At 39.5% G+C, this 72089-nt stretch overlaps 1 protein-coding gene across 1 annotated transcript; it reads right to left on the bottom strand.

Moving 5' to 3' along the window:
- Positions 1-4823: 4823 nt before the first annotated feature.
- LOC311585387 (transmembrane protease serine 11E) lies at positions 4824-50913 on the bottom strand. The gene is made up of 10 exons (XM_084760536.1): positions 50755-50913; positions 30072-30196; positions 25500-25621; positions 22873-22940; positions 21320-21483; positions 18564-18602; positions 16499-16679; positions 15113-15372; positions 12351-12493; positions 4824-7114 (listed from the first exon to the last, which is right to left on the bottom strand). Exons 1-10 carry the CDS (start codon positions 50760-50762, stop codon positions 6953-6955), a joined length of 1272 nt encoding a protein of 423 aa, XP_084616662.1. The 5' UTR covers positions 50763-50913; the 3' UTR covers positions 4824-6952.
- Between the last annotated feature and the right edge of the window lie 21176 nt (positions 50914-72089).

Below are 72089 nucleotides of genomic sequence, written 5' to 3' on the forward strand. Positions count from 1 at the left end.
TTATTTGATCACTTTCCAAAAGGAAATCAACAGAACTGTGTTTGTATTACCTTGAACCTACAAATAACTGGGATGACAATGGACTCACAAAATGAAGATCCAACCTGTAAATTTGGTCTATGTCTCTATTTAACTTTCTTTATGTTTTTAAATTATATTTTACAATTTGTAAAATATATAAAATTATATTTTTATAATTTAGTTTGAGTATCTGAGTTGGTCATACATTTATTTGTTTCCTCAAATTTAGTCTCACATCTCTAATTTTGTTTTGTAAATGATACTGTTTAAATTCCACATTGTTTTATGATTATTATTTAGGAATATAGTATCTTTCTTTGTATTTTGCCCTTTTGGAACCATAAATAACTTGGTTGATTTATTAAATGGCACTTAATTTCTAGTTTAGTCTTTATGAATGTGTGTATATGTGTGTGTGTGCACGCACATTTGTATGTATGGGGTCTCTTTTTGAGGCATGTTTTCACCTTGTAGGTGGCCTTGAATTTATAATTCTCCTGCCTCAGGCTCCCAAGTGCTAGAATTTTACATATAAAGTCTGTGGTACGATTCTTGGCTGAATATTTTTTGTATTTTAGAACACAATAGTGTCACTTTCAACAAAGAATATCATTTTCAAATTAGAGCAGTCTTATTTCCTTTTATGTAGTTTCTCCTTTTGCTTTGTTTTTTGTGGATTATTTTGTCATGTCTGGAGTACTGTCACACTGAGTAGCACAATGACAGTGCTGTCCTTCTTAACCCTGTGATTTCACAAAAGGGAATTTAATATTTCCTCACAAAGTAAAGTGTCTTATTAAATTAAAGAAATCAATTTCTCTTTCATTGGATACCTTTTTATGATAAATGAAATTTATTAAAATTCAAATTTGATATTTTTGTATTTATTCAAATAGTCCTGATATTTTTCTACCTCTAGGCTTCAACATTACTATACAAACTAAATTTACATTTAAATATGAAAAGAGCCTTGTATTTCTAGACTAGTCCCAACCTGATAGCATTTTACACCGGTTATTTGTGCTAATATTTTGCTTAGCACTTTTACATCTGTGCATCTAGGCGAAAGCAATATATTTCTTCGGTCTCTTTGTTGTTGTTACATTTTATAATCAAGGTTATTTTTGTTCTCATAAAATAAGTTTGGAAGTACTTATTTTATTGCCAATAACTTGTTTGAGACTACATATAAAGTGAACACATCTGGGGCAATAAATACTCATTAAAGAATTACAATCATGAGTATAAAAAACACCCCCCCCTTCAGGCATCCATATTTGGCGCTAAATGAACTCTAAACAAAATCCTTATTTTATTGTCCATTAATATTTGGGAATATGTATGTAGATTTAGACAATGCTAATATTATCTAAGTAATAAGAGTGATATTTAATGTTTATAATCCATTCACTTCTTTAGGAGACAAAGTCTCACCATGACATTCAAGATAGCCTATAATTTTCTCTGTAGCCCTGGCTTGCCTCAAGTTTATGGTCATCTTGCCCCAATTGCTGTGTTGCGGGGATCACAGACACATGTTTAAAAGTATTCATTGCTTAACATGGATAACATGGATCCACGTTTTTCTTTGCATTTCCTCCAACCCCAGAAGCAAGAGTTTGAACTGATGCGGTTCTACAACCTTCCATAAATTCACGGTGTTGCTGCTGAACCAGAGAGACTTCCATTGGAGCAAAGCCCAACACTTCACTTCACGCCATTTTCCCGTTTAGCTACATAACCACGGAAGTCTTGTTACTCTGAAGGAAAAGCACTTACGTCTTTTTGTTTTTACGTCTTGTTGACTCACCATTACTTAGTGGAGTGAGTTATAGAGTGTATGCCTGTTTCAAGAACGCTCCTTGAAACTGTGCCTGCCTCTCAGTGTCGGCTCAACCACGAAGCTGCAGTGTCAGCTAGAATGAGAATTAAGCAAATGTTCTTCAGCAGCCGCCATTCTCCATGCACGATGGCACCTATTTTCCCTTAGTTTGTAGTCCCCAAAAAACTGTCATGGAATTTGCACCTAGACCTCAAAAATGCATCAAAGCTGCCTACAAACTGTCCTCTACATTGTCTACTGTAGGAACCAGGACCTACTGGGATGCCTGCCTGTCTTGCTGTTTCATGTCCTGTTTCTAGCAGCTTCCGTGTCTGTGTTTACGTTGGTCAGATGATCATGTTTACTGCTCTGAGAGCGCACTCCTCCCCTTCTCGGGACTTTTCCTCCAGTGTGCAATCACCCCTTGAGGGATTTCACCTGGGAGGAGGATTCCTGTTTTGCTGCCTATAAGAAGGCTCTTTGAACACTGAATAAAGGCTGCTGCTGCTGCTGCTCTCTTAGCACAAAGGACCCGCTGTGTTAGTGTGTGTGTGTGTGTGTGTGTGTGTGTGTGTGTGTGTGTGTGTGTGTGTGTCCTACATCCAAAGACACTGAATTACATTGAAAATTCAAGTCCTAGCCTTGGAGAAAACATCCTCCAATGGATGCCTGTGGTGAAAGGAAGGAAGGGCGTTAATTGGTAAAGAATGGAATCCTGCAACTTGGGATAAGGATCTCTAATACATAGAGATAAAAACATTTTTATTCATACACAAAAGTATTTTTTGTTTAAGCTGGTGAGATCTGAATAAGATTGACAGGTTGGTTTTACTGCTAACCTCTTGATTACATATGGCTGGATCCTTATACAGGACCAAAAAAAAGAGTAAAAAGGCAGAGGATTGTCCTAAGTGTATCCTGGAAATGTGTGGAAAGCAAATCCACAATTATTTGAGGTTAAGAATTTTACAGTAGTAAAGAATCCCAAAAGAGGTTACCCACTTGAGCCGGGCGTGGTGGCGCACGCCTTTAATCCCAGCGCTCGGGAGGCAGAGGCAGGCGGATCGATGTGACTTCAAGGCCAGCCTGGTCTACAAAGCGAGTCTAGGACAGCCAAGGCTACACAGAGAAACCCTGTCTCAAAAAAAAAAGAAGAAGAAGAAGTTACCCACTTGATGGGTCACAGAGGCACTTATAGAGGAGGTAACATTTAAAATGGACTCTAGGTCTCTTGATAATCAAGCCAAATCAATCAGGCTTATCATTTTAAAAATCTGATGTGAAAACTACAACAAACCTTCTTCACAAGGAGAGTGGACCTTGCCGATTGTATTTTGAAATGATCTTAAATACTTTGTTAAGTGAAAATTAACAAGAAATCATCACATTGTGGTGGTCTTAATTATTTCATTTAAGACAAATGTATTAAATCTATTATCATTATTGTTTAAAATAAGAATCCAATTTTACTTACTTACAGATGAGTGAGTTAGGCTTAAATTATTTAAATAACTGGCTTCAGTTGAGCAGTTAGTATAAACTCTGTGATCAGTTTTAAAAATTGTGGTGTAAACACAGCCATGCATTGTCTTCTGGTGGGATGCATTCTGAGAAAACAATCACCAGGCTGTTTTGTCAGCACCAGTGAGCATCATATTATGTGTACTAAACCAGACAAGAAAGGCCAATTGCTCAACACAAGGTGTGTGATGATGATGATGATGATGATGATGAGATAATTTGATGCAACATTTTACAGTAAACTTTGTTTATTGTAGAAGAGCTACATCCTAAATGAACAGTAAAAATTACAGAACAGTAAATACATGAACTATTGTTATGGTCGCTTATTATCAAGTGCTAACTCACTAGGCTTTCATATGTCTGACCGTGTCGTGGGTCAGTTATTCATTTGTGGTGCAGAGCACTGCGGCATTACGACGGCTACAACAGCAGAAGGTTAGAGAAACTTCTTAGCACCTTTATAGTCTTGTGGGAGCACCGTCCTATACATGGGAGCACCACTGATGAAAAGATCCTTAAGTTGCACATGAGCGTACAATAAAGCTATCCTTTCTGCATAACAAAATATATAGAAGAGCCATTAAATAACATATATTGGAAGAGGTTTATGTGCAGTAAATTTTAATGGTGGTATGAGGTCAAAGATTTAGGAGAGAAATGCCTGTTCTGTGTAATTAATAAATACTGCTATCACCACTCGTTGGCTTCCTCCAATTATGGTCCTCACTGATGTCCTCAGGAACCCTGAAGCCCAATTCATATTATTAAAAGAGGTTCCTAGTTTAAGAATGTGGCACTGTGCTGACTACCTCATATAATGTTTGAACAATTATCCATATTTTTGTTGTGGCACAAGCCTCTACCCTTTAAATCTTTTATATAAGGAAATGCTACATATATTTACTTAAGAGACAGAAACCCATCATAGAACTTGAACCTCTAAAATTTATGTTTAAGTTAAATCCTTAAAAGTTAGTTTATAAGCGCCAGGTGTGGTGGCGCGCCCCTTTAATCCCAGCACTAGGGAGGCAGAGGCAGGCGGATTGCAGTGAGTTCGAGGCCAGCCTGGTCTATAAAGGGAGTACAGGACAGCCAAAGCTACACAGAGAGACCTTGTCTCAAAAAAAAGTGAGTTCAAAAAACAAAAAAACAAAAGTGAGTTTATATAGAGAGATTTTCAAATCATGCAGCATTAACTTTATTTTAGTTTAGAACTCAAATTCCAGAAATCTGGAAAATACTAATAAATGAGTTAAATTTACATGAATTCGCCTACAAATATATTTCCAAAATGAATTTTATTTTGTGGTTTTGGAGACTGAGATACAGAATTTTGACTTCTGTTTTCACTGTATCTTGAAAATACAAATATCCTTAAATTCAGATGGCTCTCCTTGTAACTTCCCACAGCTATAGGGTGCCACCTAGAGGCTCAAATGAATACTTTGGAAATCTATTTCTTTCTTTTTTTTTTTTTTTTAATTTTATTTTTAAATTATTTCTTTTCTTTCCTTCCTCCAAGTCTTCCCATTTGTCCTTCTCTTGCTCTTTTTTCAAATTCATGGTCTCTTTTTCATTAATTGTTGAGCTAGATTGACAGACAGACAGACAGACAGACAGATAGACATCCTGCTCAGTCTGTATAATGTTACTTACATGTATATTTAAAGAGCTGACCACTTGGTACTGGACAACCAATTTGTACACTGCCCTAAAGAGGACTGTTTTCCTACTTTCTGTGTGTGTGTATGTCTGGGTGTGGTCACATGAGAAGGTGCCCATGGCGGCCAGAGGTGTTGGATGCTCCAGAAGCTGGAGTTATATCTGTCGAGGCTTGTCCAATGTGAGTCCTGGGAACCAAAAATCTCTATCCTCTGGAAGAGCAATATGAGTCCTTAACCTCTGAGCATCTCTCCAGCCACATGAATCACTTTCTAACAGGTCCGTAAAACTAATATAACTTTAATAGTCTTAACATATCTTTACAGTTCATTGTCTTCCCACTTTCTCCCAGAGTTTATTAAATAGAACAATAGTCCAGAACGTTAAACGTTTGACAATTCATGTCAGTTTTCATGTCCTATTTTAGACAAGGACCTAAATTTTATCAGTTGGTGTGTGAATATTATTTGCCTTAAGAGAAGTCAATATTTTTCATGATAGCGTTGGTTTTCCATACAGCTATCCTATGGCACAAGGTGCTAGGTTATATAATCTCTTGGAGTCTGTATACAATGAGGAGATGGTTGCTGAACGCCGTGGTGAAATCTTACCCTTAACACATCACAGACCACATCATCAGTGCTAAGTTCGTTTTAGCCTGGATCATCACTTGGATTTTATAGGATATCTAATGGTCCAACAGTAATTTTCCCAAACTAAAGCCACAAAAGAGGCCAGTATCAATCTTTCTCTCTTCAGTCTTGTGTTGACGCAGGTACCAATTCGGCAAAGTGCAGACGTAGCTTCCAAGAGGCCTTCTGTACGGTGTTGTCCCCGTGAGTGACATCTCAGCACAGATGACTGTAACAAGCCAACTTTCCATGCACAGGCTGAAAATGACAGCAGAGGGAGCATGTCTGCCATCATTTCAAAACAGAAGCCCAAGGCCCAGCGGCAATCACATGACCATTGTTACACGTCAATGTCTGGGCCGTATTCCAGCCCAGATCTGCAGCTGGGGAAGGGTTAGGAATAATTCCACTATGGTCATTAGTTTAGACTGAGTCTTTTTAAATTCCATTCACCTATACAATTATTTTGCCACATGAGGTAAGCTGATTATTTTGAAATAAACTTTCAATTTACCCTCAACCCTTAAGAGAATTTTCAGTAAATCGATTAGTAGCATTCTTCTCTTCCTCTTTTCCTTCATTGATTTTCATGTTACAGTGTCAAGCAAGTGACTTGTTTGTTTCATCATTGGTTGTATAATGACATCCTCTGCAGGTCAATTGTAAATAAATATTATTTTCTTTGATCTGTTCATAACAAGTACATTACAGACAGTTCGTGTGATCATCGTAGTCACAGAAGACAACAGTTCTCATGCGGCTCTTGTTACTTATTTAGAAAGAAAATTAAGCTATATATTCGTTTCTCTGTTTCCTCACCTTCTCCTCCAATGTGAAATGTTGAGCAATCTGTCACTGCCTCTGGCTTGCTTGTCTTTTATAATGATTGTGATCATTTCCCACACTTTATTTTTTTAAATCACTAATCTTTTTCTGTATGTTAAAAAAGTCGTTTTTTAAAATTTTATTTTATTTTATTCCTTATCTAGGACTTGAAAAGTAGAAATGTACTACTATGAGCGAAGCTGATGAAATGAAGGAAAGAGTTGCTTCCAGTTGCACATACGCATGCGTACTTTGGACCAGCACGTCAAATTTTTGGCAACAGAAAACTTGTAGAAACTAAACGAGTGCAGGTGGCAGAGTCCCTCCGGGCTCGGGTGAAGAGCAAAGCTGGGAAGTTCGGTGCGATGGTTCAGGTCCTCCTAGTTTGCAAGGCTTCTTCTGCGTTTGTCTCTGAGAACAGCCTACAGACGAAAACTTGCATTTCGTCCCACTGGGTCTCTCCGTTTTAGATCCCAGTGTTGAAAGCAATCCAGTCCCGGAAGGCTGTCACCCTAGTATAAACACCGGGCTTATTGGGTTGGCCGCATTCGTCTCCCCAGCTCACCACTCCAGCAAGGTACCAGATATCTCTAACATCAGAAGTAACCAGCGGTCCTCCGGAGTCACCCTAAAGACAAAGGGAGAAATTGCTAATTTATAATTCAGCTTACCAAGGAAGAATTTGTTATTTTCCCAAGATAAACTATAACGAACGTGGTTATTTTCAAGTCTTTGGAGTGTTCAGCCACCTACAAAAGCTGTTTTGCTGAAGGGAGAGCTGGCCGCGGGTTTCCGTACAAGGACCTAAAGCTTCCTCCCGCTGAAGAGAACGGTACTGAGGACTTAGCTGCTGTGGACGTAGCCCCTGACAAGATGGCTCCTTCTTCAGGCTGCCTCCTTGTTAGTATGACATAGCCCACCAGAAGCAATGAACAGTCTATTACTGAGAAAGAACACAGACATGAGATTTGGAAATCCACTAAGACGTCCTTAACATTTAAGATGGATAACGGCTCAAGCACTAGGAGCATTCAACGCTCTTCAGATGATCTCAGTTTGGTTCCTTAGTACTCAGGACAACCCTGTTCACAAATGCCTGTAAGTGCAGCTCCAGGGAGATCCAACACTTCTGGCCTCTACAGGAACCTACACTCATGTGTGCTCTGACGCACACCCGTGCACGCGCGCACGCGTGCACGCACACACACACACGAGTAAAAGTAAAAATATTAATAATAATAATAATAATAATAATAATAATAATAATAATAATAATAATACATGTTTTTAAAATAGCATTTCATGATCCTACTGAGTTTTAGGTGGCAATTACGTGTTCATTTCACACCAACAACCTAAACCATGTGAGCGGCAGTGGCTTAGAAATGGATGGAGAATTGAGATTAAATGGAAATGGCTCAGAAGTGGGTGGAAAGTTAAGATCGAATTTGGACATGAGTTTAATTTGGAAGATATAGATTTGGGGAACTGAAGGAACCAGGGAACCTGAAGAAAGGTCATTTTTAGAAAAGAAGAATTTGCCACATAATATTGAGATAAGAAAGACCAGACCCAGTAGCTAGTGTTGTTATAGCTTACTAGCCATTTTGTGACAGTAAAGCTGGACAGAGCCAAAGTGGAGAAAATCGACAGACAATTCCCTCTCAGATGGAAGTGTTCACATTTGGCACTCAAGGATCTCCCTGCTCTGTTCATGTTCCTGAATAATCGCAAAAGTGCCTTGAGTACTGAATTCAAGCCAAAATATGTCAGAGAATGGAAATGTTTGCAAATGTGGAATTGGCAAGTGTACTTTCAAATAACTTTTCGTTATTTGATAACCTCAGGAGGTTGGTTTACAGAATAACCACTGTTTGTTCCATGTATTACCCCAGGAGCAATGAAGGTAAAAGAGAGTAAAATAAACACAATAAAATTATTCTAATCTTGAGCCTTGGCCATGGGAGTGCAGAAAGGTCATCTATATGGGAGAGCTCAACACAGTAAATTGAACATGGCTAAATTGATTGTCCCAGGGACAAAGGCAGGAAAGGTCTGTATGGTACCAGCAGTGGTTAAAAGAGGTGGGGGTTGTGAAGGTGGAAACAGGCAGTGTTCTCAATAAATCACTAAAAAACATGAAAATCTGTAAAATAACATCTTGAAAATAATTCATGTCTTTGTACAGATCTAGACTAAAGCACAGGGTAAAAGAATGATTTTCAAAACATGGAATTTAGAAAACATGCTAAGCTTAGTCTTTGAAAATTATAAAGTAGAAATTGTGGGAAGAACATAGCCAGTAAATCACATAGTCCTCTCCAGTATTTTATTAGTGATATTTTTGAGGGGATCATTTGTGTGCCTTATCAAGAGACATTTTCATACTGACCAAGACACAGAATTGATAACACTAGACAGTTTATACCAGGCTGCAAACTGGGTTCAATGAGATGTCTGTGCTTCAGACTAGGATGGAATTGAGTTATCCCATCTACTCTGGCTAAATTTGGCTAAAGCAAACTATCAGCCACGGATGCTGGAAATAAAGCAAATATAAAGATATTCTGAAATGTAAGGAGAAGAAAGGAATTAGACTAAGTAACTCCAGGCTTAGTGAGTAATACAGCAATAAATTGCTTTCACGTGATTTGGTTACTTGAAGCTGAATTAGTCACAAAGTTGTTAAGCTGGGAATAGGTGCAATTAAAAATTTAAATTTAAATGTCTCAAGAAAAAAATTCTTTCCCCCTCAACCCCGCCCCCCACCACCCCAGTCTGAGAGGTGGCTCAACACTTGCTGCTCTTGTAAAGGAACTGAATACGGATCTCAACACCTAAATGGTGGGTCACAGCCATTTGTAACTCCATTTCCAAGAGACCAAATACATTCCTCTGATCCAGGCACACGTGTGGTGCACACACATGCAGGCAAATCACTCATACACATAGGATAAAATAAATAAATTTAAACCAAACAAAAAAATCTCTTTAGTAAAAGCGTCAGAAATGGAGTAGTCAGGAAGGTAGAAATACTAAGCCATCAGTCAAAATCAAATAAATCAACTGTGCTGGGTAGTTTTATGTCAACTTGACCCAGACTAAAGTGATCCGAGAGGGGGGAAAGTGCAATGGAGAAAATGTTTTCATACAGCAGCTTGTAGGCAGACATATAGAGCACTTTCTCAGTTAGTGATCAATAGGGGAATGCCCAGCTCATTGTAGGTGGTGTGATTGCCTAGGCAGGTGGTCCTGGGCTCTATAAGAAAGCAGGATGAGCAAGCAATGAGGAGCAAGCCAGTAAGTAGCATCACCACCACCACCACCATCACGGCCTTTGCATCAGCTCCTGCTTCCTGGTTCCTACCCTGTTTGGGTTCTTGTCCTCACTTCCTTCCATGATGAACAGTTATATGAAAATATAAGCCGGATAAACACTTTCTTCTCAACTTCCTTTTTGATCATGGTGTTTCATAGCTGCAATAGAAACTCTAACTAAGACATAGACTTCAGGGCTTGTCAGTCTGTGTAAACGGGCTCCTTTCTCTCTACGCTGGTGTTAAGGCAAGCTAACTGGCACCCACACTTTCTTCCATACTAAAAGACATTAAATACCTCACCTACCACATCTATGATCACTATACAGAAGCATGCTCTACAACCAGGAGATAACATGCATGGGTTTCTTCTCATTACAATGAGGTCAGAGAAACGTAACTGGATAAGTCGTTTCTTTTTATCGTTGCCAAGCAGGAATGAGCCCACTATGCTGTGGCGTCAGCAGCAGCCTGTAATGGTGCAGTGATAATGTGTTCCAGGCACAGGGATAATGGAGAAGACTTTACAGAGACGCTGAAGTTCCACCTAAGAGCAGACACAATGAGGCGCTCTCCTATAGTAGGCCATGAGACAATGCCCCGCGCTAACCATCTTTGCCGGTGTGCATCCGCAGAAGCTACTGAGACAGAAAAGTTAGCAGCACTCTTATAAAGTCAAATATTCAGAATACATTTGAAAATTACTCATTCTGTGAAGAACCAGGAAATTCTCCCCTTGAACTATCAAAGGCAATACAGAGACACAACCTCTGAGGTAACACATAGAGATGCCTTAAAGGAACTCCCCCCCCCTTTTTTTTTAATCACAATATCTCAAATTGTAAAAACAAATGAAAACTAAACAAACAAATAAATAAATAAAGGAAATCTCAGGAAGAATCCTTAGACTCAAGTGAGAATAAAATGACAACCCTAGAATTTTGATACCCCGATAACCCACATTTAAGACACAATTCAGCAGATGTGCTTAATGAAAGAAGGGTGAGGAGAGGACAGAGACTTGAGTCAGAATCTAAGAAGTCACCCAAGGAAATAACAGAGAAAAACAAAATGGAGGCAACAATGAGCAACTCATGAGCCTCTGGGACCATAGCCAGAAATGTAACATGGTTGTCATTAGAGTCCCGGAAGTAGTGGAAGAACTCAAAAAAAAATTCAAAGAAATCCAGCCGAAAGGTCCCTCAGGTTATCAGAGGACAAAAGCCTACACATTCAAAAGAAATGAGCGAATCCCAAGCTAAGTAAAGCCAATGAAATTCATGCTAAGATGGAAGATCAAACCTCTGTAAGGGAAGACTAAAGAAAATTCTTGAAGACAAAGAGAGAAGTCATGGAGAGAGTCAAGTATAGGCAAATCTACTGGCTGTAGATTCTGCTCATGATTTAAGGGCCCAAACAAAACTGTCAGTCTAAAACTTTATATACGGCAAAATGATGTTTCAGAAATGATGGGGGAGTAAGGAGTATGTCAGACAACAAACAAACAAACAAATAAATAAACAAAATGATCTTGTCCCCAACGGACCTACATTAAAAGGTTACAGGATGTTCCTAAAACAGAAAAGGGACCTTGAAAGGGAATCAGCATGATAACCTTTGCATAAACAGATTTTTTTCTTCTCCACTTGAATACCTAAATTGTGCTTAACAATCAAAGAAAGCATTTCCTAATCTAGCTCTCCACAAAGGATAAATTGAAATATTTCTATTTACTAATATTTAATAAAAAGAATTGTAAAGGTATTTAAAGGAAGATGTGTTTCCTATTCTATACTTCACTCAAACGAATAAAACTTTAATACCAATGGATTGTCATAATGTATATTTCCCATACATCTATTTACACAAACAAATTAGAGGAATTACTGGATCATTTTCTACAAAGAAATAGCCAAGAGTAGTAGCACATGAACCGATTGAAATTCCATTTTGTTTATCATTCTAAAAATCACAGGATTATAGAGATAGCGAAAAATAGCAATTGCCTCATATTAGAGATGAGAGGGGAGGCTAAGAGTTTATTATCCAAATATAGTTCTTCAGGGTGATGGAATAGGCTCCATCTTGACTGCAATGGCAACTCCATAAATCTATCTTTGTGTGGCAAAATACCATATACCTGAACATATATTTGTGTACCATTGTCTATGCCCTCTACTTTACATAGTTATACTTCTTTATAGGTTTATCATGTCTGTGTGAGTGTAACCCCTGAAAGAAATCAGCTAAGAGGACACTGGCAGGCTGACAAGAAGGCTCAGTGGAAAAAAGCGTTTGCTACCACCCTGGTTCCCCCTGCATCCAATGCCTGGAGCACGCATATGGAAGAGCCACATACACGTTGTGTTACGTGCATGCACACACACCATACATACACATACAATAAAATAGCATGTAGCGAAAGCTGTTTCAAAAAGTACACGTGACTCTTCTGTGAAGTCTGTGCAGCTGCCTGTGAACCCATCGTTATTTTCAAATGAAAGCTGAGCAGGTCGTTATATAGTCTACTAATTGGCAAACACACACCTGGCATGCATCTTTTTCTCCTTTTAGAAAGCCAGCACACAGCATCCTGGAAGTGATGGCGCCATTGTAAGCTTGAGGTTGATTGCAGGTTTGGGTATCTATGTAGTCCACTTGTACTTGCCGAAGGTGATTCTGAGTGAAACCTGAGAAAAGACAGATCTCTGTAGATACGTATATTTTATTAACTTGAAAAAAACTCTGCTCCAATTATTAGATAAGATGGCAGTCTCCCTCTCTCTCTCTCTCTCTCTCTCTCTCTCTCTCTCTCTCTCTCTGTGTGTGTGTGTGTGTGTGTGTGTGTGTGTGTGTGTGTTTTAAGAACATGAATAGTTCTAGGAATTCTTTCTAACTAGTTTAAATAAAATTTTCACTGACTAAGAAAGAATCTCAAATTGTTTGCACTCCACAAGATTATTTTGAGGGAAAACGGTTATATAATTACTTAACCTTCACAGCTAGGTGTATTACCAAACCCTAATTTCTCACCTAGCTAATTATCTAGTAAGGAATTCAGCAGGAAAAGCATAGTGTGGCAGTACTTGCAGCATAGTACAGCAACATACACCTGAAACCCAGGGCAGCTAGCTCTGGGTTCAGTAAGGCATCCTATTAAAAGCTCAAGAGACAGCTCATGCTGGTGAGGATGTGGAGCAAAGAGAACACTCCTCCATTGCTGGTAAGAGGGAAAATTTGCACAGCTTCTATGGAAACCAATATGGTACTTCCTTAGAAAATGGGCAATTGATATACATCAAGACCCAGTTATAGCATCCTTGGGCGTATATTCAAAGGATGCTCTATTTACTTGATCAACTATGTTCATAGCAGCTTTATTCATAATAGTCAGAAACTCAACACAACCTAGATGTTCCTCAACCAAAAAATGGATAAGGAAAATGTGTGCTCAGGAGACAGAAGCAGATAGATCTCTATGAGTTTGAGGCCAAACTGGCCTATAGAGTGAGTTCCAGCACATTCAAGAAACAAAGAAAAAAAGAAGGGAGGAAGGAAGGAAAAAATAGAAGAAAATGTAGTACATTTCCACATCAGAGTATTACTGAGGTGTTAAAATACCTCATGAATTTTTCATCCAGGAAAATGACATCCATAAAAACTGATGGAACGAGAAAAAAAAATCATCCTGAGTGAGGTAAATCAGACCCAGAAAGACCACTGGTATGTGGGCATTAGTTATTAAGTAAAGGATAACCATTGTATAATTCATCGGCCCAGTGAGGGTAAGAAACAAAGAGGACTTAAGAGGGAAACAGAAACCCCTGGGATGGGGGTAGGAAAAGAAGAAATCAGGCATGGAGGAGAAGGGAGAGAGGGAGAGAGAACTGAGAGAGACGACTGGAATTAGGAGGTTCTAGGGAGGCAATGGGGACCTAGTGTGGTAGAAACTCCTGGAATCTCTGAGAATGACCTTAGTGAAGACTCCCAGTAATGGGACATATGGACCCTGAACCAACCGTCAACCTACAATCTGTCCTGCCTGGATGACATGCAGGGGTCATAGTGGCACAGAACTTATCAAAGTTGCCAACCAATGACTGATCCAACTTGGGGCCCATCTCATGAAAGCCCACAGTTGACGTGGCCTGAATGACAAGGAACCAGAGACTGGACATCCCAGTGACCCCAGATAGAAACAAACAAAACTCGGGGGCAAGGGAAGTCAATGAGATGCTGAGTGACTAGCCCAGTTGTCCTCAGAGAGACACCATCCATCAACTCAAAGGAGCAGACGCAAAGACCTACAGCCAAACACTAGGGGGAGCCAGGGGAACCCTGCGGAAGATGGGGAAGGAAGAGGTGTATGGGCCAGATGGGTCAAGAACCCCAAGAACATGGCTTGGAGAATCAACTAAGCAGGGCTCATAGGAGCTCATAGGAGCTCACAGAGCTAGGTCCTCTGCATATAAGTTGTAGCTTGGTGTTAATTGGGACTCCCAACACCGGGAGAGGGGTGGCTCTAACTCTTTCACCTGCTTTTGGGACACTTTTTCCTCCTACTGGTAGCCTCATCCAGCCTTGATATGAGGGTTTGGCCTAGTGTTATTGTAACTTGTTATGCCATGGTCAGTTGATATCCCTGGGAGACCTATGTTTTGGTTATGTTTGTTTGTTTGTTTGTTTGTTTGTTTAAGGGAAATGGAGGAGTGGACCTGGGGGAGAGGAGAGGTTGTGGGAGGACCAGGAGGAGTGGAGGGCAGGGAAACTGTGGCTGGGATAAATGTTAGAGAGACTAATAAAAGAAAAAAGTTTAAAAGGCATCTTTTTTCCAAATAAATAACTAATAACGTAGAGAAGAATGACTAAAACATCCTGGCATTCTCCTCTGGCCTAAACATGCTCACATCTGATAACACAGCAAGCACACAAACATACACATCAGAGAACACAGCAAGTATACAAACACACACATGCATACACACACACACACACACACACACACACACACACACACACACACACACCTTACAGGTGCATACACTCATTAATAAAGAGAAATTTAGTGGCCAACAGGCATAGCTGCTCCTTCACATACCTGTCAGTATCATACAGTAACAGCAGCAGTGCATCAGATAGAAGCTGAAGGCAAGAAAGAACGCACTTCTAAGTGGCCTAAAGCCTGCCAGCCTTAGCCTGAGTCCACATGAACAAGCAACATGTTTTTTTCATACAGCTCTTGGTTCTTTAAATGCCTTGTAACTCCAAATTTGCTCACTGTGAGTTGATTTTTCCCTTCAGATGCTCACCATCATTTTGCAATGCTCCAAATCCTGTCACAAACATCCTCTGCCCCGGCTGGAATTCGTGGTTTGCATCAGGGAGACAAACCTTGTGCACTGCGTTTGTGCAGGGAACAGGCTTTGAAAGCTCTACAACTGCAATGTCATAGTCGTGTGACGGGTATTTGTACTTTTCATGAACAATTATCCTCTTGACGCCTGTGGTCAGTTTTGGAGGTTGTAATGTTGCCCCAAAGGAAGCGGTCCATCTGGATGGGTCCCTGTGCCTACCAAAATAATAATGATGATGATGATGATGATGATGATCTTTACCTTAACATCAATATTATAATTTGTAAGGAATGGTTGTATCTGCATGTATTAGTATAAAAACTTAAGTTATAGTTCATATCAACAGAAATGAACTCTTTCAACTCTGAGAACTGGGCTCTGGGTTGAGACCAGGTAGAAAAACCACAGGGTGCTTTTCCTAGGTCACGTGTCACGCTATGCATCATGGTACCCACTGCAGATCCAGAGGCCTTTGCTGTCAGTGGCTACAAGCAACACATGGAAGGAAAATCCTGCATAGAATGACAGTAAATATATTCTACATGCCCCACATCCTCTTCTTCCAAAAAAAAAGAAAAAAATGGTTTTTTTTTCTGAAGTCCACAGAGGTCACAGATAACTTTAAAAAGATTCCACTGTGTATATTGTCAACATTTTATGCCAGGTTGAAAAGTCACCATTCCTTCTAACATAAATCAACTATTCAGTTATAAAATTTGATACTTCCAACTTGCCTCACACTTCCTTATCTTTCTTCTCGGAATATCCTCATGGGGATCAAACCTATCACCGGCTGAACCCCCAGTTCAGATAAAGATACTTAATGGCTATCAGTTCTTCTATTTGATAATAAACTCAGAATTCAAATGTGACTTAAAGTTCCTATGTACTCTGTGAAACTATCATAGATTTCTCAATGAGTAATTTTACCAAAACAATGTACTTTGACATTTTCATTTTCAAAGACCATAAGATCTCCTACTTAACTTTCTCACATTCCTTTTATGTTTTCTTTTTTATTTTTACATTTTTTTATTAATTTATTCTTATTACATCTCAATGGTTATCCCATCCCTTGTATCCTCCCATTTCTCCCTCCCTCCCATTTCCCCTTACTCCCCTCCCCTATGACTGTGACTGAGGGGGACTTCCTCCCCCTGTATATGCTCATAGGCTACCAAGAAGAGACTTGATACCTTTTATGCTTTCTGATACACATGTTACTTTTTGATTTGTGCAAAAACCTTACCTCTCTCAAAATTCGTGAGTTTATTTCATGAATACATAATGTAAAAGGGCATGCACTTTCCCTCTGGCCCATCCTCAAAGGTCGGGACTTACGTTCGAAAGCAGTGAGCGGCGCTCACGAGCCAAGTGCTGTTGATCAAGGTCGCGCCACAGCGATGGGCCCTGTCCCACTGCAGGCTGCTTTGCCATGGCCACTCTCCTTCTTCTACCCGTGTCCCGCCAACAATCCTCACACTAGTCTGGGCCGTCGACTTATTCCGTCGTGTCCCACAACCTGCCAAGTAGACAGCAGATACTAACTAGCGGTCCCTTAAGCATCCCGATTTTCTTTTAGTTTGTAAAATCCAACAGATCAAACGTTTTCTCATGTTTTTGTTATTGTGCAAATAATATTTTATTTAGCCAACTCTTATTCATCTTGTGAGATTTAACTCTGCCATTAGTTGTCTTAAGGTGACCTCTCTATCAATTTCTCTGCTTGAAAACTACATTAATTATGACTTTTTTTTTCATGCTCCCTTAATGACCATACTAATTTTATCATTTCGTGTGTGTACACAAGTGGTTTTGTCCTTGTTGTCATTCCCTAGCTTTGCTTACAGTGAAGTTTTTCCTAGGTATCAGTAACATTTCTTCATACAATCCTGATGAAAAGACCACAGCATGGCATGGTATTTTATGCCATAGTAAGGCCCTCGGGTGAAAACTACTGTTTTATAATTATGTGGTCATCAATTTGTCTTAAACATCTCCTTATGTCAGCGTGTAAGCTGCTTAGAGAGAATATATGTTGCCCATTCTGCATCCCTTTTGGTTAACATGGAATCTGTACATCCTAGCTTCCTAATCACTATTGCTGGCAAGAGTATGTGTCATTTCAATTATATTTTGATTCTAGGCTTGGTGGTATTTATTAATTATTCAACATTCTGAGCTTTTATTTTAATTAATTACATTTATTTACTTAGTGTGCATCTACTGTGTTCTCTCTCTCTCTCTCTCTCTCTCTCTCTCTCTCTGTGTGTGTGTGTGTGTGTGTGTGTGTGTGAGAGAGAGAGAGAGAGAGAGAGAGAGAGAGGACAACCTGAAATCATTTGTTCCCTACTTTCTCCATGTGGGTCCCAGGGATTGAATTCAGATTGTCAAGCTTAGCAACAAGTGCCTTTACCTACTGAACCATCTCACCATCGCTCTTTCCATTTAAGAAGATAATGTCCTGTTACAAATTTTATAACTATTAAGTGTATTCTTTTATCATGATGACTGCTCTGCAGTAAGAGAGTGAGTGACTGAATCTAGAATAAGACCTTTAAATTTTCACATTTAATTTCATCAAATATCCAAGTCCATAATTTACATGCAATTTCTATTGTAAATAAGAAACATCAAGATGCTTTTATTTAGAGTAGATTGACATTAAGTTTGTATCTCTAGTTAAAAAATAACACATGCACAAACTGTGCATTTGCTTTCTCTTTAACAGTTGTCCAACTCACTCACTTCCTGTTGGGGACGATAGGCCATATGGCCAATGTTCAGCCATCTTGTCAGAGCCTGCACCTTTAAGTCTCTGTCTTTCCCAGAGCTTACCTTTCACCAGAAACTAGCTGACCCTGTTGTGGGTCAGCAGTTAGACTAAAGACAGACAGAGATGGAGCAACCCTGTTATGGTTTAGCAGCTAGACTAGACAAAGAGGGAGCCAGATACCCTGTGTGGCAGGACATTATGACCCTGTCTGGAATTCCCTGTGTTTTGAGAAAAGCCTGCAGCTGGGTTGCTATAGCAATATGCTTCCCTGCCTTCTGAACTATAAAAGCTGCTGCCTGATTAATAAAGATTGAGAGTTTGATCAATCAGACTTGCTCTCTTTCTTTGTGTCTTGCATTCTCAACAGGTGACCTCCCTCCTGAGTTTTAGTCGAACGCCACAGGTCGGGTCAACTTCCATTTCCACGGTCACAGGCACCTGAACACCCAATCTGAAGTTCTCCCAATTTTGCTATTCTTTAGTGGAGACAAAATAAAGTGCTATGAGCTTTGTACAAATCATCCAAACTCTATTCTATCTGCAGAATCAACACAAGGCTCATGTAAATGTTCTGCAGTGTTACGTTTCTGCAATCAAGTAATGCAATCTCAATGAGTAAGTTTAACTTACAGTGGTTGAGATAGTTGTCTGTTTCTGTCTTGTTGATTTCTGAAATACACACAAATGGTGAATAGGTTGGGGTGAGCATAACAGAATTTCATTGTCTGAGCTTTTCAACACTAGACAGGTGATAAATCTCTAAAACAGGATCCCAGGATATAAGGAAATAAATACAGTTGGGTTATCATGTTTTTTCTTTTCTTTTCTTTTCCTTTTTTCTGCTTCAAAGAGAAAACAAAGGGGTACAGAATGTACTAAGTGTTCACATTTCTTGGCTTAGTAATTTTATAATAGTCAAAGTTGTTCTCTTTGAAAACATATGACAGGACAGGTATTCTAAATGCAAAAAAAAACCATATTAATCTATTAGTTTTTTCCTGGTATTTAATACTTTTGATATGCTGGAAGTTTGTATTACAGACACTCCTCTTTTATTCCTTATCCACCTGGCCATTCTAAGAAAAATGGAGGACATAAGGAAGATTAATTATCGAATCTTAGTTACTTAATAGTCTGTTTCAAATAATCTATTCTCTATCTCAACTTCCTTCTAAATATTCTAGTTTTATCTGTTCTTTTACTGAGAATGTCTTTGTGTTGGAGGTTGGTCTCAGTATTCTGATACTAATTATTGGCCCCCACGATCTGGTTACTGCTCAAATTGAGCAGACTTATTCCTGCTTAAAAAATTTATTCTTGACCTTGCCTTTAATCCCAGTACTCGGGAGGCAGCGGCGGGCAGAATAGATGTGAATTCGAGGCCAGGCTGTTCTACAAAGTGAGGCCAGAACAGCCAAGGCTACACAGAGAAACCCTGTCTCGAAAAACAAAACAAAACAAAACTTACTCCTGTTTGACCAATAAAAAGCAGACAACCTAGGCAGGCAAATGCACTAGGAATAGCTAAGATTTTGAAAGCAGAGAGATCTTGGGAGGGAGAGAGCAGATGGGAAGGAGGAGGAAGATGGAAGAGACTTCCCGAGGGACACGAAAAAAGCCACATGGGCACAGAAGAGCAACGTCCAAGTTCCTCATGGAAAGAGATGTCCAAAATAAACAACCTTAGCAACTATTTTGGGACTACAGGTTGGAGGTAGTCCAAATAGAAATTATTAGAAGCAGATGGAATAGGATGGAGAATAGTTTAGGAGGTAACATCTGCCTTGTCCCAGGTAAAGGCTTATTCTAAAATACATCCGTTGTCTGTGTCTTTATTGATTGTAAAAGCAGATTAGATAACACCATCGTAACTATAGACCAATGATAAATATTTATTAGTACATACTTTTAAATTAACCGCAACAGCTTTTGTGCTTGTCTTCATGTAATTCTATTTCTACCCTGGAATCTTTAATAACTTCATCTTGTAACTTGTGCTTTGATAGGGAAGTCCCAAGTGTGCTATCTGAACATGGTATGAACAGAGGAGGCATATGGAACTTGTGTGTCTATGATGTCTCACCATTCGACTTGCATGTATCAGTCATGACGCTCTGTGAATGCAGAACCCTGGTGAACACACAACATGTTGGAGCACAGCAAGACTCAAAACAAGTACAAGACAAATGTGCTCAACTCGGCACCAAGCATGGAGATGCACTGGCAGTCAAGGAGGACATGTTTGTGTTTGAACTAGAAATTTCTAGAACCCAGGAAGAAAGCAATGGCATTCTAATAAGCACAAATGAACATGACACTCTATCACAGCATTTTTATTCTCAATTTTTTGTGTGTGTGCATTAGGTCTTGTTAAGCTGAAAATAAAGATATTGAAAAAAGATAGGAAGATCTAGTCCCTTTTCTATCCAGTCTTTGTCCTCATTAATGAGCCAAAGACAGAAAGCTTTTACAAAGTGTGTCATATGAAGAAGGGAACTAGAAATAGTCAGCTCAGCTTTGTGTACTCTTCTTATTGTGCGGCAATGGAAATGAAATACACTTGTCCCTCAGCATCTGTAGAGGATTAGTGCAAGGACATTCCCAAAGATGTCAAAAAACCAATGGTGCCTAAAATGGTTTTGCATGGAGCATACATACATCTTCCTATATGCTTTACATCTCTCTGGATTACCTAAATACCTGAAGATACAAATTCGATGCAGATAGCTGTTGTTCCACGTTCTTAAAGAATAAAAATAAGAAAAATGTGTGTGTTCAATAAGAATATATTTTTACTAAATATTTTTTGGTTTGCAAAAAAAAGTGTTGTGCTTTTCTGACCCCATGGATGTGGAGCCCATGGACTAAGAGGACGATTGTATTTGCATGAACTATAAAATAACATTGCATAGTCCTCTGTGGTCACAGAGGAACAAACAAAGAAAAACTCTGTACCTCAACCTGCTCGATTTCAGTAGCAAAAACGCACAGAAATGAATATATGTGAATTATAGTTGTTCACTGGTTAATGATCTTAAGACAGCAGATATGACAATGCATGTTGAAGCTTTTCTGTGTCATACTCTCAGAACATGTGGTGGAAGCAGAAGAAAAACATTCAAAGCCACTTTTTCCACGTACAGTTAGACTGTATATCCAATGTATAAAGACAATTCTCAGAAAATAATTATAGCCTGCATGCGAGGATTACGCTTAGAACACTTTCAGGAATGAAAATGGTTCATTAACACTAATTTATTCCAAAGCACTGACTTACAGGCCTCAGGATCTCAGCAATTAAAGTGAAAAAGAATGTTTAACTGAATGCCTAAAGCTATCTTAGAATTACTCTAGGCAAGAGAAGTAAGCAAGGCAAACAAACCTACTTTTAATTTCAACTGATTCAGGGTCAACGCTGGGGGGTCCTGTAGCTTGTTTCAGCTTTTCATGCAGAACATGTTCAATAATTTTATGCACAATTTCAGGATCCTCGGTAGAGCGGATTCGAAAAATCAGCACCATGTGAGCCAGCACTCCATCGTCTTCTTCGCTATTGTCCAAAAAAAATATCAAGAAGGAAGGGAAGGAGGGAAATGGGTAGAAAGGAAAGAATTGAGGGAGGGAGGAAGTTTGTGTGGAATTATTACGCATGGTTCTTTGCTTTCCTTTTTGCTATAATGCTGTGTTTTCTATATTAAAGCTTGACAAACGTCACTGATCTCAGCCCCGTTCCTTCAGTCAGACAGACTCAGGTTCTCGCCCCCGTGGTCTGCTGGTGTCTTGACTCTGGGGTTCTGTAACTATTCTCTCCTCTGCATGTTGCAGAATTGAAAGGAAAAAAGAGTGAGTGGCCATGAACGTCAGGATTGGCTGAGGTGCAGAAGTGGGCACGCTGCAAGGTGACATGGGAAAGACAGCTGGTGCAGATGAGTTCTTTTATAGTTCTCGGGGATCCGGATGAAAGAGACTTGGGTGGCAACCTCAGGTGTCTCAGTAGTGATTAGATTCCTCTTGAGTTAGGGAATTCACTACGCAACCTTTCGCCAGGCGTACATGAACAGGCAAATAGTCACAGAAATTGGGAAAAACATTCAGTGTGGACATAAAAAACTTAGCATAAGGTACCACGTAGATGGTGCACTCCTTAAGAGAATGGGAATTTATGATGTAGAGAGAGATCCGAGAAGGATGCTATCTCAAGTATAAAATTTTTTAGGAAAAAAAAATCATCATAACAATGCCTCAGAGATGTTAGCTAAGTCACAGACAGTAGCAGTGAAAACAACTGAACATGTAGTTCAGTGTTGTTGTTTGAAATTATAATAAACAATTCTTGTGTGTTGCCAAGTAATAACACACTTTTAATCCTAGCACTAAGAAGACTAAGCCAAAAGGATTAAGAAAAAGGAAAACCAAATTGGGAGTTCAAAGCAAACCTGGACTGCACAACAAGACTTTGTTCCCGAATACAAACCAACAACAGTAAGAAAGTTATGTTCTGGCCTTGCCTATTTATCAATAATTGATAAGAATTCCAAAATCTTCTTAGGTAAATGTTTGGAGCATTAAAAAAAATGTAGAACAAAAGAAAATAGGCTAAATTAACTGGGATAGGGGGTGGGGAATGCAAGACATGAAGATGTACTGATCTCATTTGACATGGTACTACTTGCTGTTCAATTAGTTCTCAATTGTGATTAGCTTAACACACACACACACACACACACACACACACACACACACACACACTATAGCATCAGCAATAATTATACCCTTGTTCTCAGCAGGCATCTTGCAAATGCTCATTTTTTTTAAATTGGAGGCTAAATAAAGTACATTGTTGCCCATGGCTTGTTAAGCTAAATCAACATCACATCATTAGTATTTTAAATTATACTTAGTAGTTAACCCCAGAATCAACCTTTTAGGTTCAACGTACCTGTACTTGATAATGTGAGCTTTGGCAAGCTGTCCCCTTAGCGGAGATTTGTAAAATGCATTTTTCACCTGTTTAAGGATATTTATGGCAGATCAGCAAGAACAGTTTTCTGAGTTTTTTTTTCTTCAAGTTAACCCTATGCTCTAGAGTGGTGGTTCTCAACCTTCCTAATGCTGAAACCCTTAAACAGAGTTCCTCATGTTGTGATGACCGTCCATACACAGCCATAAAATTATTTTCACTGCTATTTTACTGTAGCTGTAATTCTGCTACTGTTACGAATCGTAATGTAAATATCTGTCTTCTCATGGTCTTAGGTAGCCCCTGTGAAAGGGCCATTTGACCCCAAAAGGGTGTTGACCCACAGGTTGAGAACCACTGCTCTGAAGAGTCATACAAGACAAGGTAAGCAAACAAACAGAGCCCAGTGAGCACCATGCACACTGTGCTGAACTAGAGAATGCTCCGTGGCGTCCTACCCAGTGTTGGGCGCTGACCTCTCAGTACTCAGAATGGAGTCGCATTGAGGCCAGCAGGGACCTACAGGTTCTGTTCAGAAGGATGTCAAAACCGGTGAGCACTGTTCCCTTAAGAATCAGTTCACCCTCTATACCCTGAGTTAAGAACTTTTACTGAAGACACACAGACACACACAAAATGAACCATCTACTTTAATTTTTCAGATTTCTATCACTGTGACAAAATGCCTGAGCAAAACAACTTAAGGGAGGAAAAAAAGCGTTTGGACTCATGGATCTGGACAGGGAGTGAAGTAATTCTCCTAAGTGACAGCTGGCCATTGGAATGAATGCATGGTGGTGTGGTGTGACACAGTTACCAAGTGTGCTCACGTACTGCGTGCCCAGCTCAGCACTGGCAACACTGTGAGAAAGTCCCTGGCATTGCACAGCTATGAAGTTTCTCTAATAATATGACAGAAGTGTTTTGTGAAGATATTTCTTGCTATAAATAATTCAAATGAACTTAAAATTTAAAATTCAGGGCTTGGGGAGGTAAAGATTTCAGTTCCCTTCTTGTGCCTACCCAACAAGTGGATAAGGAGATCAAGGGACCTTTCCAGTTCATTCTTATATTTCCTTGATTCCTCAATCTGTCCTCCAGGGCCAATGCTACAATGACAACATTACAGACATGTCCTCGAATTGGTGGCTCACTTGGAAGTTAAAGACTTTTTTTATCAAGTAATTACAAAATTATTATTGATTTTGAAGGTACTGAAGATCTATATTCCTTTAGATTTAAATAAATCTAGATCTTAGAAAACTTATTTTGGCAAGTGGCACCAAGAAAAAAAAAAGAGGGGGATAGTGACATAATTGACTTTCTGAGCTCCATTCCTTTTTCTTACTTTATGTGTGTACAGGAAATTCAGGAAGTGCTTCTTACGGTTTCTTTGCAAGTAGACATGTGGCCAGGATCTGATTTCCTCCTTAGTGACCTACCCAGTTCTGTGAAAGACTGTCATCAGTCTAAAGCTTAGACATGGTTTGAACGCCTCCCAGGGCTTTGTGCATTGCAATTTAATCCTATTGTAATGTAGTAAGAGAGTGAAAAACCATAGTGTTTAAAGGTGGGGCATTAGGGAGGTGAATTAAATTAGATACGGTTATTAGGTCAGAGCCCAAGGTTGAATCCAGGTGGCTCTGAGAAAGAGCGAGAAAACAGTAGGGACTACATAAGTGCTCTCTGTCTTTGGATGGTGATGTGGTAAGCCTCCTTCTGATGCCAACAAGAAGGGGAGGCCATCATCAGATGCCTTTGACCTAGAGCCTTCCAACCCATGATGCAAAATAAACATTCTTTCACTAGACAATAGACTATTGAAGTATTTCACTATGACAACAAAAGCAGACCAATATGAATTATTTCCATTCTGTCCCTATTCAGGATACTGGAACTAGAAGACATTTTGCAAAGCATATTAATTTAATAGCTAAATATGAGGAAATCTGTCCAGAATGAAATGAGTTATCTACCACACGCTGACACATTCAACTGATGGCTGGTGGTAGAACTTGCTCTTCAGTTCTCTTCACATCACTTTATCATAAGTTACCTCACTAGCCAAGAAAGCTCCAAATTATTGCCTAGGTGATGTAGTGATGAGAATTCTTTTGGTCTGTGGTCCTAAATTTCTCTTTTCTTAACTATTGGTTAACTATTGGATTCCTCCCTGAGAAGGAATACTGGTGCCTTTCCATAGCCTTGTAAAACTCAAATATATACATTAGATGTGCCTACAAGTAAGCATAGTGTTTATATTTGGGTTGGAGTGATTTTAATCACTTCATTCTTTTGCTCAGAGAATGGGTTGGGTATCCATATGAAAGAACCTTATTCCACATAAGCCTCACATCCTCAGAATTTCTGGACTATGCTGATCAAGAATAATCCGTAAGTGTAGAAAATGTGAGTGAGAAGGACATTCATGAATGGCTAGATGCTACTTACTGATCCAGTCTTCTAAGTTATGTATTGTGAGTTTTGTTTTGGATCCCTTTGTATGATTTTCTATCAATTTTCAAAGATATGCAGGGATCAGTTGGCTAGATATTTTGGAAACCAGGCCATCCCAGTGTCATACACATGGAGAAAGAGGCACTTACCATAGTTTCAATTCTCTGACTCATATCTGTGAAATTTTTAGAAGCCTCTCTTCCAAACTCAGAATATAGCTTGTCACTTGTGAACGGCAGTGTGCTATAGTAATGGTAGGTCCTCCTTTGATCTGTAAGGAAAGAGGCAAACCCCATCATCATCTTTCTCAGATGTGTAAAACATCATTACTACCCCACACATTGACTATTAGAAACATTAAGACAAGAAGGACTGTTCTTACTCCTAGTCATCTGCTCTGTCATCCTGCTCCAGAGCAATATCAAAATAAATAAAATTACTCATCATACTATTATATAGAGTATAAAAGCTGTGAGAAATGCCTGGTGCTCTGTAATGCTGTACAAATACCACAGAAGAGCTGCGGGCTAATGATTCATGTGTAATTCATTCCCTGGTTAGCCCAAAGGATATCCAGTCATGTCATCTGAATGAACACATCTGGTTATATCAAGAAGCTTCCCAGGGTTTATATTAAAGAAGTAGAACCCTCTTATTCAGAAAGCTATCCATTCCTGCTGGATTGTAGTATGAGAAAATATGTTTTGGCTGGAGATGGAAATGAGAATAGGAATTGAGAAAATAGAAATTTAGGGGGCTACTATTGCCACCTGGCATAACCTTCCAAAGACACTATATAGGTTCACTGGGCTCCTTTGTCACAGAACTTATTTCTCCCACTGGGCTTAGGGGATGTCTCTCCTGCTTCTTTGCCACTATGTTCAGTCTCTGCTGCCAATTCACGTGACCTGCTTTGTTCACCCACTGTAGAGTTAATGTAGTATAGTTTTCCTCTTCTACACAGAAGAATCAGACATCTGTGTCTACTCCAGTGACTATTAGCACCTACCACATTTCTGTGAGCATCGTTGTGCCAAGCATTATAAATATAAGAGTAACCCAAGACCATTGAAATGGTGATTGTAAGAAAATGGACTGGGCCTCACCCAGACCCTGGCTCTTTCCTCTTTTTCCAAGCTGATGTTAATGTCCCCAGTATTCAATCACACATTCAGTTGTAATGTTACAAAGGAATGGATAAGAGCCCCTTTTATTCACTTAAGCATGGCTTTGTTTTTTAAAATGATAGTTTGAGTCAATAGAATGGATTATTTTGAAGAAGCAAAACATGACCAATTACCAGCACTTTCATATGGACCAACCACAGAAACAACTTACATTACATACTCAGTATTGTACTTTGTTCTGTGTTAATGCCTGGCTATGGCTCTGAAGAGGTCCAGGGTAGGGTCTCTGGGGCTGAATGCAGATGCCCTTCCAGTTTACTTTATCTCTTGGGTGGCCAGAGCTGTTGGCTCAGGTAACTGATCAGGATTGAAAGAGAAAGGAGGGAAGGGAGCCCAGGGTTTCTTTATGCAACCTTGGCTGTCCGGGACTCGTTTTGTAGATCAGCCTGGCCTTGAAGGTAGTCTTGGTTGTCCTGGACTCACTTTGTAGACCAAGCTGGCCTCAGACTCACAGTCATCCACCTGCCTCTGCCTCCCTGGGTGCTGGGATTAAAGGCATGTGCAACCATGCCTGGCTCTAATGCTAGATTTTAGAGAGATGCAGCTGTGCACAGTTGACAGGGTTGTCAGAGGTTGGAAGCAATTCTGGGGTGCATCATGGTACAGACCTTGCAAATACTAGATCCCTTCCAGAGATCTCTCATGGAGAGAACTTCCCCAAATCAATGGCTCCTTACAGTGTGTCAGAGGCTGGAAGTAGTTCTAGGGGTGCATCACAGTATAGACCTTGTAAATACCAGATCACCTCCCAGACAGCCCAAATGCCTACTGAGCTCCTTTAACAGGATGGCTCTTGACAGTTCTGTAGACTTCAACAGGCCACTAAGTTTTAGATACATTTTCAGCTTCTAGTATTATGTGATATCTTTTGTAATTTAATGGATATTGAATATGTTAAAAGTATGAATGAGCACTGGGCATGGTGGTACATGCCTTTAATCCCAGAACTCAGGAAGCAGAGGCAGGAGGAACTCTATGAGTCCGAGGCCAATCAGGTTTACAAAGTGAGTCCAGAATAGCCAGGGCTCTGTTACACCGAGACACCATGTCTTAGGGGGAAAAAAAACATAAATACAAAACCAAAAACAAACAAGAAACAGAAAGCATGAATGAGCATGAGTTTGTGGATTATTTTCTAACAGGTTTGTAATTCTACAACTTAACAGTGATGCTGTTCACTCACAGAGTCACCTGAAATTCACAGCACAAAGAAGTATAAATAAAGCCCCAAAGGCATGGGACAGGAGTCATACAAACAATTCTAAGCTGTCCTGAGCATTATAAAGCGAGGCTCAAAATGATGTTTTTCCAAACCTAGCCACATTCTTATTTATTCTGTAACACATCTGTTTAGTTTGGCATGTGGATTCCCAGACACTCATTATTTTTATCTACTCTGTTGTTAGTTTCCACCCGCAGATGGAACGTCATACATATAAAATAGTAACATACAAGAATCATTGTTTATTCAGGTGTGCTGTGTGGGCACCTGAAGTAGTGTGATAATAGTTTCTGACTGACGGATCAACCAAATAGTATGTCACAAGAACTGGCCACTAGAAAGCATGACCCATTTTCAGTGCACACATATGAATAAGACCCATATCATATTGGACAGACAAGGATACACAGAGAAACCTTGTCTCAAAAAGAAAAAACAAAAACAAAATAAACAACAAAAAGAACAAGACTTATAAAATTTGGTATCCTATTAGGACTCTAGATGAGAGAAGCATGGGAAAATGGGGAAATAGAAGGATCCAGAGGGTCCTTGAAACCTACAAAAAGAACATTATGATGGGCAGATCTGGGCCCAGGGGTCCTGCTCAAACTATGGCACCAGCCAAGGATGATACATGCAGTAAACTTCGAACCCCAACTCAGATCTAGCCAATGGACAGTACATTCTCCACAGTTGAGTGGAGAGTGGGGTCTGTCTTTCATATGAACTCTGGTGCCCCATATTTGGCCATGTCCCCTTGATGGGGAGGCCTGGTGGCACTCAGAGGAAAGATAGCAGGCTACCAAGAAGAGACTTGACACCCTATGAGCATATACAGAGGTAGGATGTCCCCCTCAGTCACAGTCATAGGGGAGGGGAGTAGGGGGAAAGTGAGAGGGAGGGAGGAATGGGAGGATACAAGGGATGGGACAACAATTAAGATGTAATATGAATAAATTATTAAAATATAAATAAAAAATAAAATAAAATTTGGTTTATGAAAATGCAGAGGAGATGTAAGAGGAAGCACTTTTCTCTCACAAAAGTGATCAGGCCTCTAACATTACTATATGAAAACAGATAGTCCTAAAAAATATGTCACTTGTTTTTTAATCATATATGCCAGGATCTTCACATTTTTGGAAATATAAAATGAATAAATCATAGACATACATCCATCAAGGAATAACAATGCTTACAACATAGCAAGGGTCAGGATATTCATTACAGACCTGTACTGCAATGTTATTTTAGCAATTTTTTTTATTAAAAGCATTCCAGAGAAATTTCTATTATCAAAATAAAGATACTCTGGCTTTAAAGACCTGCATGTATGTAAATACCACCAAAAAAATATTTGTCTTAAGCACTGGTTTTCTTCACACCACCCAGAAGAGATGTCTCTACCTTGCTTTGGAAATTGAAATTCTACTTTGGAGCTAGTGAAGGAAGATTGCCAGATCCAGATCTTTCTTTCTCTGTATAGAAAAACACCTTCATCAAATTCCCAATTAAATTAGAGTCAAGTGTTTCGCTTCTATGGTTTCGTGGCCTTCATGTAGCAAAACATACTCTAGTCACACAAGGGGATATTAAACTAAGAGGTCACAGTTAAGTCAACTAATTAAAACCTGAAGCAGGGTAAAGGGAGACTTCAGCAGGGTTGTTCTATCTGCAGTCCCCTGGGCATCTGCCTAATAACAGCAACCAGAAGCTCATCTGGCAGTGAGAGACCTCAAAACCACACAGAGAACCTCCACATAATTTGCCTCAGCACATCTTGTCCTCTGCGATCACGAATGTCCCCGGATGAGATTGTAAATGACATAGGCACTTAGCTAGCCATACGCCATTGTGAACATCTTTCCAACTTAGTGCAGCACAAAGATTAGCCCTACGTGACATGTCAGTGTGTAACTCATTTATTGGAATGTTTAAATTTTGATGAACTAGGTATTTTAAAATCAAGGTTATTGTCCTGTTGTCCCAACTAACTCAAGATATTGTATTCTAGCTAACCTGTGGTCTTCCCCTATTTAAAACTCCTGTATCACATGCCAGTTATTTTGAAAAGTAGCATTCTATCCCCTAACAGGAAGCATTGTTCCACCAAAGATAGAAGGATGGATCCTCCTTGGTTTGTGGAGATTAAAATAAACAAAACAAAACAAAAACAAAGCATTCAAAGAGTTCGGGGCTAACACAAATAAACCATAGCCATGAAGAAATAACCCTGAGGCAAACCAAAACATGAAATTCCATGAGGAGACAGTTGGAGCAAGTCACATGATGCCAGAGCGTCTCATACTTACTGTATCTGACATAGTGAACAGTGAGTCCAATGCACACTGCCAGGACAATCAGGGATAAAAAAGAGATGAGGCCAACAACCCAGGGCTCCACACAAGTTCGCTTCCTGGCCCTCACCACAGGTGGCCTGAGGAAGAAAGTAAATAGAGGGATCAGGTGGATGTGCACTCCTTATCAACACTTTAGGCAAGTTAAGAACATTCAGTCAGAGGACAGTGTGCCGCCTTGCGGTATGCTACCCACGGTATGCCACCCGCGGTGTGCTGCCTTGCTTCCCAGCTCCTGGGACAAATCCTGGTTCTGACTGCCTGAACTTGGACAAGTAATTTGACTCCTCTGTGCCTTAGTTTCTTTATCTATAAAACAGAGATGATAGTAATGGTCCCTATATCATAGGATTACTTATGAGGACTAAACAAAAGTTCCATATGTAAAGTAATGACAGTAGTGTCTGGCCTGTACATGGGGCTTCTGGAAGAGTTAGCTATCATATGGCCAGCAAGCTGTGACCAAGCTACAGAGCAGGGTGTGGTAGACAGTAGAATTTTAAATGGTTTATGAAGTGTATAGTAAAGGTTAAGCCCCATACCACATTGCAGATCTATTTCTACTTGCCTTCTCATGTTATGATTAAATTCCAAACCAAACCTTGAGGATGCACAGATAGGGTTATGGAAGACCTCTAATGAACACAGCTGTTTGAGCTAATACCTACCTGTAAGCTTCGGTGATGTCATGGCAGCCCTTTCTCCGTGGCTTCATATTCCCCTCAAAGCAGTTGGTAACATTGCCAACCATTTAGATTATATATTCACTTTTTTTTTTACTCAACAGGTTATATCAATGTATAGTTAGCTATGTACAAATACATGTTACAATAATAATTTCAAAAAGAGAAAATTTGGCTTGGCCTAATTAATTGTGGTTACAATAGGTGTGGATTCGAACTAATGATTATTTACTAGGTTCTAGGCTTTTTACTTTTTATTTATTTATTTGGCATATGCATTTATATTATTACATGTAAGTAGAAAAAATACATACAGCAAGAAGAACCACGAAACAATCAGGGATCATATGAATGTTATATTCAAGATATTTTGCTTTATTGCATTTGGCAACCTTGTAGACAACATCTTTCCTATCTTGGTGAGTCTAAAATTCTGAATGAGAATCAATACCTATCCTCTCTCTTCTCTGCCAATTCAAAGCCTCTATCTATACCTAAAAACATCTTAACCCCTAAACAGCTTAGGTTAGGTTAATTGTAAGACTAAACTACCAGAACTTCAACCCCATCGGAGGCTTGAGAAGGAACGAAAGTCAATTACTTGAGTGAACCGAAGTGCAGGCTAGCAGCTTCCAGAATGAGAAGAAAAAAAAAAAAACAGAGACAATTAACTGCCTGAATAGTCACCCAAAACTTTCTATACCATTGGAGCATCATCTTCAGCCTTCTGGTCCAATATAGCTGACAGACATATTTGTCAGATAGGAACTATTGAGGACTTGCTTACCCTGTTTTGGCTGAGTTTGGCCATCAACTCTGCCTGTATCCAAGCTTGCCCATTTTTTGGCAGCATTCTGCCTGTGGCAGAAATGGGGACATTTTGCCCAGTGGCTTGTTTGCCACATTTGGAGCCATTTCCATAAGGAGGATATTTGATGCTCATCATCTTCTTGAGGTAGGCTGAGTGTTGCCAAGAGTTAGCCTGTCTTGTTGTCAAAGAATCTTTAAGATATTAAAAGCCTCTTAAATGTCATATTCTGTAAGTCTCTGAGGCTTTAAAGACTTTATCTAACTATTTTACCTTATCTACCTATAGGATCATGTCTGTTAAATCTAGGATGTACATTCTTGTGATTAAAAATAGGCTAGTTGACATAGTTGCCATGACCATAATTTGATCAGCCAGCAAATGGCTTATATTACTTAATTATCCTAATGAGACTGCAATAGCACTTTCCAGGTATTGGAAGTAAGCTTTATAGTATACTTAAGTTGTATGGATTCAGTGCCTCATATTAGAGTAGAAATATATATAATGTGTGTAGAGAATAGTTTTAAATTTGAATTCTATATCAATGTATCAAAGTTCATCTTATTTTACACCAATTCAAATTGTTGGACTTGGGGTGTCTCTCTGTTGGAAAAAAAGAAGGGGCTATAGAAGCACATAGGGATGATTGGATAAAAAGTAGATCATTAAACCTACTCCTCAATCTAAGGCCTTACTTGTTACTAACAAAAAAGGTTATCCTTACCTCATTGGTATATATTATGTATTCTAGTTGGCCAGGAAATGCAAACACTAGAAAAAGTAAAGTTAGTGCCTGGTGAGGCTTTTGGCTATGATGCTGGGGCGTTTTTTTTTTTTTAATTAACTATTTCTCACGTCGATAAGTTGAGTGAAATGGGTTTCTTTCCTTCTAGAAAGCTATTCATCCATTACGTGAGAGACTGAGAGAATGGTCTGTCCTTGTGGAGGAGTTCTGAGTGCTGAATCCTATTAAAGAGGATTGTACTTTCAAGCCTCTGCATTCCCAGCTCTGACTCAGGCTCCAATCATCCCAATGCTGAACTGAGTGTCTCCACCTACCAGTCAGGCTCCGGACACCAATCCTGTGTGCGGCATCCCCGGTGAGCTCAGGAAGCTTCTGGCAAACTGCCAAGCACCTTGCAATAAATACGTCTTACTTATAGAAATCGAGGGGACTCAATGCTTGGTGATATAAGACCACCAGGAAATAGTGTCACGTGGGTCCTTCAGCACAATCATTGCATCTTTGTGCCTGGACACTGAGTAGGGAAAATCCGTGTCACCATCGCCACATGATTCTACCTGCCCCTGCTGCAGGTTATGGAGGAGGGTAGCCAGGCCCAAGGGACTCTGGTTGTTTCCCTCCCTTCTTACTGTGAGTTTCCCCAGGGATGGTAGCCATGGGAACTCGTGTCCTCTCTCTAACCTCTTTGATCTCCCCTGAGTAGGGTTCCAAACACCTGTTCCTAGAATGGCAATTACTATGGTATAAAAATATTTTTCCATGAGGTGCTTATTTTCCTCCCTGCACACTTGTGCCCAAGAAGCTCCCCAGCCTGGCTCCTGCCCCTTCTGTCTCTGAATGCTTGCTATTCACTTGTTGCAGAAGACGGGAGATGCATACAGCAGACGTAAGCAAGACTTTGGGGTGAATATGGGGACAGAAGGTGTTTTAACAAATGTCTGTGCATGCCAGATAAGGAATATCAATGTATACTTATAGAAAGTAGGATAGACTTGCCAGAAGTACGTGGTTACTATGCTAAGATATGAAGTATGATGAATTATTATGTTTGACAGTGACTTTTAATCCAGACAGATACCCAGGCTATGCAGTCAGTAAGTGATGAGGGCAAATACGCTTGCATTAATATGAAAGTGGTCAATTAACCATTTAGTTAAAAACATGATGACTATGAATGAGTTAGTTGTATGTTACACTCTAATTTTTAAAATAGTTATATAGTATATGCATAATAAAAAATATGGGAGGCACTGAATTATTAGCAGTAAGAAGTGGAGTAAGAAGTGAAAGAAACTTTTATTTGAATCTGTGCATGTTTTAGTTTTATGGTTCTTTAAACTTTAAACAACAATTAGTCTTTTGAATTAAGTAAAGAAGAAACAAGAGAGATGATAGAGAGAGCTTATAAAGAATGAAAAACATGACTGACACAGACCAGATATGGTGTGTGTATGAGTGTGTGTGTGTGTGTGTGTGTATGAGTGTGTGTGTGTGTGTGTGTGTGTGTGTGTGTGGTGTGTGTGTGTATGTGTGGTGTGTGTGTGTGTGAGTGTGTGTGTGTGGTGTGTGGGGTGTGTGTGAGTGTGTGTGGTGTGTGTGTGTGTGTGTGAGAGAGAGTGAGCATGTGTGTGTGTGGTGTGGGGTGTGTGTGTGTGTGTGTGTGTGTGTGTGTGTGTGTGTGTATAGTTCATTTCACTACTGTGCCAATACACCATGCTGGCTTCCTTCCCTGTTCCCAACAATACCTGAATGACTTGCTTTCTTTGGTGTTAGGAAGCAAGAGGCATATCATGGAACAAAGACAGAATCTAGCCAAAACAATTTGGACAAACAATTCTGAGAGTGTGTTTCTGAGAGCTGCTGCCAGCTTCTTTAGCATGCTCTCACATCCCAGCAGATGTAGTACTCTTTCATGTTTTCTCTGTACAAAAAACAAGGACTATTACTCCTCACTCCTAACCTAAGGAGTTCTATAGTGGTCATTAGTTTTTACATTGAATATCCATGTGAAAATATATACAAATATCAGTAGTAATCATCATAATTACTTTAAATTGTTAATAGTAATGTCCATATTACTAAGACATTTGATGTTGCAAATATTACCTCTTCCTTTCCCAAGCTATAGCATTGCTCTTTGGGCCAATTGACTGTTTCTTTTTTTTCCCTTTATTAAGATATAATTTGTCATTTCTTAGTTGTCTTTTGTTCCTCAGCAAGTCATTCGGTACTAAACTGCTCCAAGGTAGACATAGTTAGAAAGTGTTCTCAATATCAATAAATGGAGGAATAAATCTATTTCTCCCATTAGCAGACGTTTGTATAATCAAGTGCCTCTTGCACAAGAATGCTTATCCAAATACTTCTTTGCAAACACAAAACTTACCTGAATTCACCCTAAGACAGACTTTTTGGATTTTAATTCCTTCAATAATTTCAATTTGCCAGATTGCTTTCTCATTTTTCTTTTCATTTTGGGGGAAATGCATAACTAGTGAGAAGTTGAGTGGATGTAGGAGTTAAAACACAGACGTATTCGACTGACCTTACATCTCTGGAAGACAAGCAATATGCCCAGCATTGTGTTATCAATATCATTTCTTAATATGTCATTTTTAGAACCGTACTAAAAAGGGAAAAGCAGTAGCGACAAATGGTGAGGGCGAGCCAAAGGTCCAAGTAGGCCTGCTGCCAGGCAGTGGGTGATTAAGTAAGAAGTGTCACGCTTCGAGGCAGGCTTGTCAGAACAAGCCTATATGTGGCTCAGTCAGCACTGTGCTCTGAACAACAGTGGCTCTCAGATTCCTTCTTCATTCTCCCCTTGACGCCATCAGTCTCTCCTCATCTCAGCAGCTCGCTCCAGCCCAGCTGTTCTAACAAGCGTGTTCACGATGTTCATAACTTCTACGGTGCTAACGAATTATCATCCCCTCCTTCATCCAGAGTCTGGCCAGATTTTATGTGAAGGTTCAAATAACAGGTCTTTCCGGTTTCTAGTCTATAGGCTCTCCCCTAGAGCTATTCAGTCCCGTCACTGTATCCTAAAAGCAGCCACAGACAATACAGAACCAAATGAGCACAGATTTTCATTTCTAGAGCCTGAAATTTTAAGTGAATTACACTTTTAATTGTCAAAATATTTTATGACCTCTTCTGATTTTTTTCCAATTACATAAAAATGTGGAAACTGTTCTTAGTTAAATCTCCATTATATAAACTATAGTTTGCTATGGCTGGTTAATGGCTAGCCTTCAAGTCAACATTCATATCTTTTCCTGCACTAGTCTCCCACGCTGCTGCCAATGAACTTGTTTTGGAAACTGTACTGAAAGTCTCCCACCAGTATTTGTCCCACAGCTTTTTTAACAGTTTTCTCTTCTAGCTCCCTGGTTTCTGAAACACTTTCTGTTCTAGTATAAATGTCTTTTTACAAGAGCTGTGGACAATGACTTAGTGATTAAACCCCATGCTGTTTCCCTTAGCAAGCTCTTCTTATTGCCTCCTATGGAAAGTACCTTGGAGTATATCCTTTGCTCACCCCCATAAAATGTGTCTCTGTATTTAAGAGGTGATTTTAAAATTCTCTGCTCTGGTTTGTCTTTTCATCTTGAACATCATAATAACTTTTAATTTTGTTTTTTTTGGGGGGGGATATTTTTTGGTTGTTTTGGTTGACTGGTTGGTTGGCTGGTTAGTTGTTTTGGTTGGTTAGCTGTTTTGGTTGATTTGTTGTTTTTGTTGGCTGGTTGGTTGGTTGGTTGGTTCTTTTGGATGGTTGTTTTTCTTTGGTTGGTTGGTTGGTTGGTTGGTTGGTTGGTTGGTTCTTTTGGATGGTTGTTTTTCTTTGGTTGGTTGGTTGGTTGGTTGGTTGGTTGGTTGGTTAGCTGGCTTGCTGGTTAGTTGGTTGATTGGTTTTGTACTATCCTAGAGATAAGCCTGCCCCCCATCTCTTTGTATACATTCTTACTCCACACTCGAGAACTTTTCGTTCTTCAGGAACTGAAACAAAACTGAGTAAACTAAGCTGCAAAGGGTCATTTTTCAGTACCACACTATGGTATTTGATCTTTCTCAATGAACATGGAGTCCACCTGAGTTCCAGGAAATAACTTAGGATTGAAGACAAGGAAAGGCAACTCAAACATTGTTAGGAATAATTGTTAGTTCAGAAACCTCACTCTCATAAAATACTTTATGTGGTGATCCAGATTTATAGCTAATGATACTACTTAATTCATATTTAAAACACATGGCTGTGTAAGCATATATTCTTTCTACTATAACACTGCTACCAAAGTCCAGAAAGTAAAATGGCAAATGAGAAGACACATTTAAAGGGTCATTGTACGTTATAACATTAGAACAAGAAAAGGAAAGATCACAAGGTATTAACATAACAGAATCTAAGGCATTGCAAATTTCCTAAGTCAGTGCTTCAGATAAAACAGAGAAAGCGACAGAGACACCCTGGTGAGTAAAGGGCTCACTGCAGAAGCATGAGGACAAATCAGACTTCCAACACCCATATAACCAAGAACGACAGGACGTGCTATGATCCCAGCACAAGGAGGCAAACACAAGAGGATTCCAGGATCTCACCCACCAGGAGTGTATCCAATGGGTGCGCTTCAAGTTCAGTGAGACTCTGTCTCAAAATGCAAGTGGAAAGCAACAGAGGAAGACATGATGGAGACCTCTGGCCCTCACAGTCACTCACTCATGAGCATACATACCACAACATGCACACACCTGAGTGCACATATTAAATTTCTAATTAAAACTTTTAAAAACAGGTTTGATGTGGTGGTGCACGCCTTTAATTCCAGCATTCAGGAAGCAGAGGTAGGCAGATCTCTGAGCCCAAGGCCACCCTGGCCTACAGAGCCAGTTCTGGGACAGCCAGGTCTACACAGAGAAAAACCTGCCTCAAAAAAACAAAAGAAAAAATAAATAGCAACACATCAAGTAATCCTTTACTCTGTGTTTCCTCCATGTTTGGCACTCACTAGCTTAGCTTACATGATTGTGCTTGATTTTGTATGGATTTTCCCATTTATAAAAATGTTCCAGCTGTATTTATTTTGAGGAAACCTTGCACTGTTAAGACAGTGTGGCTTTTATTTTCTTATATTTCTAAAACAAAATTACACAAGTACCCAAGGATTAAAAGAAAAACACAAAGTATATGTGTGTATGTAGATAGTGTGTGGTCGAATTTTATATCAACTTGACACAAACTAGAATTATCTGAAAGGAGGGAACCTCATCTGAGAAAATGCCTCCAATAAGTACCAGCTATAGGGCAGTTTCCTAATTAGTGATTGATGGGGATGGCTGAGCCATTGTGGGTGGTGCCACCCCTAGCTGCTGGTCCTGGGTTCTATAAGAAAGCAGGCTGAACAAGCCATGGTGATCAAGCCATTGAGCAGCACCCCTCCACGGCCTCGTGGGTCCCTGGTTGACTTCCTCTCCTCGCTGCTTTTGGATGATGAACTGTTACAGGGAACTGAGTGAAGTAGGCCCTTTCCTCTCCAAGTTGTGTTTGGTCTCGGTGTTTCATCATGATAATAAGCCTAATGATGAGAGGTAATATGTTTTCATTGTTATTCTATAATGTATTAGTACACTGCTTGCATCTATATATGTGCACCATTTGCACGCCTGGTGCCTATGGGTGCCAGATGAAGGCATCAGATCCTCTGGAATTACAGATGGTTGTGACCTGTGGTGTGGGGCTAAGAACTGAACCGGAGTCCTCAGCAAGGGCTACATGTTCTTGGCTGTTGAATTATCTTTCTAACCACCACTGTTAATTTGTTAAGAAGAAATGCAAAGCCGGGCACAGTGGCACATGCCTGTAATCCCAGTAGTCAGGGAGGCAGGGGCAGGCGAGTCTCTGTGAGTTCAAGGCCAGCCTGGTCTACAAAACAACTCCAGGACAGACAAGGCTACAGAGAAAAACCCTGTCTCAAAAAGAAGAAGGAGGAGGAAGAGGAAGAAAAAGAGAAGAAGAAAGTCAAGCAAATTGATCTTATAAAATTGCAAAGAAAAAAATCATAATTCTATTCTATTCATTGATGTACCAAACACACCTATGAAATATCTAAGACTACCATCTTAGTCTGTGGAATGAATTATGTGTTTAATCCTTATAATGATAACTATGAATATTTTTTTGTAAAGAAGGTGCAATCAAAGCAAGAATGCCACCTAACTGCCAAGCAACTGTTTTCATTTTATTTTTACAGCATCAATACAAATAAGGGAAAACTTTTTATTTCCAGCTCTGGGTATTAATTTAAGGCCTACATGGGTAATTTATGCTCTCAGTGTTCTTATCACAAATATTTTTTTATTTGCTTCCCACATTGTACTAAACTGATTTAAGTTGACTTATAATAGTATGGTGTATGAGTGTGTGTGTGTGTGTGTGTGTGTGTGTGTGTGTGTGTGTGTACTATTGCTAATGCTACTAAGTTAAATTTGAGGGTGGAAGAAGAAGGCAAATGTAAGTAAATAAAGTGAAATGGAAATAAAAGTGTTTGCACGTGGACATTTCCTTGGGTCATGCCACAGAAGCAACTTGGGTAGGAAAGGCCCTAGAAGATAGACAAAAGCAAAACTGAACAAAACGTACAACACCAGAGGGGAAGAAGCAAGTCCTGGGCTGGTATCTTCGTTTTGGCATCCACAGAAAAGAGCAGAGCAGCTGTTAAGGAACACCGTTATTAGGCCTCTGTAAAAAGCACCCTGTGTAATTATAATGAACTTCAGTCTCTATGATTAACGTCTAACCAAAAATAGCTGCATACTACTTTTATTATGTCCCTCAATACTGCAGGGGAGGGGTGTCAATCACAGTCATTAAAAGTAACTATATGGGGCTAAAAGGGGCTATATGAAATCAATAAGATAAAGGACTACAATAATTTTAAAAGATATCTGACCATGCTTTCATAATTATTACTGGAATGGTTTTAGAAGCACTATTGTATTGTAAAATATCTAAATACTGTTGGAATAGTAGTCATAAAATGAGGCTTTAAAAAGAGTATATTGTTTGGTAAACCAACAAATTCTAAGTAAATATTTCAATAGACTATTATTATAGGCAGGCCCCATTTCTGTACTTAGTTGCCCCCAAAACCCAGGTGGTATGTCTTTACAGCGATGCTGGCACACGTGTGTATGATAGCATCAGATTTTGATAGATGTTTTATGTGCATGTCAGTAGTGACTCAGCAGTGGGGACTTGATCTGATCTGTAAGGTCCTGCCATCAACATCTTTATAAGCTTCCCAGCCAGATATGCTATGACTTAGGCTACCACAAATTGGCATGCATATTGACACTTTGCCCAACCTCTAGCGATTTATAATTATGGATAGGTGGAGCACAATAATTTAAAAATATATATATGTCATTGAGTGGTTAGGTATAGACAGGCTTGCACTTATAAGTTGATCCATTGTAAGCTTTTCTAGCTTACTTTCCTCAAACTGTTCTGTTCAGGACTTAAAAATTGGCACAGAAGGACTTTAAAACCCATAATTTGCTACAGCGGGACAAACAAAGCGTGCCACTGCAGCCAGAGCTGGAGAACTGTATCTCTGAAAATGGGGTGGGGCAAGAATTACCAGGCATGTCTGGGCTGCTGTGCTGTGGAGGGGCATGCAGAAGGAAGATTGGGGAGTCTGAGCAGGTGGCTTCCCTGTCACTGCTAACACCAAGCTTCAGCCATTCGAATGCTTCTGCAATGCTAGCTCTGTTTCTACCAATTCTCCACTCGGACTTTGGACTTTAGTCCCCCTGTTAAGAGTTTACTTGGCAAGGTGCTCTGGCTTTGAACTTGGAGACAAGTGAACTGGGGCTTAGTGTCACTTGGAGCAGAAATCTGAGTGCATACCCAACATCTTAGCCGTCCCAGCATCCCAACCTCCAGCAGTGTAATGTCATGTGCTGCTATTATATGCTCCTTAAGAATCAATGGGAGCCGGCCATGGTAGTGCACACCTTTCATCCCAGCACTTGTGAGGCAGAGGCAGATGGATTTCTGTGAGTTCAAGGCCAGCCTGGTAGACAAAGCAAGTCCAGGACAGCCAGGCCTGTTACACAGAGAAACTTTGTTCAAAAGAAAAACAAAAACAAAAACAAAAACAAACAAAAGAATCAGTAGGCATAAATGAAGATTTACCTTAGTGCCTTTTTTAGATTTATCAAAACTAATGCTCAATATCTCAAATAACCCAGAAATAGCATTTAGTGGTTTTTTTAAAGCAATGTTTGATGTATTAGTCAGTCTTCATAAGATTTTTTCAAATGCATTGTTTTTCTGTTGACTCCAATATCAGACAATTTGACGTAATTTGCAACAAGCCAAGAGACTTCAATTCATATTATTTTTATTTTTATCAATAGTTTTACTTTTAGGAAGCAGGTGGAAGAAGAACATTAAGAAACTTTTTACCTTTCTTTTTTTTCCTAATCTGATTTATTTTTATTTTTTAATATATTTTATTAATTTATTTATATTACATCTCAATTGTTATCCCATCCCTTGTATCTTCCCATTTCTCCCTCCCTCCCATTTTCCCCTTACTCCCCTCCCCTATGACTGTGACTGAGGGGGACCTCCTCCCCCTGTATATGCTCATAGGGTATCAAGTCTCTTCTTGGTAACCTGCTGTCCTTCCTCTGAGTGCCACCAGTTCTCCCCATCCAGGGGACGTTTACCTTTCATTTTTAACACTTCTCTACTCATCAAGATTTTTTAAGATACCATAAATAACATTTTCATCGATTTATATTAAGGGCCCCTGGAAATATTCCATGGACACAGATCAATTAAGAATCAAATCTGTGAAAAGCTTATGCTTCTTAAGTACTTGTTTTCTAGGCTAGCTTCAGAATCACAGGCCCTGATAAAGTTTAAAAGCAGATTGTCATGGAGAATACAAGCTAAGAAGCCCTGTGCTCTAGGCATCTCTTCCCGGGTAAGCAGAGTAACCCACCACCAAGGGTTCCCCCAACCAGCTTGCAAATTCCTGTGTTTCCTGAACCCCCGTTTGAATGACCTTAGCAATAGTGTGTAATTAGAAAACGTGCGGACCCTGTTTATCTTTATATGATTGTTCAAGGGAAATGAGTTTACGTAATAAATTTCTTGCCACAAACATTAACCTGTAACGTTTGTGGAGTAAAACTTAAATTTCAAATGCATGACAAGATTGGTGAAGCTGATCATTATACGCTTAACCATACTCAAAAACAGTATCGTTTTAATAATAACACTTTGTTAACATTCTCAAATTTTTATTTAAATAAGATATGTTTTTCATGTACATCAGTAATGGAAGTGCTCTGATCAGAAGAACCCCAGTGATGACAGTTACCCACATCCATGACTTTAGTTTGTATCTGTAAACTCACATACCAAATCTATGGCTGTCATTCACACCTTGACAGCCCGGTATCCACCTGCCTCCTGTTGTCACGATGGCTTCACCCCTTTTGCCTGAAGTAGAGACTCCTAAACGCCTATCTCACTGATTTGTCTTTTTCCTTGATAATTAGCGAGGAAACAGCCTGCAGGTGTTCTTTTTTCATATGAGCCACTAGGTCTGACTGCACAGGCCTGTAATCCCAAGAACTCAGAAACTAGGCTGAAAAACTTAATGAAACCCTGTCTCAAACTATAAAAAAAATTAAATTAAATCAAATTAAAGCTGAGGAGATAGTTCAGCAGTCAAATTCTTGCTTAGGGTGTTTGAGGCCCTAAATTCAATCTTCAGTACCAGAAAAATAGAGGAAGGAAGAAGGAAGGGAGGGAGGGAGGGAGGAAGGAAAATACAAACATGAATAAGTAGACACCAATGGAGTCTATTATGATGGTTAAAATTCTGATTTATATTTCATAGCTATAATATATATTAATTAATTGGAGATCGAGTATCCTTATTACTTCATGATTTTAAAAAATAAGTGCCAAGTTTGGGAGAACAGCATGGGAAAAGGAGCCTACTTCTGAATGACCACCTTCTCATCCTATAGCTTCTGGCCTCCAGACCTGCTTTACATGAAACAAAATGAAATCTCACATAGTCAACTGTCCTTCCATTCCTAGTTAAATCTCACACTACTGCAATATACAGAACAGAGCAGTTGTGGTAAAGTAATTGCCATTTTATGCTATGTTAGTTACTTTCTGAAAGTTGTCTGTATAGGAGAAAGAGATGATAGAATATTTTTAAGGTTTTTCTAATAGCAATGTAATGTCTGAAGTACAGATAGTAAATTTAGTAGTAACATTTCAAGACACAGATGTCCCAGTTAGGAATCTTCTTGTTGCAGCAGATGACCGGGAGTGATGCTTTGAATATTAATCCCGCTGGCTCACAGTTTGCCTGGCCATGATCTAATGGTGGCCACAGCGCCTGTCTGAAAACCTTTCTCCTATAACTGCTGCCATTGGCCACCATTCCCTCTGAGCCACCGTGTCCACTGCTGATGATTCTGGGGCATTTTACTGTCCTTTGTTGTATGGCTCAGAATATGGTCGATCATGGTACATTTTCCATATGTGTTTGAGAAGAATCTGTACTCTGCCTTTCTTGGGTAGAGTGTTTGCTACAGGTCAGCCAGGCCACACTGACTTGGTGTTTTCAGGTTCTCCGTGTCTTACCTGAGTTTCTGTCCACTAGTTCTGTCACATCCTGAGGGGCAAGAGTTAACATCTCCAAGAATAACTGTGACTTTGCCTATTTTACCTTCCAGTGTTGTCTGCTTTATTTATTTGAACCTCTGTTCTGTAACAGGGGTAAACACATTCTAGACTGAGATCTTTTGGGTCAAAGTGGCCTTTATCCTCAGTCATTTTCCTCATTCTAAAATCTGCTTCCTCTAAGATTAATATACATGCTTACATATATCTTCTGATTAGCATTTGTGTTAGATTTGGTTTTTGTGGTATGTTTAACTTTTCTATGTTGTCATATTTGGAATGGGTTCCTTCTAGAAGAAGAACAGTCAGGTCTTGATTCTCTTCTTTTACTTAATCCTATCTGACAAATCTCTTCCAGTACATATTCATACTTGAAGTTTTAAAATTACACTCACTTGTTTGTGGGAAAGGGCATCCATGTTATGCCATGTGCATGTAGATCGAGGGACAAGTCCCAGGACTCAGTTCTCTCCTTCCACTACATGTGTCCTGAGGATCAAACGCAGATCACCAGACCGGCACTTCACCCACTGAGCCATCCCTTTAGCCAAATCTTTTCGTATTCAGATTATATACATTTAATATGGTCATTGATGCATCAGATTCACAATGTTTTACTTGGAAATAGCTATACCATCATGTTTTCCTTTAAACACTCACATGTATTAAAGACCTTAATAAAATAATAATCTATTCTATATGCTCAAGAACAATAATAATCTCCCATTACGAGACCTGTAACTTCAAGCTAATGGCTTCCATTGTGTTACCTGGTGGCTTAAGACATGGGCTCTTTGCTTGTGAACAGCCAGAGTTTACCCTTTACAGTGCCTTTTTCATTAGCTAGGTGACACTGGGGAAGTTGCTTGCCTCCCTGAGTCTACATTTGCCCACTAACAAATTGAGCTAATGACATAACCCAGTTCAAAAGGCTCCTCCTACAGCAGGGGGCAAACATTTATAGAGGTCCTGACACCTTGCCAAACAAACAGTACATACTCAATGATTGTTACCTATTGTCATTGCTTCCTCAACAATTTATGAAACCAGTGTGCTTTTCAAGTAGCCTCACATGTGTATGAGGGGTTATGGAAGGAAGACAGAGGAACCTCCCAGACCTGGTCCTAATCCATCCACAGCAATGTTTTTCTTGACATTGGAAAGCCACTTTAAGCAATTATACTTGGGGAAAAAACATAGAAATAGGACTCACCTTGGAGTCAGTACAATGCTAAGCTCTGAACAGTGGTGCTGCTACCTCCTGCGAGTCACATGTGTACAGGATTAGAACACTGGATTCCCAAAATAAAACAGTACTCAATAGAGTAGGAAGTGACCAAATGCTCAACAAAGGCTTGACTGTACCAAATATTTTGAATGGCTGTTTTAAAGTGTCATTAATGTATATCCATTTATTGTTTCATGGTTTCCTTGATTAGAAAAGTTGAGATGCAAAGATAAATGAATTTTTTAAAAGGACAAGGACCATTAACTCTGACTAGCCAAGGGAGTACTTAGGAGTCCACTGGTGATGACACAATAGAAGCAGAAGGGAAGGTGGTAAAAACTGGGGTTAGGAGATGCATGTTAAACCTTCAATTCCACCAATCACTGACTAAGAGATTTAAAAGACTCAGTGCCACGAACCTTTGGTTTCCCTGTATGTACTGCCATCTAGTATTAAAATGATCTGCCTCACAGGATTGCTAGAAGACAACAAATGACAAAATAGATGTTGGAATTGTATAGCTGCCAGGAAGTATTTTTATCCCTCCCATGTGTATCCTCTCTGCATTTTGTGACATATACACTGACAAGCTTCTGATATTCACTCTAACATTATAAAATAGATCTTCAGTTAGCTAGGAGAAATGAGCTCAAGAGAGCAGCTGTACACACGGTGGACAGTTAACGTATCATATACGTGAAAAATACTGAGAGTAGATTTTTTTTTTCCTGTTTTCACTTTTTATAAAATCCTGTAGGAAGTAGTATACATGTTCATTTGCCCAATTCAGCCACCCAATAATGTATAGGTAATTCAAATCAACATGTATATAATAAATGTGTCCTGTTAATTTTTAAGAGAGTCATCTATTTTTATTCAAGTTCTAATAGTATTAGTCATAACAACAACAATAGTTCTTGGGCCTCATAGACAGCCCACACTAATCTGTCTCTCCTCCTAAACTGTGCAGAGAACACAGGTGCACTGGGAGGACAGATCCTATCTCTAGTGCTGACTGACTGACTCACCTATTCCTGTGGCCATATGCAAATTATCTGATCTTGCTGAGCTCTGTTGCCTTTGAAGAATGGCATTCCCGTGCTTCCTGTTGCAGGGGTTAATTTTAAAGGACATTTATTGGAGAGCTGAATCACTCCTTGAAAATGTAACTTTACAGTCTCCTAACACAGTAAGACAGTTAAGCCAGTAATAGAGGGCCCACGTAGACGAACTGAAAGGGCCTAGAAGGGTGATTGGCATCGTGCTTAAAACACAGGCTTTGGAGTCTTAGAGGTCTGTGTTCATTTTCAGTTCTGTCATCCGTTACCAACTGAAAAAAAAAATAGTATGTTTCTGAGCCTCGATTTCCCCATCTATAGAATGGGTACAATACAACCATAGGTTGTTATAAAGCACAAGCAGTGCTTTAGGATGGTAGTTGTTACATGGTACACTCAGATGGTAGCAGTTACTATTTTGTCCTACTCTGACTCACAGTTGAACTTCAGACAAACTGTAAAATCCCTCCCTGTTTACTTAGCTTCAAAATACATATATCATCTGACATCTTCAGATGAAACATTGCAAGATAAAAATTTCATGATGCTTCAGTGCTATTTTGGACTTCCCTAAAACATGTTTATCATCTTAGAATTACTATTTGAAAACTCTACCAAGTTACCCTCCCACACACAAGCCATGTGTGTACTTGGAGAAAGGTCAGGCTTGCAGGTCCTGGCATGACGTCTGTCTTAATGTCTCGGCACCCACTTTTATTCTAAGCCTTTACTCCTTCTTGATCCTTTATCTACCGATCTCAAACCTGTGAAAATTATGCCAGAATCCCAGAGAGTATTCTTTACATTTCTTGCCCATTATCTTCAATTAAGTAGCTCCAAGAAAAATATGCTGGAATACATTTCATCCTGTTTTGTTGGACCGAGGTTTCACTGTATTGCCCAGAACATTCACAAACTTGTGAACCCAACAATCCCACATCCTCAGCTTCCTGAATGCCACCTCACCCCACCCAACCTGAGTAGCTCTTAATGTAGCTTCTCTAAACCCTAACCCTGATAGAGCCATTGAACACCCATGGATATTTTCACATAATATCTCAGGAGAACTTCTCCACAACTGCTGAGTATACAACGCTATCATATCTGAGTACAAAACTCAGTGCTGATGTTTCAATTTGTTCCCACTTTAAAAGGACAGACCTCACTTTAGAGGAAAAGACAGCTCCAGATCATTCTGACCAACAAATTCATTGGTAGAAAACAGTGCTCACAGTGTTCACACTCACTGGTCACCTTTAAGACAGTGGAGAAATAGAATGCTTATTTTATACAAGACAAAGTTTTAGACATTAGTAAGATGGTCAGTTAAGTCTTTAAAGTTGTTTAGAAACCCACATGTGAAAGTAAAATTCTACTCCAGCATTTCCTCCTCAACACATATGTAAACAATTTCATGTTGGCTTTATAGACAATCTCTGGACCTGTGCATTCATTTTTTTATCCATGTACATACATGTACATGGGTACATATGGGTGGGTGAGATTTTTTTCCCATTTCTGTCAAGCTTTCCAGTGACTGGAGGGGCCTTAGGTTAGCACCTGGCATAGACACTCTGGTGTAGGTAAAATGGCCTGGACATCTAGACGGGCAGTGTGGATGATCCCCGGGTGAGGCTGGACCATTCAAACCATACCACCTTTTCTTGCAAAAAAAGCAATCACTTAGAGAATTGCTCAATGAGATACATTTTACAAGACACACAATGTCCACATAGGGCTTAATCCCAGCGAGACTTAGTAAAGCTTTTTACATGAACAGGATGATCTCAGCTGAAAGAGGAATGAGGGCACGCTAAACCCTTATAGCACAGGCATGTTGCAATGCGGAGCCTATCTGTCGATGAAAAGTCCTTTCAATATCACTACTGACTAATCTCAGGGTGTGGCACAGTTTTACAGGGAAGTTTTCCCTGTAAACAAGCATATTTTGAAATGGGAATAAGACCCGTTTCCCCCTTTGACACAAACTACCCAAATATGTCTGCACCGTCCCTTCAGTCTCCATACCTTCTGAAACTACCCTGGCTTCCTTAATCATCACCATGCTGCATAAATAAATGCTCATCTCCCTGAAGGGAAAGGTGACTAGGGAGAGGACATCTCCCATTAACATATAATTATGTCCATTTAAATAAAGCGCAGGGTGACTTCTTTTTAATAACAACTGCTTCATTTATGCTTTGGTTTTTTTCCTCCAGACTCACATATTCCTTTCTTTTTTATGTCTACACATACACCCCCCCCACACACACATATATATACATACATAATAAATATTTGATTTTTCTAACAGGGTTTCTCTGTGTCACAACCCTGGCTGTCCTAGACTCAGTTTGTAGATCACAAACTCCACCTGCCTCTGCCTCTCAACTGCTGGGATTAAAGACATACAGCACCACACCTGGCTATGCACTATATTTTTTTTCTCAAATACAATGGAGTTACAATTTTATTTTGGCAACAGTTTAACCCCAAATTTATTAGGATTTATGACATCGGGAAAATTGCTCTATTTTTTAATAAATGCTTATTAATTTTAATAGGAGGGTATACATGGGCCACTCTATGTATGAGTAGTTCATAAGTAGACATTAAAGTTGTATATTTTGTTTCATTTGACTATTACTCATTTTGCCCTCAGCTATCTAAAAAAAATTATAAATTCATCCCTATAAGTTAGATTCATTTGCTTTTAATTATTATCTTCAGTTACTGGTAAGCATATTTAAGAAAATAAAATTATTTAAGAAATACCTTCTCCTCCTCCCAAACCCCCTCCTATAACTTACAAAGTTAGGCTTTCATTAACTATCTTCCATGTATATTTATAAAATCTGTGTGTTCATTTATTTATGCTCAAAGGATAATATAACATAACCATTTGAAGAAAATTGCAAGGTAAGAGGAAAACTCTTCACCCAGTCCAAATCATCTTCTTACCCTCAAATTTCCTAACTACTGATTCTCATTTAGATGGAAGTGGGAAAAGGCTGCCAGAATCTGGCTAAAGATGAAGTTGATCGTAAACACAACTCTCCAGCTATTTCTTCTATGCTTTCCTAAAGCCCTCAAACAGAAATCATCAACACAAACGTATTCCTATTTGTTTGGAGCAATCCTCCTGAAGCACTTCCCAGCACAGGTGTGTAATAAGCCCAGTTGCTTTCCACCTCAGCCCTTTCCTTTGACATCACACCCAGTGTCTCCCCGTTCCTATAGAATTTGCTTCACCAGTCATAAAATCTTCAGATCAGAAAGATTTCCCTGTATTGCTAGCTGGTTTGAGGTTTTTCCCCCAATTTGTTTACTCAAGAGGTAATCTCTGTCCATTCTAAAACAGGACTTTTAAAACTTAGCACATCTTCTTGAACATCAAAGAACCTCTTTATGGAGATGGTTTTTAATGTGTCAAACCAGCCATTGGGCAAAATGTCCTCATTTCTGCCACAGAGAAAATTCTGCCTAAAAATGGGCAAGCTTGGATGGAGGCAGAGTCTACAGCCAAACTCTGCCATGATAGGGTAAGCAAGTCCTCAATAGTTCCTGCCTCGCAAATATGTCTGTCAGATATATTGGGCCAGAAGGCTGAAGATGATGCTCCAATGTTATAGAGAGTTTTTGGATGACTTTTCAGGCAGTAAACTGTCTCAGTCATTTTTTCATTTTGGAAACTGCTAACCTGAACTTCCACTTCACTCAGGTAATTAAGTTTTATTCCTTCTCAAGTCTCTGATGAGGTTGAAGAGCAGATAGTTTACTCTTTCAACTAAGCTTAGTTGTTTTTAGATGATTTTAGATCTCGATAGATGTTTCAAGTTAATACATATGATATAATAGATATTGATTTTCATTCAGAATTTTAGACTCAACAAGATAGGAAAGATGTTTACTTCAAGTTTGCCAAATTCAAATAGCCAAATTACTATGGATGTAACATTTATATAATTCTTGATTGTTTCTTAGTTCTTCCTGCTGTATGTCGTTTATTTTATTTATGTGTAATAATATAAATGTAGATGTTAAAAAAAAGAAAAAAGATGGCACAACAGTTTTCAATAAACAGTGAAAAGAACTACCCCCCCCCCCCAAAAAAACTTAGCACGTCTTCTGTTTTAAGTTAGGAATTAATTTTAAAAAATAATTGGCTACAATTCCTCCTTCATTACAGCTTCTATACCTTTATAGAATCAGACCCAAATCCCATCAGATCTCACACAGACAAGATCTGGAAGCCAGAGTGGTGAACTTGATAGAGACTTTCTTGAAGTACTATTTTCTATAGTTATGTTCTTAAAATGAATGAAAGGAAGGAGAAAGATACAAAAACTATCATGGATTATAAAGAAATGCTTGTAAAGGGCAGACATCACTATATTTTTAAGATCTGTAGTTCTTTCTTGTCTCTTTGTGAGACTAGAGAAATCATCAACGTCTCATAAAATACATGTAGGAGTTCTGCCCGTGACAAAATCAGGCTTTTTTCTTATGTAGCAAAGGTACAAGTGCCATGGAAAATTTTGTATTTTCTTCTCAAAATATAAGTTAAAGATGCTTCCCCATCAAAGTATAAATCAAAATTTACCAAGGAGTCTGAGAAAATAAGTTTTAATATAAAATTAAATAAGATTATTTTAATTCCAAATTAGCAGACTAAAATTTTGTTACCATTTACGTTCTAACACTGAAAGAAAACAATAGAGAAGTTTGGTGTGGTCAGATATATTGGGGTTTCATGTGTGTGTGGTACTGAGGATTGAGCCCAGATCTCTCATCAGCCACGTACATGTTTTACCCCCCAACTACTATATCTCCATAACCGGAATAATTTCTCAGATCTAATTATGACAATTTAGCTATTCAAAACAGTCATCTTAAGTTATGTCTTATTCTTTCAAAATATTTTATACTTTGTAATTTTAGACTACTTAGTAAGCAATTTTAACCCACATGATCTTACATTTCCATTTCTTATATATACTTTATAAAATAAGTGTATTTTCTTGTAAGACCAATAAAGCCTAAATTAGAAAAACATTGTGTTGTTCTTGAAACAAGCAAGCACATCACTGTCTCCTTTACATTTTGGAAAGCTCTTCTGAGAATGAACAGAGAGAGAGAGAGAGAGAGAGAGAGAGAGAGAGAGAGAGAGAGAGAGAGAGGGAGAGAGAGAGAAACAGAGACAGAGAGACAGACAGAGACATAGAGAGAACATTCCTATGGAAAGAACAAAAAACTGCTTGACACAATATCATGTAAAACCTCAAAAGTGATTCTCCATATTAAATAAAGTCAACTGAAGGTCCACAAGCTCTAGGGTACCTTAGACCACTGCAGACTACAAGTTACTAGGCACAAAGGCGACGGGAACTCACCGATACATTGCTGACTAGCAAGATTCAAGTCCTGTGGTGATGGGTCGACAACTGAGTCTGTTCATCAGCTCACTGGTGGCTTTCTTTGTAGGCTAAAGTGAGGTGAAGAAAGAAGTCACTGATGATCCATAGAGAACCAGTCTGACAAGTCCTGGCTAGCGTGGAGACTGTTTATGTGACTAGTGTGACAAAGGCACGTTTTATAGGGAACAACCAACAAGAATAATTTGTAAGCACTTTCTAGGGAGTAAGGGCTCAGAAGCTGTCGCCAGAGCTACTTTTAAAGTATGAACACGATGGAATTTTTAGGATGTTTATTTAAATCTATTTTTTTTAAGCAAAATTAAGAGTTTTCCTTCTCAGCCTCCTCGAGTGCCCCGTGGAAAAACTCAAGATTAATTAAGTTAAATGAACCGCCAGACAAGGACTAACACCAATATTTTTTTAAAACTAGGCTGACACATTTTCTACTCAGTCAAGCATATAAATGAAAGTTTCCCTTCGGAATTAACTATAAGCCAGGTGCTGAAAATACATCAGCTATTACAGACACATTAACATCTTAAAACTATGTGTCATTGTTGCCATAGAAAAGTCCAGACATTTATAAATGCTAATCCCCAATTAAGACAGTCTCTTTCTTTCATTTTATCAGAATCCAGCACATTGCCTAACTCACTATTTCATTTATTTTAGAGATTGGTCAGTGTGTACTTGTAAACGGAACGTAAATGTCTGCGCGTTTGCTTGAGACATCACCTGCAAACTGTTTTCTCTAATCCCCATAAAGCTGATGTGCCGCTCACCGCTGTGTTTATTGTCTTTCACTCTCCTCAGTTATAAAGTTTTAGCAGAAAGGAATCTGTTGTAGCGTGCACAGACTCGTAAAACTGTATATGGAAAGGACAGACCCTGCTTGGTTGTACTGCGTAACTAGTTACGCCAGGGCTCAGCGGCAGGCCCAGAAGCAGGGACTGACGATGAGGAAGGGGGTTGGAGGCCCTCTAGTAGCATTGCTAGGAACCTCTAAGCCGGGCAAACTGCCTTTGGGTCTTCAGCGATGAAGTATTTTTCAACTCCCTCCCATTTGAGCTCAGGGAACCCTGAAGAAGAGGAGGTTGAACACGTGTAAGAGACAGAGGGCATGGAGGAAGACGCCGAGAAAACAAGGCCTTTGATACAGAGAAGGATTAACGCACAGATGAACCCAGAGACAGGCTTGCCCAACACCATCCCACGACTTCTTTTGTTCCCTCACACACCAAAAAAACCCCTACATTTCAAATTCAAAAAAATGATGTATATGTCTCTAAAGTTTTATATAGATGGTTATATGTATACGTAGAGATAAAAATACAGAAAATGAGAGGAAACTCCATGAGAACAGGCTTCTACAAAATTAGGCTTTATGGGTAGGTAAACAGACTTAAAACGGTATCTGTTTAAAGATAGGGACGTTTGTCCTGTGTTCAAGCCACCCAAAAGCCTGAGAAGATGGTTCAGTGGGACCTGAATTCTGATCTCTAACACCCACAATAAAAACTAAGTAGTGTCCTGCATGTTACCCCAGACCAGTCGGGGGGGACGCAGGGGGGGGGGTGGGAGGGCGCATAATAGAGACAGAAAGATCCCTGGTGTTTGGTAACTGGCCAGTCTAGCAAATTGGTATGTTCCAGTATATTGAGAGACCCTCCCTCAAAAAAATAAGGTGGACAGCTATGGAGGAAGAGAACACTTGTTGGCCTCTGGCTTCTAGAGGCAGAGGTCAACTTACACACACACTCACACACCAAAGCCATAACAGTGTATTAAATAAAGTTTCATGACATAGTTAATTAACAGGTTAGTAGAAACTTGAAAATGACAAGGAAAGGGGAGAAATTAAAATGTTAGACTCCAAGGCTTCACTGTGTGCAGAATTCATGAATTTGGGCATTTTTAATAGTTACATTTAGAGTTGTAGGATATAAAACCTATCTTTATCACTTCAAAATTATCTAAGACCAAAAAAAAAAAAAGGTTTCTTAGAGAAAAATTTGATTTTTCATGCAAACACCTTTTTCTTTGTCTTTTTAAAAACCATTCCACCCCTACATTCTAAGCCATGGTATGAACAAAATGTTGAGAGCAAAACCTTTTACCCTAGGCGTGAATCACTTATAATTGTCGCCGTCTGTGCAGCAGTGAAAGCAGGGTCGAGAGAATGTCTGTGCAGTTGAGTTTCTTGTAAGCCCATGGTAGGTATATTGCATTGCATAACAAGAAAAGTTAGGTTAGCAACCTGACCACAGGAATTTTTATCAGCCAACAAATTGTTACATTGTTTTTCTATACACTTAGCAGTTTTACAACAATGGCCGTCTGGTGCCACAAGCTTCAGAGGTGTAGTGCCACTGTGGCTAGTCAGCGGTGATTTTTATCACTGCTTAAATACCCCCTTAGCTTTAAATATTCCCTAGCATTAAAGTACTAGGTTCTTTAATGCTAGATAATACATGGATGCCTACAATAATATGACTAATTTTTGGAAACCTTTAAAATTATCTTGCAGTTATATCACACTAATGGTAAAGCAATGCTTTTTATTGGTCAGTTTATTGGGATGTATATTACAGATTGACCAATATCATTAAACTAGGGAGTGAATTAGCTATCTGGGTAAGCAAAGATGCTGCCATTTGTGAATCAAATCTCTTTGATGTGTGTGTGTGTATGTGTGTTTGTGTATATATATACATATATATAAATGTATATATATATATGTATATATAATTCATTAAAATTAAGCACTCAGAGTAGGCAAAATGGCTCAGCAGGTAAAGACATTTGCCACCAAGCCTGATGACTTGAGCTTGATCCTCAGGGAAGAGAGACACTCCTCCAAAATACATGTCAACTTAGTCAAATAGTCAGTAAATGTAAGAAAAAGTGGAAAAGCAAATGTGCTATAGATCTGCTTTAAGACATTTGCTTTGATAGAGCAAATGTTCCTTGGGAGCAAGAATAGCATGAGAAACAACGTTACATAGTTCTCACTGTTGAAAAGAAAAAAAAACACCAAAGGAAAAAATTCCTGTCATGTAGCTGATAAAGGAATTTCTCATATTCATCGATGTGTTGAATACTACCAGGAATATGTTTGCAAAAACTGTAGAATTTAAAATAAAACATTTCTTATACTTAATTCAAAATATTTAAGACTACAACTGAAGCTGAAATTGGTCACAGCCTTGAGTCAGGGAGGCAGTCATGAAGATTGATGTTTTTTCTGAAAGCATGGGAAATTTCTAGGCTGTAATGCTTGGTAGTTCGCGTGTCTTAGGTACATTCTCCCTCAGTATTTTTAATTTTTAGTGGGATTTTAGAGATGTAAACACTGTTCTAAATAGACAAACATCTGTATTTCCCGTTAATTTCCATTTCTACAGTTCGTTTTCTCTTCTACAAGGTTATTGACACATATATGTATATTAGTATAGTACATATAGTTTACTTCCGTGGGATGCAGTTCCCTTCAAACTGGAAGCTGCATCTATTCTTCCTCGGGTCTGTACCCAAAATGTAGACAGTACCTGACATAAATGCATCAAGAAAAGAAAGTACTTGTTTTGATGGTAGAGATGCAGCTAAACAATAGAATGATTGCCTAACCCTGTACAATATATGAGGTTCAGGCCTCAGCCTCACACAAAAAGAAAATTATTTGTTGCATGCTTCTTTGCGTGCAGTCTATTCCTGGAGCGACATAAGACTACCTGTGCAATTGGATAGCAAGCCTCCACATTCCAGCACGGTGGGAATAAGTAACTCTTACGGAGCTAATATCTTGTCGTGCCCTCTTTTTAGCACTTCCCATGTATTTGTTTGCCTAATCTTCACCATGATCTTACACAGTAGGTGTTGTTAATGTTGTCATCTCCCTGCTGGTTAAAAAAATAAATAAGTAACAGAGACAAGAGTTACCCCAGGTTGCACAATGGTTTACAGACTTGCTGTGATTAGAGCTAAACTTTAGTTTGTAACATAAACTGTTAACTGTGTCGTCATACTGCATGTACCATTTCTAAATCAACGGCCTTCCTGCTTTAAAGCGCTTTCAGTCTAAATCTAAGAACATCACTTTTATAAGGCAAAACATAGACACAATGTAGTACAGAGTTGGGTCTAAGAAAGACTTAATGCATGGGCATTAAGAAAGAGATTGGTACTTCAGTACATTAGGAAATGAGAGTGGTCTTCTTCAGTGAAAGTGGAAGAGCACAACGTGTTGAGTGTAGAAGGCAAATATGTGTAAATTGCTACCGGTATCAGGATGCATTAACTAGTCAAGATTCGCTGCTACAAAATCTTACTTGCTATCTTTATAAAATGTATTTTTCTCGAAAAACAAAAAGAGAGAAAAAAAACTATTTACCTAAAGTTTACACAAAGTCTTGTCCTGAAAAAGAGAAATGAGTATACCTTTTCAAATAGTGATGATTTAATACACAACAGTTTAAAGTCATTTTTTTTTACATTATAATCCCCCATGCCTGATGACTAACCCGTGAACAGCTGATGGCTTCTGGGAGCCGGGGCTCATTTTTCTGTAAGGGTTTGGGTTCTCCTGCACTGAGCACACTCCAGCAGATGGCTCCACACCTGGAGTACATGGGAGCATAAACTGGAAGAAGATGATGCTGATAAAGATGAGGGAAAGGAGAAAAGGGGAGACTGGGAAGAAAGGAGAAGAAAAATAAAGAAGAAAGAGGAGGAAGAAGGATGAAAAGAAAGAGAAGGAAGGGAAGGAGAGGAAGAGGAGGAGGAAAAAAGAAAGAAATATAGGGGACAAAGGGAAGTTGGCATAGATATTGAAGGACCTGGAGCAAAGACTAAGAATGAATATGAACAAAATACATTGTATGAAATCCTCAAAGAATAAATAAGATATTTTTAATGCCTAAATTGGGTAATATTAAATTCGTTGGACTTGAACTGTAAAACTTATCATTAATTATTAAAGTAAATTCTAGCGATTTGTGTCTGATGCATATGCTTGGCTTTATAAAGTGATTTTGATTGCAATAAAGGTAAAATCTAATAGATGTTAAGAAACAGAACCTTAAAAAAAAAAAAAAAAAAAAAGAAACAGAACCTTATTCTCATTTGTCTTTTATTTGTGATAGCATATAACACGCAGTGTCTAGTAGAGCAGAGGCATTCAACAGTATTTGTGGGAACCCAGGTGTGATGTTGCCCACTGTAATTTCAGATCTTAGAGAGTATGAAGAGGAAGGTCAGGCTTGAAAAGCCAGCCTAGGTTAAATAGTGTGCCTGTCTAAAATAACGGTTTTTATACGGTTACCAAAATATTCCTGCAAAATATGTTGTCATGCAGGCTTAAAGCTGGTCATAAGTGAATACCTTTTTGGTTTTCCTCCAAGCTTACAAACAAAGCTATTTTGATCAGTATAGGTCATAACTTTCTATCAGTACTGCAAACTCTGGGTCACTACAAAAATGTTTCCCAGAACCTATGAGCACCTCTTGGTTTGTCTATGTCTAGTAAAGTTATAATGAGATAGACAAATATTAATAAGGCATGGCCTAGTTACTACAGGATCTATGGGCACAGGTTGTCAAAAGCAGAGTCCTGAAAGAGGCTGCCAAAATAGGTATGTCCTTTTTATTTTCTTTTATTGAAAGTAGATGTTTTTCGGGCTGGAGAGACAGCTTAGTGGTTAAGAGCACTGTCTGCTCTTCTAGAAGTCCTGAGTTCAATTCGCAGCAACCACATGGTGGCTCACAACCATCTATAATGCGATCTGGTGCCCTCTTCTGGTGAGCAGGCACACGTGCAGGCAGCACACTGTAGGTAATAAATAAATAAATCTTTTTTAATTTTTAAAAAGAAAGTAGATGTTTTTCTTATACTATATCCTGATTGTGGTTTCCACTTCCTCTGTTCCTCTCAGTTCCTCCCCTCTTACCTGCGTAAGATTCTTTTCTGTACCTCATTACAAAACAAACAGACTTCAAAGGGATAATAATACGATAAAATGTATTATAATGAGATAAAAATAGAACAAAACAAACAGACTTCAAAGGGATAATAATACGATAAAATGTATTATAATGAGGTAAAAATAAACACATTGGAATAGAACAAAACAAACAGAAGGAAAAGAGCCCAACAAAAGGCACATGAAATAGATATAGACATAGACAGCCACTAATTTGCACACTCAGGAATCCCATAAAACACACACACACACACACACACACACACACACACACACACACACACACACACACATACACACACAATTAATATATATACAAAGGACCTATATGGTTAAAATGAAAAAAATAGAGTAAAATAGATATAAAAAATAAAAAGGAGCCCTAACATGACATTATGAAATAAGAAACCTGTAAAGATGACATTGAATTTGTTTCCTTGTGGTCATCTACTGCTAGGCCTGTGGTTCACCACTAAGAGCAGTTTGTTTCCCCAGTGAGACTCCCTTGTAGAAAACTAAATTTTCTTTTGGTTATCAACTGTAGATAGCTTCTGTGTTAGGGATAAGGGCGTGGGATGGGTTGTTTTCTATCAAGTTGCCACAAGATGGAGTCACTGAAGAGGAGGGAGCCTCAACTGAGAGAATGCTTCCATGGAACAGGGGTGTAGGCAAACCTGTAGGACAATTTCTTAGTTGATGATCGACGTAGGAAGACCTGGCCCATATGCATTCTGCCATCCCCGGAAATATGGTCCTGAATGCTATAAGAAAGCAGGCTGAAGAAGCCATGGGGAGCAAGCCAGCAGGCAGCATTCCTTCATGGCCTCTGTGTCAGTTCCTGCTTCCAAGTTCCTGCCCTGCTTGTGTTCCTGTCCTGACTTCCTTCAGTGATAAACAGTAATGTGGAAGCATAGATCAAATATAAACTCTTACTTCCACAAACTGCTTTGCCCGTGGTACTTTTCACAGCAACAGTAACCCTAATTAGGACAGAATGTGTGTCCACTTCTCCTTTCAGCTCTGGGAGCCCATCTGGTGCAGACCTCTGCAGGCCCATCTTGTGCACACTGCCTCAATTCTGTGAGTTCGTGTGTAGGTTGATCCTGTTGTGTTTAGAAAGCCTTGTTTCCTTGATGTCCTTCATCCCCTCTTGCTCTTACACTATTTCAGTTTCCTCTTCTGCAGAGTTCCCTGAGCCCAATAGGGAGGGATTTGATGGAGACATCCTATTTATGGCTGGGGCATTCCGAAGTCTCTCTTTCTTTGTATACTGTCTGACTGTGGGTCTCTGTGTTCATTCCTATCTGCTGCAAGAGGAAGTTTCTCAGATGATGGCTGAGCAAGGCACTGATCTATAAGTATAGCAGAATGCTATTAGAAGCCTTTTTTTTTTTTTTTTTTTTTTTGCTGTGATCCTTTAGCAGAACAATGATATTTGGTTTTACCCTTGGTCCCTGGGCTGCTTAGTCTCAGGTGCTTTTCCCAAAGCAGATGGAACTAGAAAAACAATAGCTTGAGTGAGGTAACCAGACCCAGAAAGACAAATATGGTAATGTTACACATTTACATGTGGATATTAGCTGTTAAGTCAATAAAACCAAGTTATAGAACCAATCTGTAGAATCTCATAAGTTAGGTATAGAGTAAGTGACTAGATGTGACGCATCTTGTTAGAAGAAGGAAATAAAATCGACGATTATTGAATCGGAGGGAGCTAGAACAGAAGGACCAAGTTGCGATGGAGGGGACGAGGGAGACAATACAAGGAGGGACAGCTAAAATCAAGGACCATTTGAAGTGTTGTGTGGAAACCTAATGTAACAGAATCGTCTTAAAATATATATACATATATGAAGGTAGTCTAAGGGAAATCACAAAAAACAGGGGAGACAGAACCTCAACTGGTCATCTCTTGTCACCAAACAAAAGCTTTCAGTGCTGACATTGGGTTATATCCAACAGGAATCCTAAAACATCCCAGACAACTGCCAAGACTATAGGTTTCTCTCCACAAACTTGCTGAAGACAACACCTACAAAGCTCACCGAACATTTAGAAGTCAGGTGTGAACCGTTGCCTACCTAGAGCCTCCACTAATCCTGACTAGCATTCCCTCGCACAGGAAGGTATTCCACAACATCAGGCGCTCACTCCGAAAGCCACCAAGGAGAAACATAAATACCAACCCAGCTACAGACACTTCTGTCTACAGTGGGGTCCTGCCTGCAAGATGCACTAGTTCAATAGCGGCACAAAACTTGGGGGAGTTACCAACCAACATCTGATTTGACTTAAGGCCCACTCCATAAATGGAACCCATACCCAACTCTGCTTGTGTGATCCAGAAGTGTCTCCCCCCCCCCCCCCCCCCGCCCCTACAGTTCTGAGAGATTAAACAATGGTCTTAGGCTTGCTAAACAAGTTCTCTTCTGCTGACCCGTGTTCTTATTCTGGCACATGCCTTATATAAGGAATCACACTTTGTAGCATTTTTAATGCCTGAAATGTGCTTGAAGTTAGAATAGAAAAACCAAGATGAGTGTCCAGAGTTCTTTTGATGAGATAACTTGAAATGCAGAGCTGCAGAGCCGCATGCCACTAACAGGGATGGCTAACGTATATGAACACAGCTCTTCTTCATCTGACATCCTATTATTCCCTATTACTCAGCCCTGATTAGCTGTGTTTCCTCTATCGCCACCTCAGAAGAGTCTCTTGGTGACTGGGTGTGTCTGTTTCTGAATTATGAAAGGAGTCCCACCTCACATCTTACCTTTCAAGACAAATGTCGTCACTACCTCATTCTCTTATTGATAATCAGAATAGGAGGAAAAAAAAGCCTTTTGAATGCTGGCCCCACAGGAGTCCTTGAATAATAAAGTAATCACAATAATCAATTAAATCATAAAATAAATTAAAATTTAAGCAATTTAATCCGTAACCATTGAATGGCCAATGTGATAAGTACTATAGAGGGTTCTGAGGTTAAGAGGAAGAACAGTTAATTTTTTTTTATGCAGCTGGAAGGCAATATGGATTTTCCACTTACTTGCATAAACAAAGGGCTAAATAGACAGAAGTAGAAAGTGGTTTTTGCCTGACAGAATACCACAGTTCTGTGAAAGGAACACATTTATTTTCCATAGGTCCACATTATCAAACTCTGATGTGTAAGAAGCTCCCACTTCAAACGCAGTCTTAGCAATCACTTTGTTTACGGGAAATCGGTATTTGATGGCTGAATACGGGAAAGTTTTTACTCTTTCTGTGGATGGGGAATTGCCACTCCTTCCTTGTCTTATATAGTGGAAGCACCATATTCCTGGGAGAGTTCTCTCAGTCTACAAAAGGAACTCATTTTATGTTTCATACCCAGTAGGACTTTACACAATGTAGCACTTACTAGTCAAGTTCACATTTAACGTGTGTCTTTCCTAGCATTTTCTCTCCTTAAAGTCAGGGACTGTGACCCTTCTAGACACAGTAACCCCAAGGCTTTTCTACATCTCACAACCATAGTTGGCACACAGTAATGATTTCTTAAACAAATAATTTGACACGGGGTTCTGAGCCTGTATTAGTTACTTTTGTATTGTTGTGTAAAACACCATAGCCAGACAACTTAATAAACAGAAGGGTTTATTTGTGCTTATGGTTATAAGAAAGCAAGGGTCCATCTCGGCCTGGAATTGTGGCAGCAAGCTGCAGCTATGGCAGCAGAACGGCTGAGAACTCACACCTTAAACTGCAAGCAGGAAAGAGAAAAGGCTAATTTGAAATGGCGCCAGTCTTTAAGCTCTCAAAACCTGACCGCTGTGACATCCTTCCTCCAATAAGGCCACACCTCCTAAATCTCCCAAATAGACCCATCAGCTTGGGGACCGAGTCTTCAAATGCACAAGACCAATCTGGGATGATGTCATTCAAACCACCACAGGGTCTATGATTCTCCAGCCAGGGCACTGAGCTAGGGAAAACGAGGTCAAGTATCCGTTAGGTGGGGAAAGTTTAAATCAGTCCCTAGAGTGGAGTGTGCTACCAGAGGACATCCAGAGTAGAAAAGCAAAAGGCCAAAGCCGTCAAAAAGAAGGAGGCTTCAAAACCAAAGGAGAAGGCTGTAGCTTTAAGTCGGGGTGGGTGGGTGGGGGCGACGTTTCTAGGCTGTGCCTCTTAACCTGGGGACCTTGTATTCACAGGAGTGTTTGTCAGGGTACCTCAGAAAACAAGAAGCTGCAGGCTTAACATGGATCGTCTCACAGTCTCATCAAATTTGCCCAGTGGTAAGTGTGTCTGAAACTTTCTATTACCGTCACAGGTAAGCTGAAAACTTCACATATCCCAGACATTTCAGACATAAAATGAATCATGCTTCCAGCACCCAGGCTCACACAGCAAAGCAGCACCTGCTCTCTTGGAGATTCGGCTTGTTGCACTATAGAAATTCTTGAGACACACAGATAAAGAAATTGAACAAAACTAAGCCTTCCAAGAAACACACTAAGTTCAGTTTGAAAAGAGCCTTGTACAACTGAGAGGAAAAACATCAGGCTAACCTCAGCTAAGTGTTATTGATTTGCCTGAGGTATATTCTGTGAATGAGAAAATACTAACAAGTGACTAGAGCTTAATTTCTTTTCAGCTAAAATCAACAGTTATTCCTTACTATGAACTACTTAAAGCAAGATTTGCCAAAAACTTGGTAATTGTTGAAGTTGGCAGATGTGTATGGTGGGGTTCCCTTAACTAGTGCCTTCATTTTTCTTTAATTTAGTTAAAAATTTCATGATAAAAAATTAAACAATGTCTGCTGATATGCTAAGGAATATAATATACATATAAACAAATGGCACAGTTTTAAAGCACACATGATGCATTGTCTAATAGCAGCATATTACAGCATTAGTTTTCTAGCTCTCTGTAGATAAAGATGGCTAGAGACTAAAATGTCTGTAAGAAGTGCAATTTGAGAGTTCAGATATTGCAGTATAATTTTCTAGAACATCCATTAATAAGTACAGATTAGGCAGATACATGTTTGGTTGTGTATGACTATAGCAATGTATCATGCCTTCTTCTCCATTAGCGGGCAATACATTGAATCTTGAAATTAACCTTAGCTGAGAGCAAATCTGACACATCTAAAACTTATCCCATTTCCTTAGCTTTTCTCAGCTGAAAAATTGCCTCCTTCAGCATATGAGTAAGAAAGCATGCAGTTATGCACAGTTGCACCCGGAACCAAAGTTTTAGCTGTTTGTAGGACTAGCCTTTAGTTGAAGTGATATTTGAGTCAACAGAATAGGGGGACGAAAAGAGCCTTGCTTCTTGATGTCATTGTGGAACCCCCAAATTAACCAATCTTGAAGCTCACTGCACCTCACTTCCGTACTGTGTTAATTAGTATAAAAATAGAGGACTCACCTTAACTCACTTTGAATTGGATCTTTTACATGCTACCCAAATTATCTGACACCTATATAGTGTATTATTTTAATCCACTTGGTTTCACACTGTGAACATCTTTTTAGGTCAATAAATCCAATTCTGTATCCTCCTTTAAATCCATTTGTAGTATTTAACTGTGTGCCTGTGTCTTCCTAGCAATCCCAATGTTTATATCAAAACATTCTTTTTGATTCTTTAAATTTGTGGGGATGGGACGGGGAGAGAGAGAGAGAGAGAGAGAGAGAGAGAGAGAGAGAGAGAGAACATATACACCACACGGAAGAAGGTTGGATTCCTTGAAGCTGTAGCTACAGACTGTTGTGAGCTGTCTGATATGGGTACTAGGAACCAAACTCTAATCCTCTGGAAGGGCAGCAAGTTCACTTAACCACTGAGCCATCTGTTCAGGATTATAATAAAGATTTTTATGGTATATCCATTAAAGACACAGTCTCAGTACCAATAGAGTTATAAATCTCTTTCTATCCGTTCTTTTTTTTCTTCTTCAGAAATATATCATTAGGCAGTTTTATTACTGTGTAAACATTATAGCATGGACATATATAAACCATGATCAGTCCCTCATGGTGGCCTCCTCGTGGAATTCAGAGACGTTGAAAACACATCTATGAGGCTACAAATGGCATAACACAACATAATTATTTTATAGCAAACATTTTTAGTAAGAGTATAGTCTAAAATAATTACAAAAATCCAGTGTATTAAAAAATATAAGTCAGTAGCAAATTCTGCGTGCTGCTCATGATTGTGTGCGATTTGCTATCATTCAACTGGAAGTGCAATAGCTTTGCTAACTCAGACATCACCACAAGCATGTAAATAATGTTTCACTGACATCACTATATAGCTGTGGTGTCATGACAGCTATAGTGCCATGCAATATGAATTTGTCAGCTCCAGTCTAGTCTAATAAAACCGGTGTAATACATGTGGCCATTCCATTTCCAAGAACGTTGATGCACATCTACACTTTTCATTAAATAATCATATAAATAAGATAATATCCATATGCTCAAAATCATTTACCTAAGTCAGTGGTCTAACACAAATATAGCACTTTATTCTTATTCGTTCACAACCTTGCACACTATTGCCTAGCTCTGGAAAAGGTTACCATAATTTAATACTAGAACAAATTTTTCACATGATACAAGATACGATGAGAAGTTCCTCCTCACTGAGTTCCCTGCAAAGGGAGGTCGCCATCACAGGAGATTTGTCATGATTGTTTTCCTGACATATGTATGCGTCACTCCAAAAGTTAAGAAAGTAACAACTCACAAAGGAACAGGCACTCCGGCTATTAGAAGAAAAGGTGGCTTTTGAAAACTTCCGTTTATGGATTTTAGCCTTGGTATGTCATGTTAATAGATTATCTTTGATTGGCTGTCAAAGAGAATGTTGCATTGCCAGATTAAGGTTAAAATTATCTATAGAAAATAAAGAATATTTTTTGACTATAGCACTTCTGTTGTTTAGGATTCCCAATATGGTGAAGAAAATGTAAAAAAAAAAAAAAGTTCAGCTGTATTTTAAGTTACATAAGTAAGGATTGTTAAAATACTTATTTTACCAAAAAGAACATGATTATACCATAAATATTGGAAATGAGTATTCTAAACTTCTATCACTTCCTCACTGTGAGCTTCTTTTTCAGATTTTTTATTTTATTTTATTGTGTGAGTGTATTGTTTCCATGTGTGTATATAAACCATGTCCATATGTGGTGCCATGGAAGGATAGAAGAAGGCATCAAATTCCCAGGAACTGGATTTATGGGTGGCTTTAAGGTACCATGTGGATACTGGGAACCAAACCACGGTCCTCTGCAAGCACAAAGGATGTAATTGCTGAGCCATCCCTCCAGCATCAATTGTTGCCTTTGTAAAGGTCAATGTTTTGTCAGTATCCTAGAACATGTACCCTTTTATGTTTCAGGAAAAGCAAGTCAGTTTTGTGTTCTGTTATCTCCTCTGTGATGGTGAGATAGTGCTGCTGAATGTGAAGGATCCTAATCCAGATTATTTTATGAAAAAAAAAAACCACATAAAATACAACCATAGCTAATAGTATAACGGTTTCTTGAATTAACTAACACTTACCTACCCAAAGACATACATGCATTCTAAAAACATCCCCACCAATAATCATCCATGTACTACCAAAACACTCCCCTGTTCTCAATCAGAAATTACATAAAATCACACACACACACACACACACACACACACACACAAAATGTCAGGAACTCAATGACCTTCAGTTCACACCTTATGTTCATAAGCCCCCCTCTGTGCACACCAGTACATGCTAATGTAAGGCTCCACCATAACACAGTCTGGTTGCATGACCAATTTCCACGTGCTTCTGATCAAGGTCCCAACAAGAAATGCAAGGAACAACAAAAGAGGAAGCCTTCAAGGAGGACTTATCTGCAGAGTTATTATTTACAAATCCATAGATGTAACAACTAAAAATGTGTGCCTAGCCGGATGTGATGGCGCACGCTTTTAATCCCAGCACTTGGGAGGCAGAGGCAGGCAGATTGCTGTCAGTTCGGGGCCAGCCTGGTCTAGAAAGTGAGTCCAGAACAGTCAAAGCTACATAGAGAAACCCTGGCTAGGGAAGGAAGAAAGAAAGAAAGAAAGAAAGAAAGAAAGAAAGAAAGAAAGAAAGGAAAAGAAAAAAGAGATACTCTTCACATACCTTTGTTCATATACATCTAATTAATTTCTCCTAAAACACAAGTATACACTTCTCATTCTAGCTCCATATATACCAGATCTATGAGATGAAAACTTCCCATGCGGGAATAACACTAAGCGGAGAACTTGGAGGTCTTGGTTTTTAGTTCTGCCTGAGTCGAGGTTAACGTTAAGTGTGAAGTTGCGTTTAGCTTTGCTTCAGATGGCAATGTGGCTGCTCTTCTGCCTGAGCCTCCTGCCAATCGCCCCCTAGGCCTAAAAACCACCACTATTTTCTCTGCCACTCTAGGTTCTTTGGAAGCTGCACCCAACATGTTCCTTTGATTAATATGCTTACTTCTTAGTCGTTTTCCTCAGTTTCTTCTTCCTCACATGAAAGATCTCTTAGGCTTTAAATTGAAATCTCTTTGTCTCTGGCCTGATTTCCATCACAAAGCCCATCCTTTTACCAGCCTCATGGTTGCCAGGTTTGAGTCATGGCCTCTCCCAATTTGGCTCATTCACCTGCTTAAATCTAGGTGACGTGAAGGCCAATTTAAAGCTTTAGTGGTGTGCCTGACTCTACATTCTTGAGTGCTTAAGGCTGCAATATCCCATGAGAAGTCACAGTGAATACAAGTTATCTACACTTGGAATTAAATGCTAACACTGCAGTTTACTCCGTATGAGGCTCAGGGAAAGTTTTACTAAACTTGCCTAAGCTTTTTTTTTTTTTTTTTAAGATTTATTTATTGGGCTAGAGAGATGGCTTAGAGGTTAAGAACACTGACTGCTCTTCCAGAGGTCCTGAGTTCAATTCCCAGCAACCACATGGTGACTCACAACCATCTATAATGAGATCTGCTGCCTCTTCTGGTGGGCAGGTGCACATGCAGGCAGAACATTGTATACATAATAAATAAATAAATGGTTTTTTTTAAGATTTACTTATTATTATGTATACAGTGTTCTACCTTCGTGTATACCTGCACAGCAGAAGAGGGCATTAGATTACATTATAGATGGTTGTGAGCCACCATGTGGTTGCTGGGATTTGAACTCAGGACCTTTGGAAGAGCAGCCAGTGCTCTTAACTGCTGAGCATCTCTCCAGCCCCACTTATTTCTATTTTAAATAAATTAAAGGAATTATTGTTCAAGACAGATGATATAATATACTTAAGGAACAAAGTCACAGCAAATTATCAATAAAAACACATTTTTTCTTCTCCATGCAAATGAGAATGATGAAATTCATTTAATCATAAAAGATAATTTGATAAATATTTTAGCCTATGAATGTTAAAATTTTGTTGACTGCATAAAGTAATATCTTAGTATGTCAATATTGCCATGTATAAATGTCTATCTAAAGTCAAATCACCAAATCCTAATTGAGTCTATAAAATATATACAGGCTTCTCAATGCATCTATTATACAATGCAATTACATAACATATTTGTGCAACTAAAGTATAGAACCAGAAAATTTATCCATCAATTTGGAGTGATAAATATTGTTGATTTAGTAAAATGAGCTATAATTTTCAGATTATCCAATACATTTTTCTCTTGGTAGACAAGTCTACTGGAAAAGCAAATATCAGCATATATCTTAGTAAGCATAAAAACACAGACACTAATTATGCAGTTCTAATATGCCTGATACATCTTCCTCCACAGTAGATATCTACCTGCTAAGTTGCTTGGAGACTTCAGGTGGCCCATTTGCCTTTTCCCCAATGCATGCTTCTTCCTGGTGATGTCAGTCATTCAGACTCTGATTGCCTCTGCCTTAAGTCTGGCCAGTCACATGTTTTGCTGAGTTGTTCACTTTTCAAATTTGTTTTATTTTTTGAGCTAAATTATTGCCTCATTTTGTTGATCTGATCTAAAAGTCAATTTATTTATTTTTTTGAGACAAAATTGTTGTTTATTTGACTTTTCAGTTCTAAGCAGTATAAGTTACAAGGAGTCAAATAGTTAAATGAATAGTAAAGATGAAATGCACATTACATTTCATGAATTTTTCTCTACACCAGGATGATTTCTTTTTTTTTAAGTGAATATATTTTTTATTAATTTATTCTTGTTACATCTCAATGGTTATCCCATCCCTTGTAACCTCCCATTCTTCCATCTCTCCCATTTCCCCCTTACTCCCCTCCCCTATGACTGTTCCTGAGGGGGACTTCCAATTTAATATAGCTTTGCAGACAACTTACTTAAACAGTTTAACCCTCTGTGATTATTTCCTTTTGCAGAGCAAACTTTAAGTTTTTTAGTTAGGAGAGGGTTCCAACAGGAATGTCCTATGGAATCTTCTGCATTCTAGTGTGGAGATTGAGTGTGTCCCTATCTACTCACTCACAAAAGCATCATTAGTCCTACAACCCCACACACACACACACACAATACGCAAGAGTAGTCACCAACTACAGTGCCTCTTGTTGGGCTAAAATGTTTTGTTTATAGGGCTAGAGAGATGACTGTGCAGTTAGGAGCCCTTGCTACTCTTATAGAGGTCCCAAGTCCAGCTGGCACCCATACAGTGACTCACAACTATCTTGAATTCCTACTACAGGGAATCAGGTACCCTCTTCTGGCCAACCTGGGCCTAGGCATGCTTGTGAGTGCAAAACACTCAAACACATAAAATAAAAATTAAGCCAGTGGTTGGTGTGCACACCTTTATTCCCAGCAATTGGGAGGCAGAGGCAGGCAGATCTCTGAGTTCAAGGCCAGCCTAGACTACAGAGAGAGTTCCAGGACAGCTGAGGCTACACAGAGAAACCATGTCTCAAGGAACAATGATTAATAATAATAATGATGATCATGATGATAACTAAAAATAAATAAGATGTTATGCTTAGCAATATAAACTTAATTTATCAATAAGGCAAAACTTCATCAATCTACAGACAGCTTCAATTTATTTATGTCTTATTTATTTATTTAATCACTTTACAGCCTGATCTCAGTCCCCTCCCTCCTCTCCTCCTAGTTCCACCTTTACGTACCCCCATTCTCCCCTCCCCTTCTCCTCAGAGAAAGGGGAGGCCCCTCCATGGTTACCAACTCACCCTGGTATGTCAAGTCTCAGCAAGGCTTTGTCTCCCACTGAGACCTGACAAGGCAGCCCAGGTATGTGAAAAGAATCCAGAGGCAGACAATAGAGTCAGACATCTCCCCACTCCAATTTTAGGGGACCCACATGAAGAACAAACTGCACATCTGCTACATATGTGTAGGAGGCCTAGGTCCAGCACATGTATGTGCTGTGAGCCTCCATGGGCCCAGGTTAGTTGACTCTGGACATCTGTGGTGTCCTTGACCCCTCTGGCTCCCTCAATCCTTCCTTCCTTTATTCCACAAGACTCCCCAAACTCCACCTATTGCTTGGCTGTGGGTCTCTACATCTGTCTCCATCCACTGTGGCATGAAGCCTCTTAAGAGGACAGCGATGCCAGGCTCCCAGACAGCTTCTCTTACATGTGGATTCAGCATACTCTTAGTAGTTTATGAATTTGGGGAGTTTTAACATATATTAACTATACATAAAATGCTTCAGTATGATGGTTTCATCCACGCATATTATCTATTTTGATCATATTCGTTCCATTTACTTTCTCTTGTCCCTCTCCCACTCTCACAGATCCCCTTCCTCTTTAAACATAACCCTCCCTGTGTCTTCCTGTCTCTATGTTCTGATGACCCAATGGGTTTCATCCTGGTTGGTAACAGGAATATGAGAGACAGTTTGTTTCCAGCAGCATGGGCACCGTACCAGTGACCGCACTGAATACGTTTCTCTCTCCCCATCAACCAGTAATTGAGACTAAGCCCTCATGGAGGTGGGAGGCCTCATGAGCCCCTCCCCACTCCATGACAAGGTGCTAATGAGCTCATATCTACCTACAGCTTGTGCAGGTAGTCACAGGTGCTATTGATTCAAGAATGCAACAGTCAGCTGGTGCCTGGCAGTCAGCATTCTACACCACTGCCCTCTTCCCCCTGTCCTGTTTTATTCTTGTGACTGTGTTTGCTTCTGGTAAGGACAAGGTAAGAGATCCACCCGTGCAGCAGTAACTTCCCTTTGTCCCATCCTGAAGGAAAGACTGAAAGTGTCAATGCAAAAACACAACTCTCACAGCAAAGAGGATAAAACAGAGGCTTATTCTGGTGCCACAAAAGACTGACCAAGGCCCGAGGAACATAGATTTAGGTCACCCCAAACTCCACGTTCCAACATAAAAGCAGTTCAGTCATAAATCAAGACCCTTTTCAAATACATTAGTTAAAACATCAGAGAGGCGGGTCGCAGTAGAATGGGGAAAGCTCTGTTTTAGGCCTCAGATGCTGTCTGGTATCACATTTCACTTTGGGTTGGTGGAAGCAGAAGTCTACTCGAGTTAAACACATTGCCAAGGGAAACTGGCCCTCTGTTTCTACACTCCAAGTGATTGACAAGGCTGCTAGGTCAGGTACCAGGTAGGGCAATAAATGGCCACTAAGAGGACCAGACACGGACCGACATCCTCCGACTCTGGATTTGCAACATCCTAACTTCATCACAGCCACAGCTCATCAGCCTTTCAAAGGGTTCCCATATGAAGGTGCAGCTTCTCTCTGGGAACTGTTGTTCACAAAAGGAAACTGTACTGGAGTTGATGTAAAACACGGGGACCATAATAAAAACCCTCTCATCTACAGAAAAGGTTTTTAAAGACTCACCTGGGTGAACCAATGACTCTTTGGAGTGGGCCATATACCAGCAATAGAGAAAATAGGGGTTTTCCTCTGGTATAAATATGATTTGTATTCATGGCACTCTGGGTATGTGTACTTGTGTATGTGTATGAACACATGTGTGTGTTGGCATATGCTATATTGAAGTGTCCTGGGTGCCAAGCAGGAAATTTAGTAGAGTAATGAGTTCTAGAAGCAGCAAGCAGTGCTGCCAATAGCAGCTACCAGCCAGCCCAGAAGCCAGCACCTTGTAGTTTCATGGAGGTCCGTAGACATATTTCGTTTATCTATAACAGTACAAAGAAGAAGAAGAAGAAGAAGAAGAAGAAGAAGAAGAAGAAGAAGAAGAAGAAGAAGAAAAGAAGAAGAAGAAGAAGAAAAGAAGAAGAAGAAGAAACCAAGAAAGAATCACTTGTCAGTGTTGAAATTTTTTTTCCTACGAATTCTTTTGCTGACAGGCACAGTGGCGCCTGCCTCTAGTCCTAGTGGCCAGGGAGGCAGAGGCAGGTGGGTAACTGAGTTCAGGGCCAGCCTGATCTACAGAGGAAATGCCAGAACAGCCAGGACAACACAGAGAAACCCTGTCTCCAAAAATAAAACCAACCAACCAAACAAACAAAAATTCTCATTCAAAATCACCAATGAGCTGGTTTTCAACAACAGTGTCTCCTTTTAAATGGAGAGTGGACTAGGAGCTTCCTCGTATGGCTGGTCATTTCTTGCTTTGTAGACCAGGCTGGCCTCGAACTCACAGCGATCCGCTTGCCTCTGCCTCCCAAGTGCTGGGATTAAAGGCGTGTGCCATCATGCCTGGCTCCTGACATTAAAGACAGCTGCCATAACTATCTTCCTTAAGTCATTTCTTATTATTGGTGTGGACTTCTGTTTACATTCAAGTTAGCAACCCCTGTGAATCCAGGAGCAGCATCCCCAAGTAGCAGTTGGAGAAGCTCCAGCTGAGGTTGGTTAGGGGGAGAGTCTAGGCCTGACAATCAATTACAGCCATAAAGGTAGCGCGCTGTTGGTCAGCAAGGTGAGGAGGCCATCTCGCTAGCCCTTAACTCTTAAACCTTGCACTTTTATTTGCTGTCACAGTTACAAGCCATATGAGTAATTTGGATATATCTGTAATAGAATTACACGTGAATTGTAGAACGGTGGCAACAAATTTCTGCTCTTGTTTTTATTTTGGAAGGATCTGCTGTGCTCTGGTTCAGGACTGAGCGTGAGCTTTATCAGAAAGTAAAATCTCTTACAGGGTGTGTGTAAGATACTTATGTTATACTTTTTTTATTAATTTATTCTTGTTACATCTCAATGGTTATCCCATCCCTTGTATCCTCCCATTCTTCCCTCCCTCCCATTTTTCCCTTATTCCCCTCCCCTATGACTGTTCCTGAGGGGGATTAACTCCCCCTGTGTATGCTCATAGGGTATCAAATCTCTTCTTGGTAACCTGCTGTCCTTCCTCTGAGTGCCACCAGGTCTCCCCCTCCAGAGGACATGGTCAAATGTGAGGCACCAGAGTATATGAGAAAATCATATCCCACTCTCCACTCAAGTGTAGAGACTGTTCTGACCATTGGCTAGATCTGGGTAGGGGTTTAAAGTTTACCGCCTGTATTGTCCTTGGCTGGTGCCTTAGTTTGAGCGGGACCCCTGTGCCCAAATCTGCCTATCATAATGTTCTACTTTGGGCTGGAGAGATGGCTCAGCTGTTAAAGCCTAGGCTCACAACCATAAATTATGTTATACTTTATAGCTCTTCTACATGAGAGGAACTAAATAACCTAAGGAGATGGCAGGGACCCTCATACCCATGAATTATGGTGCTCATGATTTTCTAGAGAATCTTTATGAACCCAACTGTGAAATATCGGAGAGGTGAGAAGTCTGTCAGATGGAAAACACAGGAAGCATTGAAAACTTTCATGTTTGGTTAGTTCCAGAAAGAATCCGCTGTGTTCATATGATTTATTTTTTTTTTATTCTTTTCTCATATATTACATCCTAACCACAATTTCCCCTCCCTCCTCGCCTCCTTCCCAGTGTCTCCCCTCCCGTCTCTCCACCCCTCCCCCCTCCACACACCTCCCCTTCCCACCTCCTCCTCTCCATTCTCTCCTCCTCCAGTTTCCTTCAGAAAAGGGCAAAGCCTCCCTGGATACCAACCAAGCGTATCAAAGCTGCAATAAGACCAGGCATCCCTCCCCATTATGTTAAGGTGACCCAGTGGAAGCAAAAGGATCCAAAAACAGGCAAAAGAGTCAGAGACAGACCCTGCTCCCACTAGTGGGAGCCTCACAGGAAGACCAAGATATATAAACATTACACACAGGCAGACTGCCGGGGTCAGAGCCATGCAGGCTCCTTGAATGTCCATTCAGTCTCTGTGAGGCCCTGTGAGGCCCTGTGAGCCCGGGTTAGTTGATTTG

This window comes from Acomys minous, assembly GCF_964271855.1.
Source record: "Acomys minous genome assembly, chromosome: 15".
Lineage (NCBI taxonomy): Eukaryota > Metazoa > Chordata > Mammalia > Rodentia > Muridae > Acomys > Acomys minous.

Bases quoted from the DNA above. Each gene is read 5' to 3' on its own strand.
- LOC311585387 (XM_084760536.1), bottom strand. The intron at 22,941-25,499 runs GTAAGTGCCTCT...ATCCTTAAACAG, and splicing joins GTCAGAGAATTGAAACTATG to GTGAAAAATGCATTTTACAA. The intron at 12,494-15,112 runs GTGAGCATCTGA...GTCTTTTCTCAG, and splicing joins TGGAGCATTGCAAAATGATG to GTTTCACTCAGAATCACCTT.